This window comes from Nansenia antarctica, assembly GCF_963989245.1.
Source record: "Nansenia antarctica genome assembly, chromosome: 5".
Classification (NCBI taxonomy): domain Eukaryota; kingdom Metazoa; phylum Chordata; class Actinopteri; order Argentiniformes; family Microstomatidae; genus Nansenia; species Nansenia antarctica.
This window is the reverse complement of record NC_137690.1, coordinates 4828449-4900537: the sequence shown is the minus strand read 5'-3', so window position 1 is coordinate 4900537 and position 72089 is coordinate 4828449. Positions and strand designations below refer to the sequence as shown.

At 48.1% G+C, this 72089-nt stretch overlaps 4 protein-coding genes across 4 annotated transcripts in view; all 4 read left to right on the top strand.

The window, feature by feature from the left end:
- The window catches only part of ccdc112 (coiled-coil domain containing 112), a gene marked incomplete at both ends in the record, with an annotated part of 7134 nt that extends 6307 nt beyond the window's left edge, over positions 1 to 827 (top strand). Inside the window, 2 exons of the mRNA XM_080532948.1 lie at positions 239 to 378; positions 797 to 827. Coding sequence (XP_080389074.1) covers positions 239 to 378; positions 797 to 827 — 171 coding nt within the window. The remainder of the gene's footprint in view (positions 1 to 238; positions 379 to 796) is intronic.
- A 478-nt stretch (positions 828 to 1305) lies between these two features.
- On the top strand, positions 1306 to 20466 carry pggt1b (protein geranylgeranyltransferase type I, beta subunit; the record flags this gene model as incomplete). The annotated part of the gene is made up of 9 exons (XM_080532576.1): positions 1306 to 1433; positions 2244 to 2362; positions 3896 to 3963; positions 5757 to 5908; positions 8670 to 8802; positions 11642 to 11687; positions 13832 to 14016; positions 17357 to 17465; positions 20318 to 20466. The coding sequence occupies 9 exons, from the start codon at positions 1306 to 1308 to the stop codon at positions 20464 to 20466; spliced, it is 1089 nt and encodes a 362-aa protein (XP_080388702.1).
- A 6927-nt stretch (positions 20467 to 27393) lies between these two features.
- On the top strand, positions 27394 to 56210 carry trim36 (tripartite motif containing 36; the record flags this gene model as incomplete). Its single annotated transcript, XM_080530863.1, has 11 exons — positions 27394 to 27456; positions 32014 to 32248; positions 34816 to 34845; positions 38693 to 39066; positions 39951 to 40097; positions 42086 to 42181; positions 43920 to 44173; positions 45717 to 45838; positions 50629 to 50982; positions 53833 to 54130; positions 55811 to 56210. 11 exons carry the CDS (start codon positions 27394 to 27396, stop codon positions 56208 to 56210), a joined length of 2373 nt encoding a protein of 790 aa, XP_080386989.1.
- An 11459-nt stretch (positions 56211 to 67669) lies between these two features.
- The window catches only part of ccser1 (coiled-coil serine-rich protein 1), a gene marked incomplete at both ends in the record, with an annotated part of 48774 nt that continues 44354 nt past the window's right edge, over positions 67670 to 72089 (top strand). Inside the window, 3 exon segments of the mRNA XM_080532947.1 lie at positions 67670 to 67952; positions 69205 to 70265; positions 70419 to 70584. Coding sequence (XP_080389073.1) covers positions 67670 to 67952; positions 69205 to 70265; positions 70419 to 70584 — 1510 coding nt within the window.

Genomic DNA, 72089 nt, shown 5'->3' with positions numbered 1-72089 from the left:
GCTGTCTGTGATGTTGTCTGTGATGTTGTCTGTGATGCTGTCTGTGATGTTGTCTGTGATGCTGTCTGTGACGTTGTCTGTGATGCTGTCTGTGATGCTGTCTGTGATGTTGTGTGTGATGTTGTCTGTGATGCTGTCTGTGATGTTGCGTGTACGTGTCATCATCATGCGTGTACATGTCATCATCATGCGTGTATACATGTCATCATCATGCGTGTACGTGTCATCACCCCCGCAGGTGGACGGTCACATCATCCGGGACCCCGCCCGCCTCTGCAAGCCCACCAGGGGGTGGGAGGAGCGGACCAGGGAGGGGGGGCCCAGGGAGGGGGGGCCCGCGGGGGGCGGCGGAGGCCAGGTTCTACACATGTTTCATAGGTGAAGGAGCCAGGGGCGGACACACACACACACACACACATGCAGTCACTCACACACACACATACGTATGCATGCACGCACACACACACATGCAGTCACTCACACACACACACACATGCAGTCACTCACACACACACACACACACACATATGTATACATGTACGCACGCACACACACATACGTATGCATGTACACACACGCTACACACATATGCATGTACACGCACACACACACATACTTATGCATGTACGCACGCACACGCTACACACATACACACCCACATATGCATGTACACACACACACACACACACACACATATGTATGCATGTACGCACGCACACGCTATATACACACACACACACACACACACACACACACACACACACACACTAATCTATGTCCTCACCTTATTTTACAGGGCTGTTCCCAGCTGGAGACAAGGCTTATGATCCGAGTGTCGGAGCTCAACTGTGAATTCATCAGATGTTTTCTGTCTTTTTAAACTTTTATTTTATTTTATCACACACGTTTTTTTGTTGTGTGTCTTTTTGGCTACCGGGTGTATAAAATGACTGTTTCTTTTGACTTTTTAAAATGACTTTTTTAATGTAATAAATGCCTTAATTGAACAAAACATGACTGATGATGCTATTCGCTTGTGGTTTTTCCTCTCACTTTGTGTTCATGTTTATTGATGACAATGATTTTTTTTAATCTCTGAAATGATCTTTTATGTCTCACACTCACAACGTTTCGAGAAACATTTCACCTTGACGTTTTTATAAAACGTTTCACCTGCACGTTTCTCAAACCGTCTGACGTTGACGTTGACGTGCTCACCCGGGATGTGACGTTGACGTCACACGTCACACCCGGGATGTGATGTTGGTGTGGCAACGGGAAGTTGTATCGCATCGGAGTCAAAAGATGGCGGAAGAGGAGAACCCGCTGGGCGAACTGGAACAGATCGACTTTCTAAAAGATCGACACGTGCGATTCTTCCAGAGATCTCTGCAGGTGCTGCCGGAGAGATACTCCTCGTTAGAAACCAGCAGGTACTGTCTCCCGTTTAACAACCTTCTCTAGTCTGCCCGAGTGTGTAGATGTGTTGAATGGGGATGCTAGCGACGTTAGCCCCCTAGGGTTACCTGTCTGTCTGTCTGTCACCTGTCTGTCATCGTCAAACCAACACATGTTCTTGCACTGATCGATCAAATATAGAAACCTGTGTCAATGTAACTGACTGAGCTTGTGATGATGACATGTGAGGACACCTCCCATCACACAACCTGGCTCAGAGGGGCTACCGAGGTGGCTAATGGCTGGCTGGCTGGCTGTGTGTGACAGTGTGAGAGTCATGATGCAATGATGGATGTTGCTGCATGCCAATGTCCTCCACCCTTTCCCCCTGAAATGTGTCCTCCCAGATTATGGATTCGGAATAAAATAGTGTCAGTGGGAACAACTCCATGCTTACACTAATCCCATGCCTTTGGTTTACATCCCTGTGAGGTAGCTGATGCACAAGTGTCTCACTTTAGGAGGAATGTTATAGCACATTGAGACCTGGCAACAAACACAGACTTTTAGAGACAGTAGTTGTTTATGACATTAGTGTCTCTGGTCGGACCACATCTGGTCATAAAGAACAGCATGATGGTCGATCTTCTATGTCATGTTTATGCAATGCAGTTTATATATTCTGTGGTTTTCTGAACAACCTAATTCCAGCCTTAGCCAGCCAAGGTATCCCCCATGTACCACTATTTGTGGGTGACTTGAACCTGTTTGTTTACACTTTTGTTGTTGTTTACACTTTGTTTATGTGTACTGTTGTTGTTTGTTGTTGTTGTGTTGTTGTCCAGGCTGACCATAGTGTTCTTCGCGCTGTCTGGCCTTGACGTCCTGGACGCCCTGGACGTCATAGACAAGCCCAGCCTGGTGGAGTGGGTCTACTCCCTGCAGGTTCTGCCCACAGAGGACCGTAAGTACCGGCCGGTAGTCTCAGACCTGGGGGGGGGTGTTCCATCAACGTCACTGAAGGAAAGATCTAGGCTTATTTTGGCAATTTTGGGGGGCTTTTAAGTCTAGCGTTGTAATGTGTGGAATGCAATGAGGAATGTTTTGGCAGAGGAATGTGGAATGTTCGATACCATTCCGCATTCCATCCCAAGCATAACAATGAACCTGTCCTCCAGTGAGCGGGCCGGCGCCTTGCATGGTGGCTTGGCCGCCATTGGTGTGTAAATGTGTGTGAATGGGTGAATGAGAGGCCCATTGTAAAGCGCTTTGGAATAAGGCGCTATACAAGTGCAGTCCATTAGCCTCTCCTGAGACTCCAAAATAAACGTAGGGTTTCCTTTAGCGATGTTGATGGAATACCCCCCTGTATGCGCTGTAACCAGCTGCGATGGCTATCCTTCTACAGGCTACATCACAGCGATAGTCTGATGTTGTCTGATGTTGTCTATTGTGCACTTCCTTGTCATGTGTGTGCTGCAGAGAATAGCACGCTGTACTGAGAACAAATTCCACCGGCTTTGGTCGTGTGGCTAATAAACGATCTATCTATCTATCTATCTAGTCTGAAGGGGTTGGTTAAAAAGCACGTAGCCTACAGATCTGACACAACTGATTGAGAAATCATATGCCACGTTTTCATACCATAATCAATGAGTCATAATTAGTTTTTTCCGTTCATGAAGTTGGATGAATCCTACTGAAAGTGGCAGCATTACTCGCTGTAAAAATCCCAAAAGTCTGCCTACGTGAGCTCATTAAAGGTGCAGTGACGTGGTTGCAGAAGGACCTAGTTCCATGTATTAGGGTTGAGACGGTGCGTGTGTTGCTGCCAGCACAACATCTTACCCCCCCCTCTCTCCCCCCCCCCCCCCCCCCCCCTCACACACACACACAAGCCTGGAGAGTCGGTGGCAGAGAGGTGGATGTGAATATTTCATAAGCTTTCATCTGGTTGATTCTAATCATCCACTTTTTACCCATCTGTTCGACGCCGGCCCGGTATGTTAATTATTCAGGCGGATGGACAGAAGTCATATTAGGAGCTTGTTTGTTGATCAGGCATCGAACGCTGCTGCCATATGTTATATATACCCGTCTGACCTGTTTTTAATTACTCAGAGGCAGCAGAGTGGATGGTAGACACACCAGAGAAACTAGTTTGTCGTCCCTGGTTTCAAGCTGTGGATCGAAAGACTTCATTCAGTCGTTTTTGGAGCGATCGGCTCTAAACATCAAAGACTAGAGGGTCGAATAGATCATGTTGTAGTCTTTCAATCAATCTGTCGTCTGAAATATGTTGATATATGTTGTGTAATGTTAGGCCTCTCTGTGTAGTGTTTTGCTGCTGTTCATTTCTATGGAAAGAGAGAGACACTCCTATTCTCGCTGGTACACAGCCAATATTATAATATTATGACCACTAGATGGCAGCAGAGTCCCTAGTTGTGATTGAGTGTATTCCAACTGGGTTTCTCTTCTTTTTCTTCTCCCCCAGAATCCAATCTAAGTCGTTGTGGGTTCCGCGGGTCGTCTCACATCGGAGTTCCATACAGCACCTCCAAGGTACTGACGCCATCTCAGTTCATTTACATTTACATTTTTGGCATTTTAGCAGACGCCTTATTCCAAAGCGACTTCCAATCAATACATTTGACTAAGCAAGTGAATCATCAAGTCACCAGTCGTAGCAGGAAGAGTAATCTAGCTCAGCCCAGGGGCCATTGGCAGTCGTCGTGGTAGAAGAAGAAAGATTATTAAAAAAAGAATCTTATATTATAGACACTGGAGAAACTGTACAAGGGGGGGAAGTAGACATCTTAGGAGACAGTATAGGGGGAAGCAGTGCTGGGGGGTAGTAGATGTCTCAGGAGGAGCAGTTAAGGTGTAGCCTGAAGAGATGGGTCTTCAGTCTCCGGCAGAACATGGGGAGTGACTCTGCAGTTCTGACAGCCGTGGGAAGCTCATTCCACCAGCGGCGAGCGAGTGTAGTGAAGAGAGAATTCACCTAACAGTTTATGTGTTTTCTTTTGTTGTTGTTTTTCTGAAGTTAAAGACATTTTTCTGAGTGGGACAGTCCCACTCATATTTTTCTTTTTATTGGATAGAGAGAGTGAAGACAGACAGGAAAGTAAGGAGGAGAGGGTATGTCAGCAGGACATGGGCCGGATTGTAACCCATGCCGACATGGGAATAACGTGTGCACTGTAGACCGCGGTGCTGGACCACTGGACCACCCCAGGCCATGGTGCTAGACCACTGGACCACAATTGCATCAATTGTCTTGGCCTATCTTGTAGTTTAAGAGAGTCACATGTCCATCTGCATGTTGCTGCGTGTTGTTCTAGAATCACTGAGTGCGGTATAAGTGGTCCAGGAGAGGCTGGTGGAATTCCATGCATTACAATGAGCCTGTCCTCCGATTTCTACCTCCACCAGCCTCCCCTGAAGTGGTCACTGGTCATACTGTTAGTACACTGCCCTGTGTTGTCTGCTCAGGGCCCTGGGGTGGCCTCTGCTGGCCTGGTGGTATGGTATAAGGAGCGCTATAGGAGATATTTTCTACCTGCCGCAATAAGACTGTACAACTCCTCCTCTGGCTGGCTCGATCTGGGTGATCAGAATGTTAAATAGATAGATAGATAGACTTTATTTGTCATTGTTACAGTACAGGTACCAAACAACGAAATTTAGAATTCCTAATGAACATAAGGTTTCAGATGTCTATTAGGTCTGTCTTTATTATGTTAGTCTATTATTAAATTGTCACTTTATTTTGATTTAGGTCTGTCTATCTGTCTCTATCTCTGTGTATCTGTCTGTCTGTCTGTCTGTATATCTATCCATCTATCTATCGGTCTGTCTGTGTATCTATCAACTATCTATCTGTCTGTCTGTGTATCTATCCATCTGTCTGTCTGTGTATCTGTCTGTCTATCTATCTATCTATCTGTCTGTCTGTCTGTGTATCTGTGTATCTATCCATCTGTCTATCGGTCATTATATCTGTCTGTCTGGTCGATCGATCGGTCGGTCGGTCTACCTACCTACCTACTACCTACCTACCTAGCTACCTACCTACCTACCTACCTACTGACCTGACCTGACCTGACCTGCCCTGCCCTGTCCTGACCTGACCTGACCTGACCTGACCTGACCTGCCCTGCCCTGCCCTGTCCTGACCTGACCTGACCTGACCTGACCTGCCCTGCCCTGTCCTGACCTGACCTGACCTGACCTGACCTGACCTGACCTGACCTGACCTGACCTACCCTGTTCTGACCTGACCTGTCCTGACCTGTCCTGACCTGTCCTGACCTGACCTGACCTGACCTGACCTGTGTGTGGTCTCTCCCCAGGGTCCAGGGGAGCCCCACCCCTACGACAGCGGCCACGTGGCGATGACGTACACGGGCCTGGCCTGCCTGGTGGTTCTGGGAGACGACCTGGGCCGGGTCAACAAGGAGGCCTGCCTGGCCGGGCTCAAGGCCCTGCAGCTGGAGGACGGCAGGTAAGCCACACCCCCTTTACTATGGGTGCATTCGTAAATACGCTCCGGAAATCTGATCAGCACTCATGGAATGCCTCTTGTCCGATCAAATGAGTTGGTCGCTCTGTGATGTTGAACCCACCCAGTGTGCGCTCTCAGAGCATATTTATGAACACACCCAATATAATAATATGAAATAATAATAATATATACCATTTAGCTAACGCTTTTGTCCAAAGCGACTTGCGTTGCAATGAGTGCATACGTTTCGGTATAGATGGTCCCAGCGGGAATCGAACCCACAACCTAAGCCTTGTTAGCACCATGCTCTACCAACCCAGCCACAGAGGTTCACACCCCACACTCCACACAGAGTTTACACTGCAGAGCCGAGCCAAGCCGAGCCGAGCCGAGCTAGCCTGGTTACATCAGAAGAGGCTGGTGGAGGTAGGAATCGGAGGACAGGGCTCATTCTGACGGGATGAGGAACGCTATCGAAACAAATGTGTTCCTCATCCCGTTCCATGTTCTTACAACGAGCCCTCCCCGGCCTCCGATTTCTACCTCCGCCAGCCTCCCCTGGTACATGTCCACCGTCGCCGCTGAGAAGGGCATGATGGGAAAGGGAACTGTCCGAGCCAGCACAGTCTGATCTGGGTCGCTCCCAAGGCACTCTTCACGGGACGTCACTCTCAGGACCTCTTATATAAGACAGAATCTGGTACCATCTCCCTGTTTAATTAGACACTGACGACATGGACTAACACACTGACCAAGGAGGACGCTATTGGGAACACCTGTACACCTGTCAGCAGTCCAAGGCTGGTGGAGGTAGAGGTGATGTAATGGTGATGTTTTCTTGGCACACTTTTGGGCTTGTTAATACCCATCAATCATATCTTGAATGCCACGGCCTATTTGAGTACTGTTTCTGACCATGTGCATATCGTTTCATGGTCACAATGTACCCATGTTCTAAATGGCTACTTCCAGCATGATTAATGCACCATGTCACAAAGCAAAGGTCGACTCAAACTGGTTGCATGAACATGACAGTGAGTTCAGTGTTCTTCAGTGGCCTTTCCCAGTCGCCGGAATTGCATGATTCTATCATGTCGTCATGGACCAGCATCTCAGAGGAATGTTTCCAACATCTTGTGGAATCAATGCTATGAAGAATTGAGGCTGTTTTGAAAGCAAAGGGAGGCCCTACCCAGTATTAATATAGTGTTCCTAATAAAGGGAGGCCCTACCCAGTATTAATATAGTGTAATAAAGGGAGGCCCTACCCAGTATTAGTATAGTGTTCCTAATAAAGGGAGGCCCTACCCAGTATTAGTATAGTGTTCCTAATAAAGGGAGGCCCTACCCAGTATTAGTATAGTGTTCCTAATAAAGGGAGGCCCTACCCAGTATTAATATAGTGTTCCTAATAAAGTATCGGTGAGTGTATGGTTTGCCTGGGCAACACCCATATTCCCAGATGAACCTGATCAGAAGGTATGAAGAGACCAAACTCCGAGCCACAGCTTCATATTGCTGCTGGTTGTTTTGGATTCCTCATGTCTGGATGTCTGGATGGTTACCAGGAAGGACTGTGGTATTTTGAGGTGTGAATTCTATTAAATGTTATATAAATCTTACACAATGAAAATGCCCTCAATCCAGTTAGCTTTTTTTTTCTTCTTCTCAGGGATGAAACTATATACTTTCTTTTATAAAGTAATGATGCAGGAATACTTATCATATCTGTTTCTAACTACAGAGGCTATTTCAGAACAGTCTGAGATGGCGGGTGTCGAAATCCTCCTTTTTTTTATAATTTCATTTTTATAAAAAATGTTCCAACTTCCTTTATACAAAAACACAATGACGCAAAGGAAAAATAAATCAAAAAAAGAGAAAGAAAAAAACACACAAAACAAACAGCATATGGGTTCTTTCATTAATTTACATTGCAAGTCTTTTATTTTTCCAATTCAAACCTCAAGGCTAGTGGTGTCAACTCTCCTCTGTCTCCCCTCTGTAATCTATCCACTTCTCCCATCGAAATCTTTTGTCTGTTGATTTGACACGGAATGACCCCAATGGTAGATACAGTACATGCATACAGTACATTCATACAGTACATTCATACAGTACATTTCTCCACAGCTTTTCTTTTCCAAAGCTCTTCTGTCTTCAGCCTTTCTGCTGTAGGCCACATAGTCCACGATCAAAGACAGTGTTTATAACATGAAAGGAGTTATGATATAACCAATTTCTCTTGAGAGTTTTGCTCTGTGATGACTACAGTAATCCCTGTGAGGATGTGTCATCATAATGAGAGGTTTGTTGACCAGTGAGACGATCTGACACAGCAAACACACCAACCTCACCCATTTTTACATTACATTTTTTTGGCCTTCAGCAAAAGACGCCTTGATTTATTTGTCTAAGTGAGTGAATCATCCATCCATCAGTCATCATCGCAAAGAAGAAGTAATCTATGCTCGGGCCAGAGGCCGTTGGCAACTAGAGGAAGGAAGATTAATTATAGATTTTTAAAGTTATTATTACCCAGATGTTTGATGTCTGCTTCCCTGTCTGCTTTTGATTGATTGATTGATTGATTGATTGATTGGTTGGTTGATTGATTGATTTAGATGTTTACTTCAAATATGTGCAAAACAGCAACAATAATGAATATAACGGAAAACAAAAAAACAAAACTAATAGAATTAAAAAGCATAAACCAAAATAAATGATTGCACATTTAACTTTTTATTTTTATTTTTTTCAGCTTCTATGCCGTCCCAGAGGGGAGTGAGAACGACATGCGGTTTGTTTACTGCGCCGCCTGCATCTGCTACATGCTGGACGACTGGTCGGGCATGGACATCCGCAAGGCCATAGACTACATCAGGAGAAGCATGGTGAGTTAACACTTAATCAGCCATGTGGGGTCATTTGACCCTTGTGAGTAAAAAAAAAAGGTATATCTTTGCACTCGATCAAATTTCAGGACCCTCCTTTCATGACTTTTCCTAGATATGTGCGTTCTACCTCCCAGTATCCTTACATTTTCAAAATCACGTCGGGATAAGCTAGTATAAAGCTATTTGGCAGTTTTTCTGTGTAGGAAGAGCAGGCTAATTTACAAGCGGCCAACTAGTGGTCGTTGTGTGTAAGTAGCAGCTTCGTATTGTGAAAGAGGGCCCTGAAGCAGCTCTTTTAGTAGGTAAAAAAGGCACGGCTGTTCTAGTGTTTAGGCCATAGACTACCATGAGGAGAAGCATGGTGGGTTAAGAGACCATAGAAGTACATCAGGAGAAGCATGGTGGGTGTCTGTCTTTGTGTCTCTTCAGGCTACATCTTAACTGTCCCTCCTAAAGACCTCCTCATCCCCCACTACCCCCCTGTACAGTTTCTCTACTGTAAAAAGCAAAACAAAACTCTCTCTCACACACACACACACACACACAGACAAGACAAGACACCGTCTTTTCCAAGGCCTGTGTGTCTCCTCCTGCCTTCTCATCCCTCATATTTAATCCAACAGTAGATTATATAATCCAGTCCCCTGGCAGCGCTACGCTGCGCTACGCTAGCCCTGTCTGCTTGGCTGTGGTGGATTACACTGAGCTGGGTGTTCTGCTGCTGTTAGAGCCATGCTGCTGGCTGTGGTGATGCAGACAGGGAGGGAGGGAGACAGGGAGGGAGACAGACAGACAGACAGGGAGACAGGGAGGGAGGGAGGGAGGGAGAGAGACAGACAGGAGAGACAGGGAGGCAGACAGACAGGGAGGCAGACAGACAGGTTCCAGACAGACAGACAGGGAGGCAGAGAGACAGACAGACAGACAGGAGAGACATGAAGGCAGGCAGGTAGACAGACAGGCAGACAGGCAGACAGACAGGGAGGCAGGAGAGACATGAAGGCAGGCAGGTAGGCAGGCAGACAGACAGACAGGCAGGCAGGCAGACAGGCAGACAGACAGACAGGGAGGCAGGCAGACAGGCAGGCAGGCAGACAGACAGGGAGGCAGGTGAGACATGAAGGCAGGCAGGTAGGCAGGCAGACAGACAGACAGGGAGGCAGGCAGACAGGGAGGCAGGTGAGACATGAAGGCAGGCAGGTAGACAGACACAAGAGAAGACAGGTGAGAGAGAGAGAGGCAGGCACGCCAAACATACACAGGGAGACAGAGGAGAGAAAGACAGACAGACAGACAGAGACAGACAAGCAGGTAGATAGACAGAGAGACAGACAGACAGGCAGGTAGACAGGCAGGCAGGCAGACAGACAGACAGATGTATACAGATATACATAGAGACAGATACAGACAAACAGACAGACAGACAGACAGACAAACACATAAACACATACAAATACAGACAGACAAATACAGACAGACAGACAGACAGACACGTACAGGCAGGCAGACAGGCAGGCAGGCAGACAGGCAGACAGACAGACAGACAGACAGACAGACAGAATGTCATTGTGGCAGCTCTGGTCCTATGTAGATGGACAGACAGACAGACAGACAGACAGACAGAATGTCATTGTGGCAGCTCTGGTCTAAGCCTCATGGTGACTCTCAGGTCTATAAATAGAGGCGATGATGATCCACACCAGTCATTAATCCTCTTACCCACTCTGTTTGGTGGGATGGAAACTGGGAAGGTGGGGGGGCGGGGGGTAGAAATCCCCCTCTACCAGCCTCCACTGGTGGGGTATTAACCCCTGATCCTGGGGGACGGGGGGGTCGGACAGTAAACATCACTACCGGACTACACACACGCACTATAATAATAATAATAATAATAATAATAATACATTACACTTATATAGAGCTTTTTCTAGACACTCAAAGACGCTTTACAAACTGAAGAGATTGAGTAGTAATGCTGGGGACACATGGGAAGGGGAGGGGGAGAGGGTTAGCTGGTGAAGGCAAGCTTGAAGAGGTGGATTTTAAGGGCCTGTTTAAATGTTGGCAGGTTAGCCTGTCTGATGTGGTTGGGGAGGGCGTTCGGGAGGGACTATGACTTTCCTTTTTCATTGTTGTTTATATTGCTGGGCTAGCTGGTTAGCATGGTGTGTTAATCAGGTGTATGGAGTGTGTATGGGTTTTTGGTGAATGCTGACTGACTGCGGACACGTGGGTTCCTCCACGTGGTCGTTGACGGAGCCTCTTTCCTCTTGATCTCTCCTGTCTCCCCGGGTCGCATCAGTCACTGTCAGTCACCAGGCTTAGTTAGGCTGTCAGTCACGGCTAGGTTAGCCTTCAGCGCTAGTCAATAACTGCTAGGGTAGCCCTCACAGTGCTACTCTGTCACAGTCATGGCTAGGCTAACAGTAACTGCTAGGCTAACTGTCAGTGCTAGTCAGTAACTGCTAGGGTAGCCCTCACACCGCTAATCTGTCACTATCATGGCTAGGCTAACAGTAACTGCTAGGCTAGCCCTCACAATAACGACAAGGGTAGCCTTCAGCTCCAGTCTGTCACAGTAACGCTAACAGCTAGGCTAGCCCTCACAGCGCCAGTCTCGAATCCTCCTCTTTGATCAGACTTGTCCATTTGTTTATCTAATGGTGTGTATATTGTTGTTGTTTATCTAATGGTCTGGGGGGGTATTCCATCAACGTCGCTAAAGGAAAATCCAGGCTTATTTTTGATAAGTCTCGCGAGAGATTATCTAATGGTGTGTATGTTGTTGTTGTTTATCTAATGGCGTGTATGTTGTTGTTGTGTTTCCCTCCCTCAGTCGTACGACAACGGCATCGGTCAGGGCGCGGGCCTGGAGTCACATGGTGAGTCCTACTGCAGCTACCACAGATTTACTCTGCATAAAGCCTTCTTATGGATAACTACAGGCCAGCAGAGCCAGTGGCTGAGGGATATTACTGTTCTAGAGAGGGATTAGCCATTAGTCACATTAGCCACCAAAACATTACTAGAGAGAAAAATACCCTCTTAATTCCTTAGAATAATAATATAGTATAATATATTCGCCATTTAGCTGACGCTTTTATCCAAAGAGACTTACGTTGCAGTGAGTGCATACATACATTTTGCAGTATGAATTGAACCCCCAACCTAAGTGTTGTTAGCGCCATGCTCTACCAGGTGAGTCACAGAGGACCACGTCCTACTATTATAATATTCATTCATGTTATGTTATTCCAGGTCATGTTATTCCAGGGAAAGGGTGCCCCCCCTCCTCCAAGGATAGTCCCCCCCGCCCCTCATCGCGTAACGACACCATGGCACGACACACACATACACACACAACACTTCAACCGAGCTCTTGAAAACCGTCTAAATTATAACCTTCATTTAGCCTCGACGCGCACCTCCTTTTGTGTGTTTTGATTATAACCATTATCTCAGACAGACAGCCCTCTCCTATCTGTGTGTTCAGCAGCAGGCCCCTCCCACCCTCGTTAGCTCGCCTATACGGAGCCTGTACCTAGTGGCAGATTTACTGCCCTCCCCTTCAATTACCCCCCCCCCGCCCAGCAGCCTTCAATTACCCCCCCCCCAGCACCCTGCAGTGATCGGAAGACGCTCTCACGCGCTCCTGCCTGACAGGTGAAAGGGGAAGAGAAGTGATGGATTGATGGTCGTGGCCCTGCTGCCAGCGCTGATAACCCCCTGTCATTAACCAGGCTGTCGATGGATGAATGTATGAAGGATGAGTGAAACACACTTTATGGCCCTGGTGGAGGGTTCGTTTGGCACGAATCTGAGCAGCAGTCAAAGGGGAGGCGGGGGTGTGAGGTGGGGTTATGCCAGGTCTACACCCTCCCACACGCTAAAATGTACACTTGTGTGAAACAGACATCAAGTTGTGGCAAACAGTCGCACCGCAAATTTGCTCCGACGAGTCTCGAACTTGTTGCCTCTGTGTTGCCAACACACGTGACCACCACCTGGTTACGCTACAACAGCTACGGTATCCAACAGCTACGGTATCCAACAGCTACGCTATCCAATAGCTACTCTATCCAACAGCTACGCTATCCAACAGCTACGCTATCCAACAGCTACGCTATCCAACAGCTAGCCATTCAACAGCTACTCTATCTAACAGCTACTCTATCCAATAGCTACTCTATCCAACAGCTAGCTATCCAACAGCTACGCTATCCAACAGCTACTCTATCCAACAGCTACTCTATCCAACAGCTAGCTATCCAACAGCTACGCTATCCAACAGCTAAGCTATCCAACAGCTACTCTATCCAACAGCTACTCTATCCAACAGCTAGCTATCCAACAGCTACGCTATCCAACAGCTACTCTATCCAACAGCTACGCTATCCAACAGCTACGCTATCCAACAGCTACTCTATCCAACAGCTACTCTATCCAACAGCTACTCTATCCAACAGCTACTCTATCCAACAGCTACTCTATCCAACAGCTAGCTGCCATATACAAAATAAAGATATTCGTCCTTCTAGCACGACGACTGACAATGGCCCCTGGATTGAGCTTAGATAAGATGAGTTTAGATAAGATGATTCACTCACTTAGTCAAATGTATTTGTTCTAAGTCGCTTTGGAATAAAGTGTCTGCTAAATGACTTAAATGTAAATGTAGGCTCTTCACAGTTCAGGGAGATTAAACAACCCACATTAGACCCAGTGTTCCACATTACCCACAGTGTCCCACATTACCTCTCCCACATTAGACTCAGTGTCCTACATTACCCAGGTGTCCCACATCCCTACCTGTTGCTCACAGTCGTGAAAAACTAAAATACCCTTCAGGGTAATCTCATCTCTCTCCCTCTCCCTCTCCCACCCTCCCTCCCCTCCTCCCTCCCACCCTCCTCCTTCCCACTCTCCCCTCCTCCCTCCCCTCCCTCCCTCTCCTCCCTCCCCCCCCCCTCCTTCCCCCCCTCCCTCCTTCCTCCCCTCCCTCCCCCCCCTCCTCCCCTCCCTCCAGGTGGCTCTACGTTCTGTGCGATCGCGGCCCTGTGCCTGATGGGTAAGCTGGAGGAGATCCTGAGCGAGCGGGAGCTGAACAGGATACGGCGCTGGTGCGTCATGAGGCAGCAGAACGGCTTCCACGGACGACCCAACAAACCTGTCGACACCTGCTACTCCTTCTGGGTGGGCGCCACACTAGAGGTACGGAGGGGGGGGGGAGGGGGGGAGGGAAGGAAGGGGGGTTGTGGTAGTAGTACTGGAGGAGAGGGGGAGAGAGAGAGAGATGTCACCTGCTACTACTTCTGGGTGGGAGCCACGCTAGAGGTATGGTGGGGGGGGGGGGGGTTGGTAGTACTGGAGGAGAGGGGGGGAGGGAGGGTGAGAGAGGGAGGAGAGGGGGGGAGGGAGGGTGAGAGAGGGAGGAGAGGGGGGGAGGGAGGGAGAGGGAGGGAGAGAGAGAGAATGAGGGAGTGAGAGAGAGAGACAGAGAGAGAGGCAGAGAGAGAGAGAGACAGAGACAGAGGCATAGAGAGAGAGAGAGAGAGAGAGAGAGAGAGAGAGACAGAGATCAGGGAGGAGAGGAGCAGAGGCCCTATGTGGGCTGACATTGTTCACTCTGACCCAAGGACAATAAAGCTGTTGGCTGGACCTGGCAGAGGAACTACCCTCCCGGAGGGAGGGGAGAGAGAGATGGAGGGAAGGGGAGGGGCAGGGGGAGGGAGGGAGAGAGAGAGAGAGAGAACCTCTGCAGACACACAGACATCCACATTCTGTCTGTCCATTAGCTTTGCTTTCTTAGTTCTGCACACAGACACACACCAGATACACACACAGTCTGCTCAGACACACACACTCCACTTCTGTTACTCCAGTACTCATCACCTCTGCCTCCTTAGGTAAACAGCAGATATGCAGACATGTACTGATATCACTGGAGGCTTCACTGCCTTCACTCCCACTGTCAGATGATTGAATATTCTTCATTATTTCACTTTTCCTATCATCCCAGAAACTGAGACAGTGTGTAAAACGTTTTCAGCCACATTACTTCTCCTAGCACAAACTAATATTTGATCACGGTTCAACTATCTGGCTAAAATAGCTGTATTACAGTCTCCTATGGAGCTTTCTGTACAAGCTGGCTATGTTTGATATTTTCGTTGCCATGGTATTCATTGATTGTGATGCGGTCACTTTACCAGGGTATTCACTTCGTAAATTCGCTCTGAGAGTGCCGGAGCGCACACACTGGGTTCAACGTCATAAAGGGACCAAGTCATCACTCGTCGCACGCCGTGTGCATTGTCTCATTCAAAACAATGGAATCGATTCTCTCCGCGCAGAGAAGGCCCACAACTTTGAGGAAATCCTGATTAATTTGTACCGATGTGTTTTTAGGTTAGAGTAATATGCATGAGCTTGAAAACAAAACAAAACCTTCTCCGTTCTATCAATTCAGTCAAAAGCAAAGGTTCAACACATATTATTTTGAGATAGCACAATGGAATCGAATTCATTTTCTCTGTCAGCACGACCAAAAGAATTCCGTCGCACGTCAAAATCGCACGCCGTGTGCATTGGCCTTGAGAGCTCCGGAGAGTTGATGTATAGATGATTCACTTACTTTAGACTTACCGGTAAGTTGTAAGTCGTTTTGGATAAAAGCGTCTGATAAATGTCCAAATGTTTTAATGTAAACGTGTGAATAAAGTCCCCCAAATGGTCCCCCAAAAAAGGCATAAATGATGATGCTTCATTTTGTAGCCAATCAGGGTGTTGTTGCTAGGTAAACACCACATAGAACACTTGGAACACTCTCTAGGTGTTGAGTGTACTGAACTTCCGGAATGCTTTGGCAGTCGTAGAGCTAAAGATCCATGGAGTGCGTCTGATGATAAATGATTCAGATGTGTTTGTGTACTTTATAGCGGTAGCATGCATAGACCTGTTCACCCCCCTTACTAACCACTTAGGAGGAAAGTTGCCAGTCATGCAGTCAGACCCATTATAATACATTAGATTAGATATAATAGTAATAATATATAATAATATAAGGCATTTAGCTAATGCTTTTATCCAAAGCCACTTACATTGCTGTGAGTGCTATCATTTTTCAGTATATGTAGATGGTCCCAGGGGGAATCGAACCCACAACCTAAGCATTAGCTAGCCAGTGATATTGTATGTCTGCATCTTCTGCTTGTGATGGATAGAGCAACTTGTGGAGGGAGAGAGTGTCCAACTGCCTGTAAACATGACCATGTTACAATAAAGTTGTTGGTAGTCTACAACCAGGGGAGGCTGGTGGAGGTAGAAATCGGAGGACAAGCTCATTGTGATGTCATTGAATGAGGACTGGTATCCATCCCATGCATTAACAATGAGCCCGTCCTCCCATTTCTACCTTCACCAGCCTCCCCAGTCCACAGGTCATAATGAAGTCCTATAGAGCAACACGCTTGCGTGGCAGCCAATAGGACTGGGGTGGGCGTGGCCTCTGTTGTCTCACTGTTAGGGGAGAGGAACTGAGACAGTAACCTTACCTGGAACGCACACACACCACACACACCTACATACACACTCATGCACACACACCACACACACCCACACACACACACACACACCCCCCACATCACACACACAGACACACACACACACACACACACACACACACACACACACACACGCACACTCATCTACACACATACACACACCCCCCACATCACACACCACAAACACACACAGACACACACACACACACACACACACACACACACACACACCAACCAACTCACACAGTGACTGGGCCATGGAGTTTCTGGCACAGAGGACAGGGAACTAGCAGCATCCTGGTCTGTTTTGGAGAAGTGCCACATACACAGAGAACCAGTACAGCAGGGTCAGTATGACCCTCATAACCAGTACAGCAGGGTCAGTATGACCCTCATAACCAGTACAGCAGGGTCAGTATGACCCTCATAACCAGTACAGTAGCCCTACTGACCCTCATAACCAGTACAGCAGCCCTAGTGACCCTTATAACCAGTATAGCATGTGCTGGGTAGTGGTGGTCTAGTGGATAGTGAGTTGGACTTGTGATCGGAAGGTTGTGAGTTCAAATCCCGCCTGAAACCACACCACTACTAGTGTGCCCTTGAGTAAGGCACTTAGCCCTCAGTTACTCCAGGAGGAATGTCCCTGTAATTCGTAATTGTAAGTCGCTTTGGATTAAAAGCGTCTGCTAAATGGCAAAATGTATTTAATTTAAAAATTACAGCAGCCATACTGACCCTCATAAACCAGGTTGGATGTTGACAGTGATGAAGACTTAGATGACGGCCAATTCATCTAGTTTATTAGATAACGGACAAATGATCTATTTATCCAGCCCAACTGCCAAATTCTTTTTTTTCGTCCAGTGTGATCAAAAGTAGCCCAATTGGGCGGGAATGCTAGTGTGCTAGTGTGTCCTTCTAAGGTGTGTGTCCCCTGCCTGGCCTGATTCTAACCCTCCCTCATCCCTCCCTCTCTCCCTCCCCAGCTCCTAGATGTGTTCCAGTACAGCAACTTTGAGAAGAACAGAAACTACATCCTTTCTACTCAGGACCGCTTGGTGGGGGGGTTCGCTAAATGGCCAGACAGCCACCCAGGTAAGGTTACACACACACTCTCACACACACACACGCACTGTCTATAGCGGTGTAGTGGAGGGTGTTGGTCACTGTCAGTGGAAACCAGGAGGTAACCCGACCCCAGGGTCATGTATTGTATGTGTAATTGATGAGGAGGTGATTGTCCAGAAGGACATCAGCCGCCTCACCTTACAGGACCAGGAAATAGATGCCGCTTCTCAGGCCGTTTACCAATACAATTGAAACGAACACAACAAAAGCGTTCTACAATGGAATAGAAATTAGTTTCAAGTGTTATTGTTACGTCACATTACACAAGTGTGAGAGATTTAAATTCTTAGGCTTCGGTTCCTGACATTGTAGCACAAGACAATAAGGTGATATTGTCATGATATCATAATAATTAATAATAATAAAAATAAAAAAGTGACAATAGTACAGGACATACGTGACAAATAAGACAGGATACAATTAGCAGTACAACTAGTAATAAAACAGATAGCTCAAGTAGTAAAGTGGCCGTGAGCTTAAGGTTTAGGTAGTCCGGATACAATTATAACCATACAATAATACCTATACAATTATACCTATACAATTATACCTATACAATTAAACTACAAAAGAAGGGAGTGGACACAACAAAGCGTGAGGTGAGACCGGTCGAGGAGCAGGATCGTCTCTGAGTGTATCAGCTACAACCTTATTATCTCTGATAGTTTAGTTTTCTCAGGTGAGGAGGTCTAATTACAGCGTCTGTTTGTCTCTCTGTTCCACCCTGCAGTCCCGGTCAGGTCAGGGCTCAGTCGAGAGGAATGTGAGCGCCTCAAGGAAACACCCCGTATCATTCACACCTCTTAATACCACAACCGGGAAACACACACTTTGTGTTTACTGTTTTTTTTTTAAAAAGAACTTCGTACATCGTAAAGTGATTAAAGCACTTTTCCTGCAAACGTTACAGCTCAAAGTGCTATTACATCATTATTATTATTATTGTTATTATTATTATTATTATTATTATCGTAGACAACCTCGTCTCGTCACGACTCGGGGTCCGTAATGGAAAATGGCGTTTTAATTGATGTCGATGTCTGCTTCTAATGCGCTTGTCATTTCATTATAATTCAATGAAGGTGCATTACTGGGCCTGCTAGGCTCTCAGGGGACTCCCAGGGGACAGGGCCGGTTAAAAGGGTCAGCATACATAATGCATGGTTAACCCTTAAAGGGCCAGTCTGACAGCGATGCTTCCACATATTTGATTTTAGTCACATAAACTCTCAAAATGTGTTAAAATACCACCGCTTATCCGTGATCAGACTTAGCTGAGGTGCTGGAACTGAAGAGTATCAATAGAGTGAAAAGAAACAGCATCTGCACACTTAAACACTGCAAAACAACATAGTTTATTGCAAGCTTTTTGTCATAGACTTTCTTCAGGCCTTTCTTCTTGCCTGAAGAAGGTCTATGACTGAAAGCTCGCAATAAACTACTTTTTTTGCAGTGTTTGAGTGTGCAGATGCTGTTATTTTGCAGCCACATAAACTCTCACATATTATTGGGTTTTGTTTGAAGTTGAAGTGACATTTAATAAATGTTGAGGGTTCAGAGAAACTCTATTGGAATAATGAATGGCTTATCACTGACACACATCTGACAACACAATTATATCGAAGAGACGTTATTTTTTTGCTTGGTTGACGAGATGATCTGTTTCCTGTTGCATTCCAAATAACAATACATATAGTTAGCGAGAGATCACCTCAGTCCTGTGAACACATGTTCTGCTGCGTACTGGCTTCCTGTCACGACTTCTGTTTGATCCGGAGCCCTGCGTTCTGTGAGTGCCAGATAGTGAGTGATTAACGACCTTAGCGATCTCAGTATTTGGCAGCAAACCTTGGTGCCATCCCTCTCTCCCCCTCAACCACACCCTGTTTAAATAACAAACCACAGGTTAATTGCCTCACTTTAGTGGTCAGCACACGTCAGCACTTTCTGATTGCTCCAGATGATTAAACGGCTTTTTAATTTAGTGCTTTCTGAAATTGCTCATACTCCCTATGCTCGTTTCTGTTATTTATTACTTCAATTATCATACAACTCTATTATCTCTTGTCTTATTGTTTTATTGCCATTTTAACTTGTTGCTGCAATGTTGAAGAACCGAAGCCGAAGGATTTGTACAATTGGGATGTAACAATAAACTTGGTTCTGGTTCTGAAGGCAGTGGGCCTGTTAGTGTTAGTGGAGGCCTGTGGGTTTCTGTGTAAGTGGATCGGACCTGAGGCGTAATCGTGGCGACGGCGTGGTCGACCTGACCTCCTGTCTTGAGTGTTTTGGCGCTATGCTAGGCTATGCTATGCTAGGCGCCACAGAGCAGAGCAGACCTATCACTAGCACGTGCTATGCTACGCTACGCTAGGCGCCACAGAGCAGAGCAGACCTATCACTAGCAGGTGCTGCCACTCAGCAGCACCTCGCGACACTGACCTACATTCTTCTTTTTCTCTCTCTCTCCTTCCTCCTCTCCCTTTTTTTTTCTCCTCTGGTGTCTTTGTGTCTGCGCCCTCCCTCCCTCTCACCCTGTCTTGCTCCCTCTCTCCTCTCTCTCTCTCTCGCTCTCCCTCTCCATTCTCTCCATCTGTCCTTCTCGCACTCTCTCCTCTGGTCCTTGTCTGCTCACTCCCCCCCCCCCTCCCTCCCTCCCTCCTCTCTCTCACTCTCTCTTGCTCTTCTCTCTCTCTCTCCCTCTCTACTCTCTCTCCTCTGGTCCTCCCTCCTTTCCCTCCCTCCCTCCCCCTCTCCCCCCCTACCTCCTCCACCCCTCCCCTCCCCTCCCTCCCTCCCTCCTCTCTCGTCTCTTCCAGACCCGCTCCACGCCTACTTTGGTATCTGTGGTCTGTCTCTGCTGGGGGAGGCCAGCCTGAGGAAGGTGCACCCCGCCCTCAACGTCAGCCAGCGAGCCTTCGAGTACCTGCAGCAGCTGCACCAGACCTGGAGGGACGCATGCACCTGACAGCAGCCGTCTCACCCCCCCACCACCATCTCACCCCCCCACCCATCCACCCACCCACCCACCCACCTAGCCTAGTCTAGTCTAGTCTCAACCCCCCCCACACCCTGGCCCCAGACCCACCCCCTGGCCCTTGGCCTAGCCCCAACCCCCCCCACACCCTGGCCACTTAGCCTAGATTCAAACCCACCCCCCCCACACCCTGGCCCCAGAATCACCCCCTGGCCCCCCTAGCCTGGCCAAGCCCCGACCCGCCCCCCCACCTCAACCACCTGTCCCAAACCAGCCCCACCCCAGCCCCCTAACCTAGCCTCAACCCCCCCCACCCCGGCCCCAGACCCCTCCCAGCCCCCCAACCCCCCTGGCCTAATCCAAGTCAACCCCCCCCCCCAGCCCCACCCCCTCAGTTACCTTAGCAATAGAAGCCGATAGCGGGTAGACATACAGAGGACAGGACTGTCTCACACTGACATAGGGAGGTGGGAGGGAGGGTGTGGGGGGGATAAATAAATGATAGGGGTCCATCTATTATTGAGAGCAAACTGTCGGCGTGGAGCAGAGAAGAGGAGGGGCGGAGGGGTGGATGTCTGGCCCAGGCCCCCCCAGCGCCACAGGACACAGCCCCCCCGCCAGCGTAATGACTCAGTGTTACCTCTGTGTGTTTTGGGTTTGGGTTTGGGTGATACACTGACTGTAGATATATACTGTATTATTCCTTTACTTCCACCTGAGAGAGAGAGACGTTCTGTCTGAGCCTCTAGCTAGCTGATAACCGTTGGCTAAGCTAACCGTTGGCTAAGCTAACAGCTAGCGACGCTCTTGAGAAGGAAAAATCTCAACAAAAAAAAACGTCTGTATTTCGTTTTTTTACAGACGTTTTGCCTTGAATTTTGTGTTATGTATAATTTTGTTGTTGTTTATTTTTCTTTTCTGTTAAGTGTTATTTTCTTATTTTTTTTGTTAATAAAAAATAAAAAACACACACCGGTAAAGCCTTGTTGGTTTTAAGCCTGTGTGTGTGTTCTGCTAACCTTGCGTAGGTAGCTAGCAAGGGGGGGGGTATTCCATCAATGTCACTAAAGCATAGTATACGTTTCGCAAGACAAAAATAAGCCTGGATTTTCCTTTAGCGACGTTGATGGAATACCCCCCTGGTGTAGTTAACTAACATGGTGTAGGTATCTAACCTGGTGTACTGGTTGAGGTAACTAACCTGGTGTAGTTAGCTAGCCTGGTGTAGTTAGCTAGCCTGGTGTAGGTAACTAACCTGGTTGAGGTAACTAGCCTGGTGTTGTCCCCAGGGTTAGTGCAGTATGCTGTGGTCCTTCAGGGTTAAACAGTCACCTGACCAACTCACTGACATCCTGCATCCTGTTTCTCCCACCACTTCCTGTAGTGTGCACTTCTATTCACCCCCCCCCCCCCCCGCGTGGGATTTAATGTCTGGACAGTAACACCAGTCCATTCTATGTAGGGGGACAAGTGACTAGGGCTGCGTTCGTAATTTCGCTCTGAGAGCGCCAGAGCGCACTCTGGGTTCAACGTCATAAAGGGACCAAGTAATTTGATTGGAGAAGAGGCATTCCTCTGAGTGCTGATCAGATTTCCAGAGCGAATTTACTAACACACCCCAACTACTCAGGATGAAGATGTGCCAGGGTTCTCCCCACAGCGAGGCACTGGATTGCATCATCACCACCTGGCATTTATTTATGTTCAAATGTGTAAAACAAAGAATACAGCTAAAACTTTCACTTTCATTTTTAACAGTGCTGTTGTTGGTAATCGAAGACAGTTACATGACTAAATATGTCGTTTAATAAAGACAGTTACTCTCTCATGACTAAATATCTAGTTTAATGAAGACAGTTACTCTGTCGTGACTAAATATGTCATTTAATAAAGACAGTTACTCTATCATGACTAAATATCTAGTTTAATGAAGACAGTTACTCTGTCGCGACTAAATATGTCGTTTAATATAGACAGTTACTCTATCATGACTAAATATGTCGTTTAATAAAGACAGTTACTCTATCATGACTAAATCGTTTAATTTGCCTTGTAATATTTACATAGTGGTGCCTCCTAGTCCACAGCATGAAACACATAAACACACTTCCATCCTTGGGGGGGGGGAGAACCCTGAGGCTGCCTCAGCCCCTGTACCCCCGCCTCTCTCAGACCGGTCACTTAAACCCGATTCTCTCCTCTGAAATGTGCCTCGCTCAGCTGAAAACCTCTACTCTCGGCCCGGGAAGGCCTCTTAAACAGGCTTTACACCGCAGAGCCGGCCAAGCCGAACCGAGCTGAGCCGTACCGGGCTGGCATGGTTCCGCCCCCACCACCACCACCATCGAGGCTGAGAAAAGGGACAATGAATAAAAGGAACAGAACCGGACCCAGCCCGGTGCGGGTCGGGTCGGGTCGGGTCAGGTCAGGTCGGGCCGGCCCTGTCGTGTGTACGGCCTCTTACTGTGTGGAATTATGGACTTGCCTGTGTCGCTGCCTGTGATTTAGAGCGTTAGATTGGGTCAAAGGTCAAAATTGACAGATGAATGTTTTGCCTCGTTGTGAAGTACTCAGTACGCAGAAAAAGCAAAAGTGAAATTGAATTTATTTTTTCTATACTTTATAGAAATATCGAGTGTAGACAATATAAACGCCTCTTGTCATGCAAGTGCTCGATTTTAAGAAAAAAACTAAAAACAACCCTGCTGTTTCAGTGGGATAAGAGGGGGTTTGATATGCAGCGGTGTGAAATATAATAATAAGCATATTGTCCTGCTTGTGTTGAATCGGCCGAAGTATACTGGCTTGGCAGTGCATATTTGAATGAATAAAAAAAAAAATCTAATTCCTAACTTTTCATTGGTGCAGAGTCTGAAGTGTGTGTGTCCATGTGTGTGTGTCCGTGTCTGTAGCCCTCTGGACCTACAGTGTTTGCTGCTCCTCAGCTAAGTAATTGTGTGTGTGTGTGTGTAAGTATGTACGTGGGTGTGTGTGTACGTTTATCTATGTTTGTGTGTGTGTGTGTACTTTTATGTATGTTTGTGTGTGTGTGTAAGTATGTACGTGGGTGTGTGTGTGTACGTTTATCTATGTTTGTGTGTGTGTGTGTGTGTACTTTTATGTATGTTTGTGTGTGTGTGTAAGTATGTACGTGGGTGTGTGTGTACGTTTATCTATGTTTGTGTGTGTGTGTGTGCGCCTGCGCCTGTGCCTGTGTGTGTGTGTGTATATACAGTATATAGCTGTAGCTGTAGTCCTGCAGTGTTTCTGCTGCTCCTCAGCTGAGGTTATTGATGAACTCAGCTGCAGTCCTCTCCACCTCCTGGTTTAACAAGCAGCTGTTCCAGCTGAGCCATGAGAGTGGATGGTAGAGGTGAACCCCATCAGTTACAGCTGAGCCATGACAGTAGATGGTAGAGGTGAACCCCATCAGTTACAGCTGAGCCATGACAGTAGATGGTAGAGGTGAACCCCATCAGTTACAGCTGAGCCATGACAGTGGATGGTAGAGGTGAACCCCATCAGTTACAGCTGAGCCATGAGAGTGGATGGTAGAGGTGAACCCCATCAGTTACAGCTGAGCCAGGACAGTAGATGGTAGAGGTGAACCCCAGCAGAGAACCACAGCTGTTACAGCTGAGCCAGGACAGTAGATGGCAAAGATGGCAGACAACCACCCCACAGCAGCTTCCTCCCTGCCTGAAGTCTGGCCTTGTTCCTGCAAGGTGGAGGTACGGATCAGGGGAGGCTGGCGAAGATTAGATTAGATTACATTAGATTAGATTACATTAGATTAGATTACATTACATTACATTACATTAGATTAGATTACATTAGATTCAACTTTATTGTCATTGCAGAGTACCAGTACCTGACAACGAAATGCAGTTTAGCATCTAACCAGAAGTGCAAACAGTGATATAAAAACATGATAGTGATAAGTGATAGGTACGATATGGCAAGTACGGTAGTTAGAGGTATATAGTGAAGAGGATAGCAGTAAGCTGTGTACAGTTAGGTAGCTATGTGCAGTATGATGTATACCGATGTATAAATAGAGGCTATATCAAATAAGAGGTATGTACAAATGTGCAATGGGTATTTGAGTGTTCACATTGACCAGGGGAGGCTGGCGAAGGTAGGAATCGGAGGATGGGCAGCAGAATTATAGGCAGAAGTCGGAGGACAGGGCTCATTGTAAAGCATGGAATGGAATGAGGAACGTGTTTGATATCGTTTCATTCCATTCCATGCATCACAATGAGCCTTGTCCTCCGATTTCTACCTCCACCAGCCTCCACTGGTGTATGGCTACACTCACCCAACACGTTATTAGGAACACCTGTTGACCTTCTCATTCCCAGAGGTGATGTCATGGTGTGGAGAGTGTTTTCTTGGCACACTTTCTTGGCCTGTTAATACCAATCAATCATCGCTTGAATGCCACAGCCTGTGGGTATTGTTGCTGACCATGTACATCACATTACACCACAATGTAACAATCTTCTAATGGCTACTTCCAGTATGATGATGCAGAAAGCAAATGTCCCAAAGCAAAAGCCGTCTCATGAACATGACGATGAGTTCAGTGTTCTTCAGTGGCCTTCCCAGTCACCGGATCTGAATCCAATAGAACACCTCTGGGATGTGGTGTAGAACAGGAGAGTCACAGCTTGAAAGTGCATCTGAACAATCTGCAGGATTTGTGCGATACAATCATGTCATCATGGACCAGAATCACAAAGGAATGTCTCCAACATCTTGTGGAATCAATGCCATGAAGAATTTAGGCTGTTTTGAGAGGAAAGGGAGGCCCTACTCCAGTATCAGTATAGTGTTCCTAATGAAGTGTTCAGTGAGTGTGGATGTTAGTGTATCTCAGTGAGACTGACCTAGATAAATAAAAGTTAAATGAATAAACGACCCCCCTCTTCAACCACTGACGTAAGATACAAACGCCACTGCAGGCTACTGTTGATCACATACGCTATGACGCCATAGTTTATTCCGGAACATTTACAATGATCCTGTGTTGTCTTCAATATGTTCTCCTCCTCCTCTGACCCCTTCCACTCTGACCCGCCTTCCCTGTGGAGAGAATGCCAGAGGTGAGGATCCATATTAAATGATCTTGGTTGTAGCAAATGAAGACGTATGGTGTTACAATGATTTGGGTCAGATTTCTTTGTCTTGATTCCCTCTAAAAGCAGAGGGTTGGATGAGGGAACACAATCTAACACGAGCCAGAAGCTCATTTAGCCTAGTTCATGATGATTGGATGTTTGGGAGGAAAAAAACAAAGCGTAGCCCCAGCTGTCAGCTGTAGTAACTCTGAGCCTAGCGTGAACCCAAGAGAAAAAAATAACAGTTTCTACTAGGATACACACACACGCATCTGCGCTCGTATGTGACTGTATAGGCCCTACGTGTGTGTGAGTCACGTACCCCAAGGTGGTCTACTTTGGCTTAAAGCCTAGGTTATATAAATACTATAAATACACGAGCCGCGCGTCTGTTCACCCTACATACACAATAGACAACTCCACATTGACATCATAGTCCTTAAAGTGAAGAAGTCACGAGTCAATAATTCCTATCGACGTAGCCTCGACCCAGAAGGCCGCTCCCTGCCCTACATGACCTTTACACGCCCGGGTGAAGTTCAGTCCAGAGTCAGACCACACACAGTCAGCCAGGCACGCCAAGAACATCACTATCTGTAAAAACATGGATCGTCATTGACCACTTGCTTGTGCTTCTCCTCCCATGGGTGACACGTGCTGCGTTCGTAAAATTCGCTCTTGAATCTGATCAGCACTCACGGAATGCCCTCCTGTCCAATCAAATGACACCCTTTTATGACGTTGACCCAGTGTGCGCTCCGGCGCTCTCAGAACGAATTTACGAACGCAGCCCCTCATGGCACGCATGACATCCGCGCGAAGCGGCCATCTGGTGATGCCGTCGTCCGTGGCCGCGCGTGGAACAAGTGGCATCGCCAGCAGCAATTACGCACGAACTTTAATCCCCTCCGCTCCCCATAACCCACTACGTCACCCCCACAGACCTCATCATCCCGTCCCGTCGCTCCAAGTTCACCAGGGAATGATTCTCCAGAGAGGACCGTTGCTCTGTGACATTATAATCCACAATAGCATAGATACGTTGTCTGAAAGAGCAGACGTTATGCGGATAGAGGGTCTTTGTAGGGCGTTTTTTCTTCTTCTTTTTTTTACTTGATATCAGTGAAATTAAACGAATAACATAGGCCTACATATTATGAGGTCAAATGCTATCTAGTTCGGGAATGAGAACCAAACATATGATGCACAATATGCATGGACATGAACGCACCGTTACCCACGCGTAAACCAACCACTGACTGAAACAACATTCTCTCCCCCACCCATCCTCCTTCTTTAAAAATAATAATAATTCAATTAATTCAATATTTTTTTTCCCGGAATTTAAAAATATATCGACAGTCGGTTCATTGTTGTTGGGATAAAATGATATCATGGAGTGAATACAAAGGGCGCCACATGGAGACATCGCGAAGTGGAGCGGTCTTGTAAGGATGTACAGTAAGGGCGGGGTCTGGTCCACAAGATGATTCTGCTGTCTGAATCAAACATCCCTGGAGGAGCTGAACGGACATCAAACAGAACTACACATATGGGCAACTCCACACACAGAGGAGGATGGCGATGAGGAAGATCAACCACCACAACCCTTAGCCTTAGATTTCTCTCTGAATGAGACATTATACTCTCCCTCGGAAGCCATTTAATCATTTTCTTTTCTACAAACATTTGCTATAGTCTATTTTTTTTAAAGTATTATTATTATTTATTCTAGTGATTTGTTGTCTTCTAATTTATTTTCTATTGCATTGTCTTACTGGCATACGTTGTAAATATGTCGGATTCTGAGGATTTAAAGGAGTTCGCGAGCATCGTGGAGCGGATCGAGCGGGGAGAGGTGAGTGATTTATGGAGCTGTCTGACACTGTTGGCGGTGAGACCAAGGTGTGTGTGCCGCCTCCCTGACAGACGGACAAGAGGGATGTTCAAAGCAACGGTTTTTTATTCCCCTTGGGCTATAAATAGAATCCACCGTTTAAGAAAGAAAGGTTGCAGCGGTGCATCAGCTGTCAAGTCATGCATGGGGCATACATGTGTTGGTCGTTTTCATGCAAATATTCTATATGAGCTACGGAAATTAATTATAATTATATCTATCTATCTATAGCTATCTATCTAACTGTCATTATAGCCTATATATCTGTCTGTCTATCTATCTTATTGACGGATGAAAGCCATGATCTGAGCTGTTCTGTCAGATTTTTTTAGGGAAATTGAAGCATGACTTCTGTCAACTGACTGAGAGATTTCTTCCCCTCGAGATATTTCGTTTGCGTTCGTTTTCGTTTTGTTTATGCAATGGAGGCTTTGGGTGTGTGCATGTACGGGCAAATCTATCCTCTGTAATGACTTTAACATGCATGTTCACTGGCGTGATTATAGCCTATGCTGTTATAGGTTATGTTATATGCCATTACAACTTATCACAAGTCATGCTGCTATAAGGCTAGGCTGCGAGACCACGTGATGAGCTGGCAGTGACGTAGCCCGTCTCCACCTCCCTGCACTGCACCTTTACTCCCCTGGACGTGCGGTCCTCGCGGACACCACACACACACACACACACACACACACACACACACACACACACACACACACGCACGCACGCACGCACGCACGCACGCACACACACACACACACACACACACACACACATACTCACACACACACACACACACACACACACACACACACACACACACACACACACACACACATACATACACACACAATGCCAGATTATTCAAGTGTGTAGTTTTGCTTCCCTAACATACACACACACACACACACACACAATGCCAGATTATTCAAGTGTGTAGTTTTGTGTATCCTTCCCTAACACACACACACACACACACAATGCCAGATTATTCAATTGTGTAGTTTTGTGTATCCTTCCCTAACACACACACTCACACACACACACACACAAACAAACAACAACAACAACAACAACAACAACAACAAACAAGTGAGTTTAGGGCAAAATAGTTTATATATATACTGATAGACTGATCTTGTGTTTATTTGAGTAATGTAGTACGCGGTTCTTGCCACTTGCTAATCCTATATTAGATTATTATTATTATAGACATAATCCATGCTATTAGGTAGGCTATTAGCCTACCTGCATCATATTACTGACATATAAATAGCACAGAGATAGACATCTCTATTGTAATCCAGTATTGATAAGGACCTATAAAGGCTTCATAGTTGCAATTTTGGCTAATACAAGTATGTATCTCGAGCAGGGGCCCGTTCCACTAGGCGAGATTATCTTCTAAACCTCGATAAAGTTCTAATCAGCGATAATGTTAGCTTGCGTTCGGTGCCATCAATGTGGCTCAAATAATTCGCTGTTTGGTTGCTATGCAACATATCCTTCTGAGTCAGATATAATTAGCCTGGTCGCGAGCAGGCTAAAAGACTGGCTAAAGTAATGCGTGCGTCAAAAAATGTCTCACAGGCGGAAACTACATCCCGAACGACAGTTCCATCAAGTGTCTTTTAGGAAATATTAGTTCCCACTTTTTACGAGATAGATAGATTAGATAGTTTGACTGTGTGATAAATAGATAACTTGATAATTTGAAAGTGTGATCGATCGATAGATAGATAGTTTGATTGTGTGATAGATAACCTGATATTTTGAAAGTGTGATAGATAGATAGATCGATGGATAAATAAATTAAAAAGTGTAAAAAAATTATAAAAATAAATAGGTATGTCTATCAACTTGCATTGCTTTTGACACAGCGGTCTGGCTGGCGCAGTGGTTTAGGCAACCAGCTAGAGTTCTGAAGGTTGCGAGTTCGAGACTTGACTAAGTGATCTTTTTTTTTTTTTTTACAGATTTCATGCAAAGGCTTCAAACACCATTGTAATCGTGTCAGTTCTTGTAAATTAGCCTGCACCATAATTTTATAGCCTACATACATTTTTAGATGAGATTTTAGATTAGATTCAGACAACGAAATGCAGTAAAAAGTGTGTCCGAAGAGGGATTTGAACCACCGTCTAAAAATTACGAATAGATACTATGGCAGCGGTCGATACCACTAGGCCATTGTGGCGATATGACGGTTTGTAGCCTGCTGCTGATATCACCACAGTAGTAAAATTCATTTATTAAAATATGATCATATAACAATAACTGGGGCTAGTATGACCTACGCATTTAATCGGTCAGCAATTTCTTGCCAAACCATTTCCCTCGCCTTGTTAATTGCAGCAGTATTGCACTATTTTACTATTAAAATAGTAAAGTCACTATTTTACTTTATTTTTCCGTCTTCATAAAGATCAATAATTCGGAATGCTGCGCAAATGTAGGACCCCTGCAGAGTGGAGTATCTTCATTTCGACAGATCGACTCTTCGGGGCTCTTTATGTCTGCGTGCACGCGCCCATATCGAAGATATGATCCTCGTTCGAGGAATCACCTGAGGCTTGAATTCCAATCCCGAGTTGCCTGATCGCCTGATTTATTTCAATCGCCGATATACTAATCCACTTTAGTGGAACGGCCCCCAGGTCAGTCAGATATTGGAACACTGTTGCACAGTGCACACCTCCAAGTTTCACTCCATTGAAACCCGAGCCCACTGGCCCCACCCCGCTTTTGAATACTCAGGGGGCTGCAGCATTGTTTCTATGGAGATTCGCAGTCTCCCCTCCTCCCCCCCCCCCCTTTCTCCCCTCCCCCCTCCCCCCCCCCTCCGCAGTAACAACTCTACTTCTGCAGCTGATCCTGCGCGGCGTCACGCTATTTAATTCATTGTCGACACTCGCGGCATCTTCCACACACACATTCACACACACGTTGGGAGAAGTTCGGTTGTTTTTTTAAACAAGGAGAGTGAGTTCTAAACCGTTAAGAAGATAGTTGTTAATATTCATCATGAATACATCTGTCGTGTCGCGACGTAACTCAATATTGGTGAGTAGAGAGGCTGAATGAATGAACATATAGAGGAAGCTTTTTGTTTTAATAACATTTTAAAACTCACGGAGAGGGTGGAGGGGGTTTGTTGGGTCATTGTTGCTGGGGATTGTTTGGGCTTTAAACGAGGCGACATGAGATCGTGACGTTAGAATGATACGGTTCTATCTCCATTTTTGGAGATCAAAATTATATATATATTTTTTTTTTTACATAATCTGATCCATTAGGTGTTTATGAATGCCTGTGTGGTGTTTTTTTTTTTTCTTCATTTTTTTCATTTTTTCATAAAATACAAAGGTTCCATCTCACAGAACATAATGGCATGTAAAAACTTTGACGCTCAATATCTCTGAACTGCCCTAAACGGAGATAGAACCTTATCATTCTAAACGGAGATAGAACCTTCTCATTCTAAACGGAGATAGAACCTTATCATTCTAAACGGAGATAGAACCTTATCATTCTAAACGGAGATAGAACCGTATCATTCTAAACGGAGATAGAACCTTATCATTCTAAACGGAGATAGAACCTTATCGTTCTAAACGGAGATAGAACCTTGTCGTTCTAAACGGAGATAGAACCTTATCATTCTAAACGGAGATAGAACCTTATCATTCTAAACGGAGATAGAACCTTATCGTTCTAGAACCTTATCATTCTAAACGGAGATAGAACCTTATCATTCTAAACGGAGATAGAACCTTATCATTCTAAACGGAGATAGAACCTTATCATTCTAAACGGAGATAGAACCTTATCATTCTAAACTCACGGGTTGTTGTCTGTTGTTCAACTTTGTGTGACACAATGTTGTTAAACTTTGACACAATGTTGTGACTAATAAGACCTTTGAAGCTCGTCAGTGTTTATGTGGCTCTTTAAACTATTTGAGCAGACACACAGTTAGTTTTTAACTGCGTAGGAATGTGACCAGTATCGTGTTTCACCACCGCCTGAACACAATCAATGTATCAATCAATGTATCAATCAATGTATCAATCAATGTATCGATCAGCGGCGAGGTCAGTCTGGAGTCTATGATAGTCTCTCCTTCGCTGCGACCAAACCATTGCACCAGAAACCTAACACCATTTATCTAACCATTCAGAGGTTATTCCAGTCAAAGCCACCTGTTAACCGTCAATTGGCCTCTGTCAATATTGATTTAACGTCAGGACACGACGCGAGACGTTAGTTAAGATGATGTCAAAGCGTTTCACTGGATCAATTACGACTGTGTGCGCTGTACGTGACAGAGTACACATTTAAGTTGGTTTCCTACTGGCAAGGGAAGTTTATTTGTGTAGCACATTTCAGACAACATGGACAATTCAAAGTGCTTTACATACAGCATTATACAAAATACAGCAAGAGGAGCATAGTAAGAAAAGAAAAAAAAGACAATGAATGAATACCCATTTTGTTTCTGTCTCTCTCCTCCAGGTCCCTATCAAGAACATCGAGCGGGAGCTCATCTGTCCGATATGCAAGGAGCTGTTCACCAACCCGCTGATCCTGCCGTGTCAACACAGCGTGTGTCACAAGTGCGTCCGCGAGGTCCTGCTGCTCAACCATGACGACTCGTTCGACGCCGGGTCCGAGTGCTCCCTCCCGGGCAGCCCCCGGTCCAGGGTGCCCTCCCCCAGCATGGAGAGGCTGGACAGACTGGCCAGATCAGGTGTGTTTGTAAGGTCAGGTGCGTTTTCAGGGCCTGGGGGGGTGGTTCGAGTGGGTTTGAGGTTCGGGGGGCCATCGACAATGTCCCGTGTTGTTGTTGTTGTTGTTGGATGGACATGGATGGAACTGCTTGGCATAACCCCAAAAAAGTTATATTAACTCATTCTGTCCTCCATTGTGCCTCATTCATGCTGCTTTAATTGCTTGGAGAAAAAAAGGCTGTTATCTTGGTTTCATATGGGAGTAGACAACCCACACCACCACCTCCTCCTCCTCCTCCTCCTGGTTTAGAACCGTAAGGTTGACGACTGCCGATGGCCCCTGGCCTGAGCTAGATTACTCTTTAATGCTACGACTGGTGAATCGACGATTCACTTGCTTAGTCGAATGTATCGATTGTGAGTCGCTTTTGGAATAAGGCTTGGAAGTGACGGATAGGGGTAGGACATGATAAGCTTAGGCTTCATCCTACTCCCTTTCGAACAGTGATATCTGTACTTTTCGTGATTAGTTATCAGTTTTTATTTTTAAATCATGTTCGAAATAAAGGTTCATTCATTCGTTCAAGGCGTCTGCTAAATGCCCCAAAATGTAGGTTAGCGGCTCATACGGTGTTCTAGCAACGCCAGGGAGACCACCCTCTGTCTTGCCGGGGCCTTGTTGAGAGGCACAGACAAGTCTAATTGTTGTGAGGAAACCTGACAAGCTCTTTCAAGCCTTAACCTCTCCTCTGTCTCCTCCGACGCCCTTCAGGCACAGATTTTTTCAAAGAACCTTTCAATCACGGAACGCGTTGCGGTAATTTTTTTGTAATAACAAGCAGTTTCTAAAAGAAAGACAGATTGAATACCTATCATTGACACCACCTGGAGGAAGCAGGGCTTTATTAGCTATGTACACAACGGCTGAACAGCTGAACAAAGCAGCACCTATTATCCACCGCGATAAGTATTTAAAACGCTTACACAAAATAACGTGTTTCGAAAAAGGGAGGAAGGAGGAAGAGATGGTGGTGGTGGAGGTGGGGAGGAGGGAGGGAGGGAGGGAGGGGGGGGGGGGCGGGGGGTTGTCACAACAGTATTTTCATTTGCTTCGCAAAACATATGCCATCGCTAAGGGAAGCTTGAGGGTTCAATGTCCGACCTCTGGTTGGGAGCTGAAGGCAGCTTTGGAGGAGGGAGACAAGGCGGCTATTCTGCTGACGCCGGGGCCCCTCGGCCCCCCCCTGGCTGCCCCCCCCCACCTCCCTCCTGCTGCCCCTCCACACCGACCACAGCAGCTGCAGCGCCGCTCACAACACCGCTGGTCCACACACACACACTCACACTCACAACACCACCGGTCCACACACACACACACACACACACACTCTCTCTCAAAACACTGCCGGTCCACACACACACACATTCTCTCACAAAATACTGCCGGTCCACATTCACACAACCTCAATGTGCTCATTCTCCACAGCCAGGTCGACACACACACACACACACACACACACACACACACACACACTCTCACTCTCACACTGGATGCATTCACTGCTGCAGGAGAGACAGAGTTCATTTACAAGGCTATGGTGGTGATTCACAATAACAATAATAAGAATACACCCTTTAGTTGTTTTGTTCGTAAAGAATCATTAACTTCTCTAGCTGGAGTTGCCTTTGGGCTACGTGACTCAGCACTTTTCTACGGAGGATTTTGACGTAATGTTTTTATTTTTATCCTCAGGGTAAGTATGTTACGTCGTTAAGGACGTTTGTTTTTAACCGGCGTACCTTTCTTTAGAACGCTCAAGTCTCTTTTGAGAGACGGTATTACACGGGGGGGTTAAGTCCCCCCTGCTGATTCGATTGGCTGTAGGGACCAGTGGTGGCCATGGCAATGGGACCTTCCTGCGTGGAATGGAGAAGGAGGATTAGGAGAAACTATAACGGACCCGCGAGGAAGAACGGAGCGGACGGAACACTATATTTATTGGTCCCGGGCCTGAAAAGCCAACAAGGCTGAGGGGTGTTACTGGAACTTCATCAATAGGCCCTTCTTCACCGTCCTAGAGGGTCTTAAAATGGCCGCTTGTTTGTTTTAGCCTGTACCTATGGGTTTACTGAGTAGAAGACGAGGAGCCTGAATGTGCACACAGAAAAGCAGTGACTGTGCACTGCAGCACTGCACACACAGTGTAAGTGAATACAAAGCTTAATTAGATCAAACTTTATTGACGCACACCGGATACAGGTTGTAACCTGGACAAGGAAATGTCTCGCTGTGTCAACAGTGAACACACACACACACACACAGAGCAATAATCAAAGCCATCCAGGGTGCACATTTCTGCACCGTCATTCACTTTCAGCAACCTTTTGATTTCCTGTTTGTTTATTTTCAGTACTGTGTGCGTATGTGTGTGTCTGCCCTTGTCCACTCCTCCGCCACCGTCACTGGAAAATGGATCCGTTTGTTTTTTTAAACATTTTTATTGGTTGCCTCACTTCACTTCTGTTCACATTGATCTGTGTTCTAACGTTGGTCTCACTCCACTTCTCTGTCCATCGCCTGCTGCAGCCGCACTCAGAAGGTCGTTTGGGAGGAGAGGTAGACGCGGGTTCCATGTTATGAGTAACTGTAGTAGTGAGTACAGTGTTTCTAGCTAGACCCCCCCCTCCCAACTCCCCCCTGTGAGCTCCAGCTGTACTCTACTGTACGTAACCTTACCACATAACTGACTGTAGATAGGTGCCCCCCCCCCGAACTGATCATAGTTAGCCCCCACCCCCCAACTGACTATAGATAGCCCCCCCCCCCTTGCCCACGCCACTAGCTTATAGGGTAGATCATGTCGCTTTTTGGCTTTTAAAAAAAAGTCTACTGTTACTGAGCAAAGGTTTTAACGTGTGTCTGGGTGGAGGTAGGTGGTGTTTTTATTCAGGCAGGGCCGCTCTGAGGCCTTAGTGCTTAGAGCCTCTTCAAAAAACGTGAATGTCTTACGAAGTAGGTTAGTGAACGAGAGAGAGGGAGGGAGAGAGAGAGAGGGATGGATGAAGTACAGGAGGGGATGTGTGTCAGAGGGGAAGAGAGAGAGAAATGAGTCTCTAGATGTTGCCTAGGAGTCCGGTTAGAAACAGGAATGCGATGCCCTAATGCCGCGGCTAATGCAGTTCCTTGGCAGTGTCCCTCCTTCCCTCCCTCCCTCCCTCCCTCCCTCCCTCCCTCCCTGTACTCTCGGACGCCCAGGCATTCACGGCATTGTGGCGTCCAGGAGAGGAAGGAGGACAGTGTAACTGTAGGGGATCTATTGAGAGAAAGACAGAGGAGGATCAGTGTGTTTGGACATGCACAGATTCTCCCTCTTATCATCCCACAGCAGGGGTGCTGAACCCTCAATCTCCCTCTCCCTCTCCCTCTCCCTCTCCTCTCCCTCTCCCTCTCCTCTCCCTCTCCCTCTCCCTCCCCCCCTCTCTCTCTCTCTCTCCCCCCCCTTCTCTCCCTCCCTCTGACACTCCTCCGGCCTGTTGGGGGGAGGGGGTGGGGTGGGGTGTAGCTGACCGCCGTCACGGTTCAGCTGTAATTTGAACATGATTTGTTTTTTAAAACACCCCCCGCCACCCCCCCAAAACACTGTGGGGATTGTTGAGACAGCTCTCTGCCCCAACCAGCCTTTCTAATCTCATCTTGTTTGCGCTAGTTTGGTGTGAGACGCCCACACAACAAACGCCAAACGAAACAATAGACTTATTACAGCCACTGCTGCCTCGTCAGCGAGATTTAGTGGGGAGAGGTTTTCTTTGTGGCAGTTTTCTTTGCTCAGCCCTCAGTAGATGTTTTTATAGAGCTATGGCGTGGTGAGAGAGAGAGAGAGAGAGATTTCTCTCTTCTATAAACACTCCTTCACCACTACCGCTTCCTCTAACAAATACACACATCGTCGGCCCATTTCTTGATTGTTAGAGACTTGATTCCTCTTCTCTCCTTCTCCGTGTCCTCCGATCGCTTCCTACTCTAAACTCATTGGTGGAGAGAGGATTTAAGTCCCTCCCACTGAGGCGTTCTTCTCCTCCAATGGAAGTGGAAGGACACGAGGAAGAGCGGAGGACGTGAGGAGAGGAAGCAAGGAAAGGAAGCGAGGAATCGAGTTTCGGAACGATTGAGGAAGGGCCAAAGAAACAAAGTCCCCCATCACTGCACACGATTTAGACTTATTCAATGCAGGATCCTGTCCAGCTAATATCCCCGCCACAGACAACACAACACGTCCTAGAAACAACACTCGCTCTCCAGCCTTGAAGCCATGGAGCACTCTGGTCTCAAACCAGTATTTCTTCACCTAATTAGATATGGGGGAGGTCAGAATGTGTGTAGGGAGGGAAGATTCATTCCAAATTGACCCAATTTCCACAACTTGAATGCATCCCTCCTCCTCCACTTCCCTTTCTCCCTCCTCTGCTAATTCTCCGATTCCCTTTGTGATGCAGAGTTGCCCCCGGCGACAGAGATGTGTCGCCTTTTGATGACAGTGTTGTAAACCTTGTGGGTCTGTAGGAGTGGAGCGGTCCCCTCCACCCCCACCCCACCCCCTGTCTTTCCCCTGCCGGAATGACCTTGCGATGACTCGACAGTTTCTGCCCTGAGCTGAGCTCTCTCTCTCTCCACCTCTCTGTTTCTCTGTACTGCCTTTCTCTCTCTCTCTCTCCCTCTCTTTCCATCTCTATCTTTCTCTACACTACCTTTCTCTCCCTCTCTCTCTCCACCTCTCTCTTTCTCTGTACTACCTTTCTCTCTCTCTCTCTCTCCCTCTCTATCTTTCTCTGAACTACCTTTCTCTCCCTTTCTCCACACCTCTCCCTCTCTCTTTCTCTGCACTACCTTTCTCTCTCCCCTACCTCCCTCCCCCTCTCTCTCCCCCCCCCCCTCCCCACCTCTCTTGAGTCCCAGTGCGGCAGGCAGGCTGTGAGCCTCCCTCCCCCTGCTACCGCTGCTCCCAGCCCCCCCTCTTCCTCCCTCTCCGACCCAGACCAGCAGTCTCCCGCTGAGCCTAAGTACACCGTTCTTCTTTAAACACCCCCACACCCCCTTCCCCCCGCGACATCCTCCGCCCCCGACATCCTCCCCCCCCAGGCCTGGACATCCGCCTGCCCCCCCCGCCCACACCCCGATTCATGAATGTTCATACCGAGACCCCTCAGACCTGCCTCTTCATCAGAACCCCCCCCAAGCCCGCCCGCTCGCTCGCTCACTACCCCATCTTCATCATCCTCATCCTCAGCCTCACGGCGACCATGTCATCGTACAGTTCAGTCAGACACATTCCACACGCTCACGGCATGTTTCTCACGCACTTGCCTTGCTTTGCCACCACCGCTTGCTGTGAGGTTAGCGCTATGCTAATGATTTGTTGTTGCTGTTGTTTTTGTTTGTTTGTGGTTGTGTGCAGTTGTTCCTTTGTGTTCTTGTTGTTTTCCGTGTCGAGGACCTGCTGCTTGTGTCTGTCATGCATCGTGTGTGTGTGTGTGTGTGTGTGTGTGTCTGTGTGTGTTGACTCGATAAAAGGCCCATAGACTCGTAAGGCAGTACTGCTTTATGAGGCAGCGGTGGGTATGGTGTTGATACACTGAACTGGACAAATTGTTTTTTTCTCAACAAAGTAGTTTAATTTTTTAAAATCCATCTGCAGGTTATAATAACCTTTTTGGTTAATTGAGTTGACATTTATATCATTTTACAGTACTCTTCATGTTGCATTTTTGTCTTTCTTTTTCTAAATACACGTCATGTTCTTCCTGAAATTATGTTGGTTTGATTTGAAGGAGTCACTGTGTCCAGGTCACTGTAGAGACTAGAGCCAGCTGCTCTGTGTGTGTGTGAAAGACCCAGTAACCTGAGCTGGATGTGTGTCCTGTTTTCAGTTGGAATCTGGCTCCTTCCGTGTGTGTGTGTGTGTGTGTGAGAGACAGACACATATGGGTCAATTACACACTTTTGAGGTGTGCTTGATTTAGCAGTGAGGCTGCTGTTCTGGGACTCCTCAGCTGGTCCCATTGTTCCGGCCAGACTAAATCAAGCGCAGCTCAACAACTATTTGGAAAAATATTTGACATTACTTGACCTGTGTGTGTGTGTGTGTGTGTGTGTGTGTGTGTGTGTGTGTTTGTGTGTGTGTGTGTGTGTGTGGGGGCTGTGGTAGACTACACCCGTGTGTGTGTGTGTGTGTGTGAGAGAGTTTGTGTGTGTGTCCTGCGTGTGTGTGTTTGTGTGTCCTGCGTGTGTGTGTGTGTGTGTGTCCTGCGTGTGTGTGGGGTCTGTGGTATACCTCCGTGTGTGTGTGCGTGTCCTGTGGTAGACCACCGTGTGTGTGTCTAACCCAGCCCAACCCCACCCTCATTGTGATGTCACAACCCCCACCTAACAGCTGTCCCCTCCTCCCCCCCTTCCCTCCCCCCCTCAGGCTCTATCTCCTCCCCCGGCTGGAGGCGGGGGTCGGTCACCCCGCGCGTCACCACCTTCCCGTGCCCCGGGTGCCAGCACGATATCGACCTGGGCGAGCGCGGCGTCAGCATGCTGTTCCGCAACTTCACCCTGGAGAGCATCGTGGAGCGCTACCGGCAGGCCGCGCGCGCCGCCGTGGCCATCATGTGCAACATGTGCAACAAGCCCTCGCCGCTGCAGCAGCCGCAGCTGCATCAGCCGCAGGAGGCCACCAAGAGCTGCATGGACTGCAAGGCCAGCTACTGCAACGAGTGCTTCAAGCTGCACCACCCCTGGGGCACGCCCAAGGCCCAGCACGAGTACGTGGGGCCCACCACCAACTTCAGGCCCAAGGTAGAGTCCGTTAGCACTTTTTAGGGGGTAGGGGGGGGGGGGGTCTACTCCCGACACTCTGATTGGATAAGCTGTAAGCTCCGCCCCTTTTAGAAACAGAGAACTGGTTAAGTTCCTCTATGACTGTAGTAGTCAACTTCAGGCCCAAGGTAGAGTCCATTATCACTTTGTGGGAGGGGTTATTGTTTTTATTTTTTGGGTTTGTTGTTTTCATTAGGTGATGGTAGAGGGCTCACGTGTTTGTTGAGGGATGGTTTATTGATTCAATCAATGAACTTGGTTGTTTGATAGGAACTTGGTTGATGGGCCTAAGCTCGTAATGCTGCAATTGGCTAGCGATAAGGGACTTCATTGATTGGTTGATAGGCCTAAGTACATAATGCTGCCATTGGCTAGCGATAAGGGACTGTTCATTGATTGGTTGATGGGTTAAAGATCATAATGTTGCTCTTGGCTAGCGATAAGGGACTGTTCATTGATTGGTCGATGGGTCTAAGCTCGTAATGCTGCCGTCGGCTAGCGATAAGGGACTGTTCATTGATTGGTTGATGGGTCTAAGCTTGTAATGCTGTTGGTGTCGTTTACATACGCTCCTTACTCGAGCGCTGTCATTGGTTGTTTACCTGTGATAGGAGAGTTTCAACTGATACACAAGCTACACATCTCTTTCTCCTGTAACATGTCTTCCGTGAAAATCGCTTGTTTTGCAGTCGGGAGATGATCAGTTTTAAAAGATGGTGGATCATATTCAAAGTGTCAGTCCTAATTAGATGTTTTGGTTAAATCCTGTGTAAAACAAAACAAAAATCTTTATCTGTGGATTGAGCAGCGACCGTAAAATGGTGGCTCAACTGACTGTTTTCCCGCGGTGTCGCCCCCTGCAGGTGCTGATGTGTCCGGAGCACGAGATGGAGAAGGTGAACATGTACTGTGAGGTCTGCCGCCGCCCCGTCTGCCACCTGTGCAAGCTGGGCGGTTCCCACGCCAACCACAAGGTCACCTCCATGAGCAGCGCCTACAAGATCCTCAAGGTACGACCACCTGTCCCCCATGATGTCCTCAAACTACCCCACGATGCTCTCAAACTACCCCATGATGACCTCTACTACCCCACGATGCCTTCAAACTACCCTCTACTACCCCATGATACCCTCTACTACCCCACGATGCCTTCAAACTACCCTCTACTACCCCATGATGCCCTCAAACTACCCTCTGCTACCCCAGGATGCCCTCAAACTGCCCCCTACTGCCCCACAATGCCCTCTACTACCCTATAATGCCCTCAAACTGCGCTCTACTACCCTCTACTACCCTATTTTCTCTAACTGCCCTCTACTACCCATGATGCCCTCAAACCAGAGGCGTATATTAGAAGAGTTCCAAATCACTATTGGCTAACACTCATGGTGACTCAGTTCCTGCATGCCAACCTAAATGGCTACCATAGCTACCATTATAATTTCTGCCATTTTTCCCCTCTCCAGAAGTCTTGTAAAACATGGCCACTTACTATGACATTTACTATTACATATTTTAGTCCAATAATAGTAATTCAGGAAGGACTTTCTGGAACTATTTTGAAGTCTTTTTCATTGGCACCAGTTTTCTAATATACAGTACCACTCTGCCTCAAACCATACCAGTAATAAACCCACTCAAGACCTGGCTCAAATGCATGTCTAATATGAAAAGAAATACTTTTAAAATACTTTTACCAGTTTTCCTGGTACAATGGAGCACATTCATAATAAGGAATAGCCCCCCTAAAAAAACTCCAAATCAAATGCACCTCAAATACTTTAAACTCTGTCTGTCCCACCCAGTGAGAGGAGAAATAGTGTTGAGTCAGAGGGTGAAGAGAAAAGACCAGTGACTCAGCCTCTCTGTCTCTCTCAGCCTCCCTCTGTCTCTCTCAGCCTCTCTCTGTCTCTCTCAGCCTCCCTCTGTCTCTCTCAGCCTCCCTCTGTCTCTCTCCACCTAATGAAATATTGATCGGTGCCCTCCTGTTTCCCGGGCCGAGGTGGCACGCTGCCAGGAGATCAGTTTCCCCCTGTGAGGGGCAGTAATCCTGCAGGACACACGGACGGCTATCAGCAACAACGCCGACGTCTCTCTCTCTCTCTAGACGGGAGGTCAATTATCCAATCAGAGCAGAGAGGTCGAGGACTCCTGTGTCCGTCCGCGGTAACGGACCCGGGCTCCGGCAGTCATCCATTTTTAATGACATCATTATGTCTCTTATGATGTCGTCTCTGTCTGACATCCCGGGGTCGTCATGTCTTTGTGCTGCCTGCGTGTATGGAGGGCGTATTGGGTGTTCTGTTCTGATCATAGATATGGAACCAATTGAACGGTGACGCAGGGTTCTGATCTCCGTGCGTTCTGATTCTGAAGGATCCGGAAGGTTCCGGGCCAGGGGAGAGGTTGGGTTTCCAATCAATCAAATCAATCAAACTTTATTTATAAAGCACGAAAGTCATGCATTGAATGCAACTCGCAAGTGCTGAACATAAAAACAATAGGAAATACGATACAATAAAGAGGAAGGTAGATAAGAAATTGATCAAATAAATACAAACACAAAAAAACCAGGAATAAAACAAGAAATGGGAGATAATTTAAAAAAAAAGTGCATGTTGAGATGAACATGATTAGGGGTAGTGGTGGTCTAGTGGATAGTGAGTTGGACTTGTGATCGGAAGGTTGTGAGTTCAAATCCCGCCTGAAGCCACACCACTACTAGTGTGCCCTTGGGTAAGGCACTTAGCCCTCAGTTACTCCAGGGGGAATGTCCCTGTAATTCGTAATTGTAAGTCGCTTTGGATAATAGCGTCTGCTAAATGGCAAAATTATAAAATTATAAAATTATGAACACTAGATAAAAGCCAGGCTAAAAAGGTGTGTTTTCTTTTATAGATATTATCCACACTCTCTGCCACCCTCAGTATGGTCCTCTAGCCGTTCCTCTCCTCCTCACATTGTTGCTTTGCTTCTTTGTTGTTGTGTGTCTGAACAGGAGAAGCTGTCCAAGAGTATCCATTTCCTAATCAGCAAAGAGGCCCAGGTCAGGACTCAGATTTCGGAGCTGGACGTGTTGATCCGCGAGACGGAGGTAAAGTCAACGGGTCACAACTCACTGCGTTGTTGTTATGACGTCGTGTGATTGGCTGGCTGACTCGGTACAAAGTTCAGGGTGTCCCGTGTGTTCACAGAGCAGATCTGAGTACGAGCTGATCTGGGATCAGGCCCCTCACATGTCCCATAGGATCTGATTCACTCTGATCTAAAAGGGCTGAACTGATCCTGGATCAGCACTCTTAGTCTGTGTTCGTAAATATGCTTTGGAAATTTGATTAGCACTCTAATGCCTCTTGTCCAATCAGATTACTCGGTCGCTCTATGACGTTGAACCCATTGTGCGCTCTGGGATGGATACAGTACAGGTGATCTGTGGAGGCTGGTGGAGGTAGCGATCGGAGGATGGGCTCATTGTAATGAGTGGAATGAGGAGTGGTATCAAACATTCCCTTCCTCATTCCAACCCCATGCATTAACAATACGCCCATCCTCCGATTTCTACCTCCACCAGCCTCCCCTGGTGTTAGATCTGTTTGTATAGCAGCCGGTTCAGTCGGTTGAACAAAACAAAAAAGGATGGACTCTTCTGCCTGCTGGAAACAAAGGTCAAGCATGCAAACGGAGGCACAAACAAGGAAGCACGCAGTCTCATTTGCATAGTTCCCCTGCTGCTGCTGCAGTGTGTGCTAGTTTCATTGTTACGTCACATTACATGAGTAAGAGAGTAAAATTCTTAGGCTTGGGTTCCTGACATTACAGCACAAGACAATAGGCATAATTCATGATAAAACAAAAGTGACAATAGCACAGGACATAAGTGACAAATAAGACAGGATACAATTAGCAGTACAACTAGTAAATAAATAGATAGTTTGAGTAGTAAAGTGGCTGTGAGTGTAAGGTTTAGGTAGTCCGTGTACATGGGGTGTGCTTGGGGAGGATGGTTTGTCTACAGTAGGCTTGTTCATGAGCCTGATCGCCTGGGGGAAGTAGCTGTTGGGTTAGCTTAAATGTGCAGTCAGTGACCTTGTCCCTGTAGCCATGCCTTATCTGTCTGCCTCTGTCTTACGTAGGCGGTGATAGGGCTGTCGTCTGCTGCAACAAATGTGTACGAGTGCGAGTGCGAGTGCGAGTGTGTGTGTGTGTGTGTGTGTGTGTGTGTCTGCTTTGTGTACCGTTATGCACGTCAGTTAGACGTCATGTTCGCTAGCAGTGTAGGCGACCTCGTCAACACACACCTCAGCATCTGGTCCTCAGGGTCCAGTTGTTCACAACTTTTAATCTGGATCAGAATGATTTTTTTTCACCTTTTTTATCTTCTTGAATTATGCCTATTGCCTTATTGTCTTGTACTGCAATGTCAGGAACCGAAGCCTGAGGATTTTACTCTTACACTTGTGTGTGTGTTGATGTACAGTGTCATACTTTAGATGTGTCCTATTCCTCCATCCGTCTCCTGAAGTTGGCACTTTGGATTGAAGAAGTTGAGGATTGGCACTAAGACCAGTCCATTCCCATTTAAATCAACAGTGTGCAAGTGCATACTTCAGCGGGGTATTCCATCAACGTCGCTAAAGGAAAATCCAGGCTTATTCTGATAAATCTCAGCTAAGATTTATCAAAAAATCCAGACTGAATTATCAAAAATAAGCCTGCATTTTCTTTTAGCGACGTGGATGGAACACCCCCCAGGAAAAGGATGGATGAATGGGATAAAGAAATACTATTTTTTTTTTTTTTTACATTTTAAAATCACATCTCCTGCACTACAGGAGAACGGCCAGTTGGCGGAGCGGCGAGCCAACGAGCACTTTGAGCGGCTGTTTGAGACGCTGCAGGAGAGGAAGTCGGACATGCTGCGCTCCATCGAGCAGTCGCGGACCCGGCGTCTGGACCAGCTGCGGGGCCAGGTGGAGGAGTACCAGGGCATGCTGGAGAACAGCGGCCTTGTGGGATACGCCCAGGAGGTCCTCAAGGAGACGGACCAGTCCTGCTTCGTCCAGACGGCCAAACAGCTGCACATCAGGTCAGACACACACACACACACACACACACACAGCGACATGTCAGGTCAGGTTCTGTCCAAACAGCTGCATGTCAGGTCAGGCTCCTTTCCTGCTGACAGTGGAGCGCAGACACGCAGACAGACAGACAGACAGACGGACACATATATGCAGACAGACAGATGGACACCTATACGCAGACAGACAGAGACAGACGGACACAGACACGCAGACAGACAGACGGTCACATACATACATACACGCAGACAGACAGACACATACACATCCACTAAGGCTAGTTATGGAATCTTTACTCCAGAGGAGGCTGGTCCAGAGGACCTCTAAGTACTGGGGTTGGAGAACATGCTTTTATAGATGGATTAGGGTTAAGACAGGAATAGTTACTCATGGCTATTTGACAAATGATGTGATGATAGCATCTACAATGACCCTGTAACATCCTGGCTCCTCTGGAGATGTTAATGAGGATTTGAGTCATTCGTTCTTCTTCAAGCATTGGAACTGTCTATGGCCCCTGGTCCTAGCACAGATGATTCACTTACTTAGACAGATGTATTTGTCGTAAGTCGCTAAATGTAAATGTGTCAGTCTGCTTATGTCAGGAGGTGAGTGTGTCAGAATGCTAGGCGTTAGCGTTGTGGTGTGGCTAGCTATGTGCTAGGCCGTCAGGACACTCTGGCCCTAAGGATCTCTGGGGTGGATTTATACGGCAAAGTCCAGTTGACATTCCACACGCCCCCCCCCCCCCCCCTTCTAAAGCTTCTAATGGAGATCAATTAGAGGTTTTAGCTACGGACATTCATGGCATGCTTTTACTTTCACGTAACGCTCTTTCGTTTTCCACACACACACACACACACACGCGCGCACACACACACACACGCCGTGTCACTGCTTGTTGTTCCCCACACAGACAATGACTTCCTGTTTATGAAACTGTCTCCTAGATTAGATTAGATGTATTGTCTTTTTCAGACCACTGTACAGTATACATGCAACACTGTATAACACAGACAACAACAGACAGTACTACACATGACAGATACACACACTCAGCGCGGTCTGTTATTTAAGGCAACAATGGCTGCGGGGATCAGGCTTTTGCCAAAGTGAGCCCTGTTGCACCGTAGCGTTCTGTACCTACGCCCGGATGGCAGTGGGGCGAGGTACAGATCGAGTGGGTGGGTGATGTCCTGTTCTATTGTGGTTGCGATGCGTGAGATGGCCCTGTTGTTTAGTGCTGTGAGGTTGGGTGTGGGGAGTCCAATTATCCTGGCAGCAGTGTTGGTGATGCGTGTGAGTTTGGCCCGGTTGATGACTGTGAGCATGTTGAAGAAGCAGGAGGAACAGTACATGAGGATGGGCTGGATAATGCTCTGGTACAGTAGTAGGAGAAGAGGGGGGGGGGGGAAACATACAGTCTGTCTGTAAACAGTGAATACTTTTTAACATGTTCTCCCCCTCTCCATCCCCCTCCCTCCCCCCTCTCCCTCCCTCTCCCCCTCCCCTCTCTCCCTCTCCCTCCCTCTCCCTCCCTCCCTGCAGGGTCCAGAAAGCGACAGAGTCTCTGAGGACGTTCCACCCGGCGGCCGACCCGTCGTTTGATGAGTTTGCCCTGGACACGTCCAGGGAGGAGATGCTGCTGAAGGAGATGTGCTTCGGGGGAGGTAAGAGGCCCCACCTGCAGACCAGCACACCTGGATGATAACCCAGGGTGTAGACCACTGCCTCCTGTATGAACTAATTCAGTGTGTAGACCAGTCCCACTTGTATGAACTAATTCAGTGTGTAAACCAGTACACCTGTATGATAACCCAGTGTGTAGACCAGTCCCACCTGTATGATAACCCAGTGTTTAGACCAGTCCCACCTGTATGATAACCCAGTGTTTAGACCAGTCCACCTGTATGAGCTAAACCAGTGTGGGTACGATCACTAACTGGTTCCAAAACAGAACCAGGAAGTAAGATGGTGCAGTCTCAGGTGGACGACAGGTGGTGGGGGGGACATGCAGTCTCAGGTGGACGACAGGTGGTGGTGGGGGGGGGGGGGGCACATGCAGTCTCAGGTAGACGACAGGTGGTGGGGGGGGGGGCACATGGGAACATCTCATTAGGCTACTTTCTAAGGTGGGTAAATCCTCAGACAGATTTAGCTTTTTTTAACGAACTGCCCCTTTTTAAGTACCAGTAGACGCATGGGGTGCAATAATCAGTGTGTTTACCCACCTCCTGTCTCCCCCACTCAGCCTCCCCCCTCCCCCACTGTCTCGCCCCCTCCCCCACTGTCTCGCCCCCTCCCCCACTGTCGTCCACTCTCCCTCCCTGCTGAGCTGGACTGTTCCTAAGGCAGTCTGACCACCAGCACAAGCTCTTTAAGCCGGTTACGACACACACACACACACACACACACACACACTCTCTCTCTCTCTGTCTCACACTCACGTGCATCCAGTTCACACACACACACACACACACACACACACACACAACCAGTTCTCATTCACAGACGTACGTCCAGTTCTCTCTTTCTCTCTCTCTCTCTCTCTCTCTCTCTCTTTTACTTTTTACTCCCACACACACACACACACACACGCACACACATCCAGTTCTCTCACACACACACTGGGTTTTTAGCACAGAGGCCACTGTGGAGTCTTTCCTGGTCCGCTGATTTCCATAGAGACTGTCTCTCTCTGTCGTCCCTGGTCAGACAGAAAGGACCCACTCACTGGCCTGCTGGCTACAATAAGGAAGTGATTTGCCATGCGCATATCAAGTAGGTGGAGCAGAAGCAGGCTTCAGGAAGTAAACATGAGGCTATTTATAAAACCCCCAGACTGCCCTGTGACTGTACCAGGTAAAACCCTGAGGCGCCATCATATCCTGTCCTTTATTAGATATTAACCTGATTGTTTAACAGGCTTGAGGGATCATCTCTGTGGGACTATTAGGGGCTCTGAACCCTGCAGGGTTCGACCCTAACCCTACTGGACTGTGCTATCGCATGGTCCTTCCCAGCCCTGTCCCTTAGTGGCAGTTGGTTGGTTGGTTGGTTGGCAGAGGCTAGTCCCTTAGTGGCAGTTGGTTGGTTGGTTGGTTGGCAGAGGCTAGTCCCTTAGTGGCAGTTGGTTGGTTGTCACAGGTTTGTCCTGGGGTCAAGGCTCAGTGGTCAGGCCTGTGATAGGTTGGCAATTTGGGAGTGCCTCCATTGAGCCAATCAGAGCAGAGCAGTCCTCATTTAAAAAGGACCAGATTAGATAACTGGTCTGAACAGTCATCCCCACCAGAGATGACATTACTGAATGCTCAGATGGAAATGTGTGGGATGGATGGATGGATGTTATCTCTTTATGCAGCAGGGGGAGGCTGGTGGAGGTAGAATTTGGGGGACAGGGTCGTTGTAATGAGGAACTGTATCAGACCTTATGCTACAGGGAGTCATTAGTGAGTCAGGGCAGCTATACGACCGCTATACGTTACATGTCTATCTGCAACGTTGCGGTTGTGAACGCTTCATTGAACACAGCCCCAGGCCTCAGCCTATCTCCTCTGGACACACACACACACACACATCTTCTCATGACGGTTCACCCTGTCGAGAGCTTATAAATGAGACGGCCTAATGTTGCTTAGCTGGATATTAGAAATTCAGTCAAAGTAATCAGTCTCCCTCTGTTGTGGAAAATGCTGTCTGAAGTGCTTTGTGTGGCGGCCTGACCCAGTGATGGATGTGGTTGATCTAAAAGGCGTGGTGGGGGTGGGGGGTGGAGGAGTAGGGAGGAGGAGTAGGGAGGAGGAGAAGAGTGGTACAGGGAAACTTGGAGAGAGGGAGAGTGAGTGAGAGAGGTGGAGGGAGAGAGAGAGGTAGAGAGAGAGGTAGAGAGAGAGGTAGAGAGAGAGGTAGAGAGAGAGGTAGTGAGAGAGAGAGAGCTCTCAGGATTTATCTGCTGCAGTAATTGAATTGATGTCAGTGATGATAAAGCCGAGAGAGCAGAACTGTCTGCTCCCATGTAACTAATGCCCAGGGGGGGGGGGGCTCCTGTATAACAACCAAGAACCCCAGTAGGTTCAGTAACCTGAAGCCCCCCCCCCCACACACACACACACACAGTCTAGTACTATAAATAGACTAACTAACTAACTATTTTTAGCATCTCCATATGTCAGTTACTAATTAACCTGCTTGTCAAGATCTCGTGAGAACACCACTATGTCGTCATGAACGCTCTCCCTCTCCCTCTCCCTCTCCCTCTCTCTCTCTGTCTCTCTCTGTTCTCTCTCTCTCTCTCTCTCTCTCTCTCTCTCTCTCTCTCTCTCTCTCTCTCTCTCTCTCTCTCTCTCTCTCTCTGTCTCTCTCTCTCTTGAGTCCAGGGCCTGCCAGTGCTAGGCAAAGCAAATTTAAGCAAATTAATGTAGACTCAAAGTGTTTTACATGAACAAATTTAAATGGGTCAAGAAGTAAGAAAAAAAAGCCTAGCCGAACTCTTTAAAATGCACTAAATTAAAAGCCAAACAGAACATAAAAGTATCAATAATAATAATATTATTTTAAGCAATGTATAAAGATGGGTCTGGCCTAATGTCAGCATGTTCCAGTGTTTTACTGCATAGTGAGCAAATGCTGCCTCTCCACTCTGCTCACTCTCGGAACAGTTAAAAGGCCTCAGATGATCTGAGGGAGCTAGCATGTGCTAGCCTGACCATGCATCTCCATCTCCATCTCTCCCTCTCTCCTCTCTCTCCCTCCCTCTCTCCTCGCTCTCTGGACCTAGCCTGCACTAGCCTGATCATGCGTCTCCCCCCCCCTTCTCGCACTCCTACTCTCCCTCTCTCCCCCACCCTCCCTCCTTCTCTCACTCCCTCTCTGGACCACACTGACTCTTGCCTGATCATGCCTCTCCCCTCCTTCCCTCCTCTCCCGCCTCCCCCCCTCCCTCTCTCCCCCCTCCCTCTGACTCTAGCCTGATCAATAGCTTGTTTTTCTCAGAGTAGCATAGTGACAGAGGAGGGCCCCCCCCCCCCCTCCACCACCCTGACCTCCACCCTAGAGGGAGAGGGGTAGGAGGGAGAGCTTCCCCCCCCCCCCCCCCCCCCCCACCACCACCCTGACCTTCAGCTATGATCCGCTCCTAAGGGACCCTGGATCAGCGTCAAGCTGCTGGTGGTGGTGACGGGAATCTGTGTCTGCAGGGAGGAGGAGGAGGAGGAGGAGGAGATGGATGGATGGAGAGAGTGAGAAAGTGGAGAGATAGGAGAGGGGAAGGAAGGAGAGTGAAGGGAGAGAGGGAGGGAGAGAGAGAGAGTAATTGCGAAGTGCTTTTCCTGGCAGTCTCTGTGCCAACGTCTTAAAAGGTTTCACGTGTGTCCTGCTGATGTCCTGAGTGTTAGCCAGTAGAGACTCTCATCCTCCGTGGACAGCGCCCCACCCCGACCCCCCCATCAGGATCAAACTGCGGCGTGTCTTTATGCTGCATTCACGTGCTCTTTGGAAACTCCCAGTTTACCCACCAAGACTCAGGGTTTAGCGATGTAGCGCTCCCTAGCGGCTAATTCTGAGATCTCAGAGTAACGTGAGTTGAGGCGGCTTCTAAACGTTCTATTTCCAAAGAGCACTTGAATACTGCGTTAATATTTGTTGGCACAACTACCATAACTGTACATAGCTCATAACTGTATATACCTAATTACTGTACTTGCCATACTGTACCTATCATTATCAAAAAAATGTTATCACTATTTGCACTTCTGGGGGGGAATTCCATCAATGTCGCAAAAAGGCTTATTTTGATAAGAATTATCAAAAATAAGGCTGGATTTTCCTTTCGCAATGTTGATGGAATACCACCCAGGTTAGATGCTAAACTGCAAATTTGTTGCCTGGTACTTGAACACTGCAATGACAATAATGTTGAATCTAATCTAATGTAATCTAATGTAATCTAATCTAATGTAATCTAATCATGATGACTGGACAATTTCACACTGCAGCCTCATCAGCCTGGTCAGGGAGCCCGATCATTATCTTCTCAGTTACGGGTAGCGTGTTAGCATGTTAGCGTGTTATTACCTTCGTCCTTCAGATATTGATCGGCAAGACATTGATCTGTTGTCTGTGTGGATTAATTCAATGATGTTTTTAATTGACCTCCGTCTCTTTGATGTGTCCTCTCTCTCCACCCCTCTCTCTCCCTCTCTCCCTCCCTCTCCCCCTCACTCCCTCTCTGTCTTCCATCCCATCTCGCTTTCTCTCTCTCCCCCCTTCTCTCTCTCCCTCCCTCTCTGTGTCTTCCTCACTCTCCCTGGCTCTCTCTCTCTCTCTCTCCCCCCCCCCTTCTGTCTCTCTCACTACCCCCCCTCTCTTTCTCTCCCCCACCACCTCCTCCCCCCCCCCCATCTGTCTCTCTCTCCCCCTCTCTCTCCCCCTCTCTGTCTCTCTCCCCCACCCCCTCCTCCAGTCCCAGACCCCCCCATCATCGACCTGTCCCGCAGCCGCATCTACAACGAGGGCCTGGTGTGCTGGCGACTGTCAGACGACACCCTCCCCACCGACCACCAGGTGCTGGAGTACCGCCGTCGCAGCCGCCACGGGGGGCGTGGCCTGGGCCAGGGGGAGGAGCCTGAGGAGGAGGCGGGGCCTGAGGAAGGGGGCGGGGCCGGATGGAGTTCCATGGAGAGGGTGTACGGCCCCAGCGCGGTGGTGTGTGACCTGGAGCCAGACGCCTCCTACGCCTTCAGGGTCCGAAGCTGCCGGAACTCTCTGTACAGCCCCTACAGCCCAGAGGTCACCTTCCACACGCCTCCCGCACCCGGTGGGTACCTGGGGGGTGAGGATTGAGCGGGGGGGGGGTCTGGGGGGAGGGGGGTGAGGGTAGGTGTCGGAACTCTCTGTACAGCCCCTACAGCCCCGAGGTCACCTTCCACACGCCTCCTGCACCTGGTGGGTACCTGGGGGGAGAGGGGGGAGTGTCTGGGGGGAGAGGGGAGTTAGGGGGGGTCCAGGGGGTCTGGTGAGGGAGGAGGTCCAGGGAGGTCTGGGGGGAAGGAGGTGGTCTGAGGAGGGGGGGCAGCTGCCATAACTGTCTCTACAGCCCTTCCAGTACTGAGGTCACCTTCACACACCTCCCACACCTGCTAGGTACCTGGAACTCTCTCTACAGGCCCAAAGTCACCTTCCACACGCCTCACCCACCCTGCAGGAGAGAGGGGCAGGCAGGCAGGCAGGCAGGCAGGCAGGGAGGGGCAGGGATGCAGGCAGGCAGGCAGGGAGAGAGGGAGGGAGGGAGGGAGGGAGGGAATGAGAGATTTCTTAATTAATTAAACAAACTGGAGGGCATATTGAAACAACAAACATCTCCGGGTCTGAATAAACACAGACCGACAGCATCTCACTCAACACTGGAGAACAACCCCACCCCTGCCCCACCCCCCCACTGCACACACAGATCAAGCTGTCAACCATACTCCTCCTCCTACCCTGGCAGGTCCCCCCCCCCCCCCCCCCTCCTCTAACCACAGCGTCTCAGCCCTGAAAGCTGCTCTGAGGGGTTGATCCTCCATCCTAATTATCTTGATTACCGGCAAAGTGCCGCATTATTCCCTGCATTACGGTGGCGGTGGTGTTTAATAACCCCCTCCCCCTCGCCCCCCAGGCCAAAGCTAAGCTGTTCTACCCCTCCCCTGAGAGCCTGCCTGCGGGTTAAAGACCAGGGGGGTGTTCCATTAACACCGCTAAAGGAACATCCAGGCTTATTTTGAGTATGCTAATACTCTTCTAAAACAAACTTTCAAAAACAAACTTAAAAAAAACTTTTAAAAAACCTAACTACTTCTAAAGAAAAAAGAAAGAAAAAAGTCTGAGAGAACAGATTAGCCAAACCAAACAGATGCTCAGCTGCCCCCCCCCCCCCCCCCCCCCCACCATAGAACAGGACACACAACATCTCTGCAGCGTCCGATCGGCAGTTATTTATTTACCACCACGACGCTTCTCCTTTGTGTGAACAAACAAACACACAAACTCTCAGCTCTCTGAATGGGAGTGTGTGTGTGTGTGTGTGTGTGTGTGTGTGTTCCAGTAGCAGCTCGCCAGGCTGTGGTGGTTTAATCCTGCTATGATTAACCATCAGACACCATCTGCAGAGCGCAGCCCAGCCCTCCCCCCACTGGGCTGATATCAGGGGGTTGATTAAGTCTAAGTTACCCTGTCCCTTTCCCCTGTCTCCTTGTCTGGCTGTCTCCCTTTCCCCTGTCTCCCTGTCCCTTTCCCCTGTCTCCCTGTCCCTTTCCCCTGTCTCCCTGTCCCTTTCCCCTGTCTCCTTGTCTGGCTGTCTCCCTGTCCCTTTCCCCTGTCTCCTTGTCCGGCTGTCTCCTTGCCCCTGTCTCCCTGTCCCTTACCCCTGGCCTCCCCAACCCCCTGACCCCCCTGACCCCTCCACAGAGGAGGACAGTAGCTGATACATTAGTATTTGAGTGTGTGTGTCCACTCCTTCCCTGCTGCCTAGCGTCATTGTTGTACTGTAAAGGGCTGGGAGGCCTGGAGCAGGGGTGTGTGTGTGTGTGTGTGTGTGTGTGTGTGTGTGTCCGAGCCCGCTGTCTCTTGTCAGCCAATCCGGGCCCAGTGATTGGCCGAAGCCACATTCCAGGGTTCAGTTGGGACGCGTCGCAGCGCGCTAGTAATGAGGTGGAATTCTGGGTCAGTGCCGTGGACCGGAGCCGGTACAGTAGGCTCCAGCACGCTGCCCCCCCCCGCCACCATGCTGCCCCCCCCACCACAACAGACAGGACAGGGACTGGACCCAACAAACTGACCATCACACCAGAGAAAAGCTTTCTGTTTTCAGAATTGAGGGTGATTTGTGTGTGTGTGTATGCGTATGTGTGTGTGTGTGCATGCATGCATGTGTGTGTCTGTGTATACTCTGTGTGTGTGTGTGTGTGTGTGTGTGTGTGTGGACACAAGGCAGGCTGGTGAAGCGTTGTAGCGTTGGCCTAGTTAGCGGTCTATGAATAGACGTTCACATGTGAAGGCCTCCTCACACACAATGGCCCTGGGGTCATAGGTCAGCGCACAGGACCATACGTTAGGATGGGGGACTACAGCATGTACACACGCCCTCAACGCCCTCCTCAAGCTGTTCAACAGTAAATACACAGTTTCTCCAAATAAAAGTAGTGTTTCAGATGAAGACAGAGTACATTCACATGTGAGGTGTAGAAATGAAGCAGCGTGTGTTTGGGGATGTTGCCGTTAAGTTTGAGTCTGAGATGCTTCTGTGAGGTTCACTGCTTCTGTGGCCCGCTGCAAGTCCTCGACACTCGTGACAACGGCGCCCCCAGGTGTCCGTTTGTGAAAGGACACGTCTACTACACACTAGGGAGATGGAGAAGCCTGGTTCTGACGGTTGTTTTTGTGCTCTCTCTCTCCCTCCCTCTCTCTCTCCCTGTCTCTCTTCTCTCCTTCTTTTCTCCCCTCCCTCTCTCTCTCTCTCTCTCTCTCTCTCTCCCCCTCCTTCCTCCCTCTCTCTCCCTGTCTCTCTTCTCTCTCCTTCTCCCCCTCTCTCTCTCCCTCCCTGTCTCTCTTTTCTTCTTTTCTCTCCCCCTGACCTGACCTCTCCCTCCTCTCTCTCCCCCTCCTCTCTCCCCCCTTCCATCTCCAACAGCGTTCGGCTTCCTGTTCAACGAGAAGTGTGGCTTCAGCTCGGAGCGGCTGGTCCTGAGCGGCCGGCGTGACGCGGTGGAGAGCGTGGCGGGCGCCGCCTTCCTGCTGGCGGCCGAGCGCGTGCAGACGGGCAGCTACGTGGGCCTGGACTACATCATCGGCGACGCGGGCATCTCCCACGGACGGCACTACTGGGCCTTCCGTGTGGAGCCGCACTCCTACCTGGTGAAGGTGGGCGTGGCCTCTGACTCCAAGCTGCTGGAGTGGTTCCACAACCCCCGGGACACCAGCAGCCCCAGGTGAGGACCCCCCCCCCCGTCGTCTCCTCTCGTCTCCTTGTCCCTCTTCTTGTCTCCTCTCCTCCTCTTCTCATGTCCTCTTCTTATCTCCTCATCTCCTTGTCTCCTCTCCCCTTGACTCCTCCCTTCGTCTGCTCTCCTCCCTCCCAAACTCTCCTCTCCTCTCCTCGTCCCCTCCTCTCTCCTCTTCTCTTCTGTCTCGTCATCCCCTTGTCTCCTCTTCTCTCCTCTCCTCTTTCCTCTCCATCTCCTCTACTCCCCTCTCCTCTATTTCCACTAGTCTGGGTTGCCCAGACTTCTGGGCTCTACCCAGTGGAGGCCAGTGGAGGCCAGTGGAGGTAGAATTCAGAGGCCGGTGGAGGCAGAAGTCAGAGGCCAGGCTCATTGTGAGGAATAGTATGTTTTATTGCATGCATCACAATGAGCCCGTCCTCCGATTTCTGCCTCCTGGGCTCCACCTCTCCACCCTCACAGCTACTGTGTCTTACCATGAGTCTTGGCAAGCCAAGCAACCTGCCGCAGTGTCTCTCTCTCAGTGTCTCTCTCTCTGTCTCTCTCTCCCCCCCCCTTCTCCCCCCCCCCCTTCTCTCTCTCTCTCTCTCTCTCTCTCTCGCTCTCCCCTTCTCTGTCCCTTTCTCTCTCTCTCTGGATCAATCTGAATCGCCCTCACCAAAGCCTGTTATATAAAAAGCTTGAACCTGTAAAGGGCTTATTCACTAACAAATCCCCAATTTCTACCCCATTTTTAAGAAGGTGGAGATATTCGTAATACCGTAATGAGCTAATCTAATAAAGATAATAAATATATATATATAAATAAATACCTACCGTGTGTTTGTTTGTTATGTACATTGATTTCAAATACTGCTCAAGTGACTTATGGCGTAAGTAACACAATACTAGAGTACAAAAACAGCATACAGTGAGGTATTATCGTTCGTGGCGTAGTGAAAGCCTGATTTTCTCCCTCCCTCCCTTCTCAGTTAATAGAATGACCTGCTATTGTTTGGGGTTATGTACCTGAAAATACCTCAGGCGATTTTCAGGCATAGTATCACAATAGCAGCATAATAAAGCAGCGTACAGTGAGTGTTATTGAATGTGGCAGCGTAGTTATTGCCTGGCTCTCGGCTCTCTCTCCCGTCTGAATTCTAATGTTTGAATACAATACAATGCCTGAATTGAAACACACACAGCATTGCGGGAGGTGTTATTGAAAGTGGCGTAGTGAAAGCCTCTTCTCTCTTTTTAATAATAATAGTAATTCATTGTATTTATATAGCGCTTTTCCGGGGCTCAAAAACGCTCTCTCTCTCTTTCTCTCTCTCTCCCCCTCTCCCTCCCTCTCTCTTTCTCCCTCTCTCCCCCCCGCTGCCCTCCTCTTTTCTGAAGTCATAGTATTCAAATACTAGAATACAAACATAACATTGAGAGAGGTATTATTGAAAGTGGCATAGTGAAAGCTTCTCTCTCTCTCCCACTCCCCCTCCCTCCTTCTCTCCCCCTATGAACTCAGGCATAGTATTCAAATACTAGAATACAAACACAACATTGAGCGAGGTATTATTGAAAGTGGCATCTTCAAGTCTCTCTCTCTCTCTCTCTTCCCCTCCTGAATTCAGGCATCGTAATCCAAATACTAAACCCCCCCCTCCTCTTCCCCCCCTCCTCCCCCCCCAGGTACGACCACGACAGCGGCCATGACAGTGGCAGTGAGGACACTTGCTACGACCTCTCCCAGCCCTTCACCCTCCTGACGGTGGGCATGGGGAGGGTCTTCATCCCCAAGGCCTCCATCACCACCACCGCCAACGCCTCCTCCTCTTCCTCCTCCTCCTCCGCTAACGCTAACGCCGCCGCCGGTGACCACGGCAACCGGGTGCTGCCCATGCCGCGGCGCATTGGCGTGTGTCTGGACTACGACGCGGGGCGCGTGCACTTCTACGACGCGGACTCCATGCGCTGCCTCTACGAGCGGCAGGTGGAATGTTCCGGAACCATGTACCCGGCGTTCGGCCTCATGGGCAGCGGGGGGGTCCACCTGGAGGAGTTCACCACGGCCAAGAGACTGGTGTATTAAGTCTCCTGAGAGAGAGAGAGAGATGGGGCCCGACCCGGTCCACACACACACACACACACCAAAGTCTCTCTCTCTTGTGTGAGCGTTGCGCTCTCTCTCTCTCTCTCTTAAACAGCTGCCTTTGAGCTTGTCGGTTGTCTTTCTTCACTCTCTCTTTCTGTTGGTGTGTGTGTGTGTGTGTGTCTCTGTGTGTGTGTGTCTGTCTCTGTGTGTGTGTGTGTGTGAGAGAGTGTGTCTCTGTGTGTGTGCTCACTCTCCTCTAGTTCTATCCATGTTGAACACCTGCGTGTGTGTTGATGTCCAGTAGCAGTCCAGTACCACCTATAGCCCAGTCGGGCCCCGCCGGGCCCCAGCAGCAGCAGCAGCAACAACCTCCATACCTTGGTGCCTTCTAGCAGAAATGGGTCATCTAGCAGATGCTGCGGTGGCTAAATATAACTGTTACTTACTGAGAGAGAAACAGAGACGAAGAGAGAAGCTAGTTGTTGTCGTCACGCGGGCGGGAGAGAGGCCGTAGTTTCATCACAAACACACGAGATCTCCAGAGATCCTCACCTACATCGACTGACTGATCCGTAACACGTTCCTAATCACGCTGTCACAATCAACGCTAATTTGTTACAATCAATTTTAATTTGTCACAATCAACGATAATTTGTCGCACCACACTTTTATTTTGACACTTGGCACACAAATGTGTATGTAAACAATTTGCACATTAAGAAAACAAACAAAAAAGACACTAATTGCACACAGTTACACAGTTGGTTGCCATAGCACCTACTCACGTACTCGGAACACTGAACACGACGGTCGTCACGGTTACCACTCATACGGTCACCACCCGCGTGGTCACTATGGTCACCACTCACACCGTCGCCACGGTTACCGGTCGCCATGGTCACCGCTCACACGGTTGCCACGGTTACCGCTCACACCGTCACCACTCACGCAGTCGCCACGGTCACCGCTCCCACGGTTGCCACGGTCACCGCTCACACGGTTGTCACGGTCACCACGGACACCACTCACACAGTCACCACGGTAGCCACACCCGCTCACTCCCTAGTCGGAAAAGGCAGAACGCTGGTCACGAAATAGTCACATCATGGGGTATATTGACGTGTCACGATTTGGTTGTTTGATTTATTCTTCCACGGCACCGAATGTCTTTTTTTATTTAATTTTTGGATCACCAAGAATGTATCACCGTTATCACTGTCGGAACACAACAAACAGGTTCTCTATACACAACAAGTGCCATCACTGAGTTACTTACTGCTCCACCACCACCTGTTCCTTAGCTACGTCACTGCTAACAGGGAGTATACTAACACCAGGGGAGGCTGGCGGAGGTAGACATCGGAGGACAGGGCTCATTTTAATGCATGGGACAGAACGTGGAGTGGTGTTCGGTACCGTTGTGTTCGATACTGTTCCTTGTTCCCGTTCCATGTGTTACAATGAGCCCCGTCCTCCGATTTCTACCTCCGCCAGTCTCCCCCTGGTTAAGAACACAGCTCTATGGTGAGTACGGGTACCGGGAGGCAGAACAACACGGTGTTGATTGGTTCTGGTGAATCAGGTCAGGCGTCATGACTGTCGGGTGCGTTGGATTTAGGTCGCCCGGTGCGCCCAGGGTGGGCGGGGTTTAGACTTTCTGAGACTTAATTGAAATGTTGAAGAAGTGTAAATCCGGCTTAGCTCGTGTACAGGGTGAAGTAAATCCGACTCCCCCCCCCACCCACTAAAAGTGGTGTGTGTGTGTGTGTGTGTGTGTGTGTGTGTGTGTGTGTGTGTGTGTGTGTGTTCTTGAGGGCAAGGGTAAATGGGTGTGTGTTCTCTCAGGTTTCTGGCCTGTCGGCCCTGTGCTATCTACCTCCTTCATGGCCTTGAGAAACCTTCCCTCCAACTCCACCCTCCTCCAAACAGAACGACTCCATGTTGATTTGCAGCGTAACGTAAAACGACTTCAGCGTTTTTGTTTATAATATATTTGTTTATAATATGTTATAATTATCATTGTCTCTTCGGCACGATAGCTCAGCCTTTACATAATATTACTATGTCTGACAATAAGCTGTAGTGTACCTGTTTCATTTTAACCTTTAAAGTGTACATATCTAGTGTGATTTAATTATTTTCAGTGAAAAATAAAATGTCCATCTGCAATTTTTCTTTTGTTATTTGATGAGTTTGTATTTTGCTGTGAAGATTGTCGAACCTCAAGGCATACACAAACTTGAGGGGTTAGTGGCTGTTGGTGGTAAAATAATAATTTAGTAAGGAACTAGATATAATCGTGTGATGCTGGTATCAAGGGAGCATTTTAAAACAGTTACTCATATCGCTTTTACAGAACTCTGTTGTGATGTCGCGTTGGGTCCGTTTGACTGTTGCTGTGTCCTAGAATTGTATTTTGTGTTCTCTTCTCTGACTCTGAATCGAAAATTATTGTTTGACAATTAAGGACTCATGTACTGTATCATGATGCTTTAGCAAAAAAAGAAAACAGATATAGCCTACGTAGTCTTAAACATGAAATCCATACCTGCTACACGATCGGTGCGCATATAATTCACATTGTAGTAAGGCTCTGCCGTTGCTTTTGGTACACTACTACTGAACCTTTACCTGAAGAGACTGTTGAAACACCTTTAAAACAAGTCTATGCACTTAAAAACAGCAGGTTGTCATCATCATTTCAGAATGTATTGTTGTTATTATTATTATTTGCAGAACAAACAACTGAATGTCTTATTAGTTAGGTTTTTTGAGTTTGATTTGCTTATTCTTGGGTGACATTATCATAGCAGTGGAGACCGCAGCAGCTGTATCTTACACCGTAGACGAACGGTAGAGAGATTTACTACAATAACGCGCTTTACTGTATCGTATCCTATAGCGGCATATCAATTACTGTTTTTTGTTTTGTTTGTTTTTTGTTTAGAAAAAGAAGGGTATGGCTTTCAGTAGTTGGAGTTAAACCAAATATTCTGCAGGCACCCAATCTAATGTCAAGCTTAGCACTTTAAACTGTAGCATGCACTGTGCTACAGGGTACTGTAAGAATTGGTGTGCAATATTGTAGGTAGTAGGGGGTACAGGGGTTATTCTAGGTGGTACAGGAGGTAGACCTGTTGTTGTCGGTGTTGTGAATCTTCTGAGGAGGAGTTGGGATGCGGTGTTGGCCTCCTGTCAGTCAGTTGTAACGCTTTAATGAGAAGCTCTGTCTGTCGATCTGATCCATGAAATACTACTGTACGCTTTTTTAATTTGCTTGTTTGTTTCGGGGTTTATATGAAATAAACAATTGTGTGTTTTTAAAACCAACCGTCCTGTCTGTTTTATTGGATTCACCTTGAAAATGGTTGTGACAAAATGACGATGTTGGTTTAGTCTGCGTCTCACACAGTAATTGATTTATTGGGAGTGAGCCATACGATGATCAATAATCAACTTTACAAAAAGGGTTTGTGGAGATGAATTCTGACCCCGACAGTGGACCAGTTGACCTTTGCTACTGTCTACTTAGCCAGGTTACCATAATCAATACCACTCCGCCCTCTTCAATTTGAGGTCTTTCCTCCAAATCAAATTAAGTGAACAATAATTAAGGGCTCTAGTTGTGTTTTATGGATGCACACAGTATGTATGGCATTCAGTATACATACTGTGTATACTGAATGCATGTCACAGTCTGTATGGCATTCAGTGACATGAAGCACAATAATTTCATTGAATTTTGACAACTTTATTGTCCATACAGGGATTGAAATGCAAAACATTGTACTAACAAACATCACAACATGCATTATTTTATATACGAGTGAACTGGACCTATCAGGCTTAAAGCCACTGCATACTGTTAACCTACATGGTTTGGCTGCATGTAGTGAAATTAATCGAAAAGACCGGTGACGAATAGGTTTCTCTAGAGATTAATGGGTGCGTTACTGTTATTACAATAAGCCTACTATCTATATTTAAGCAGTAATAAATCAATATTCTGAGCCAGTAGCGGACTGGCCATATGGCGAATTACCGGTCGATCTGTGGGTCAATGACCGGTCTGTCAGTCCGTCCTTGTTCTATAGGCTGTTACTTCTTTCCCTTAAAGAAATGTGCTTCCTTATTTGAGTCAGTGTAGGCTACACATTGACATTGGCGTGTCATAACGGGCTTGAATGGCCGTACCCCTGCAGTTCCGTTAATTGAGAGCAGATGGTAAATGCAGACCCCTGGAGGTCCCCAGGGGCCAGGACGTGAGACTGCACTGCCCGGTCACAGATGCATATTTAATAGACGTGCTTTTAGGGCTGGCCAGTGGCCACCTGTTGTGTTGTCGTACATTCAATCAATCGTGTATTATAATAAAAATGTGCTAGTTTGACAAATTCAATATTTGTATTTTTCCTCGGAAGCACTTGGTTCAAATCAACCAGTCAATCAAAATTCACCTTGACATAAATGCGCCTTGCCCCCCCCCTCCCTCCATGCACCCGTCCCCCCCCTCCCTCCATGCACCCCCCCCGTCCCCCCACCCTCCCTCCATGCACCCCCCCCGTCCCCGCACCCTCCCTCCATGCACCCCCCCCGTCCCCCCTCCCTCTCTCCATGCCCCCCACCCTCCCTCCATGCCCCCCCCCTCCCTCCATGCCCCCCCCCCTCCCTCCATGCCCCCCCCCTCCCTCCATGCCCCCCTCCTCACCTGGGTCGCGATGCTCCGTTGCCAGGGAGGTGGGAGGAGGAGGAGGAGGAGGAGCACGTCGTACGGCGCGTGCAGTGTGCAACACGCAACACGGAAGGAGCGCAGGCCAGACACATTCCACGTCATTGAAGGTGTATCTGTGCACAGTAGATTAATGTGGCTCTATTCTGTGCGCGCTGCTTTTGACAGGATCGCGTCACCCCACTAACCTCGCATCGGATGAATAAACGTGATATTATATACCGACGGGGTTGGCTGATCTCTCACCGGCGGCAGCACCGGGATCTGGAGACACACATCTACGGGATTCTGCTGAAGGTAAAAACACTGACACCGACTGTCATCTTGGCTAGCCCGGATAGCTTAGCTCGCTCTCGCTCTCGCTCTCTCTCTCTCTCTCTCTCTCTCTCTCTCTCTCTCTCTCTCTCTCTCTCTCTCTCTCTCTCTCTCTCTCTCTCTCTCTCTCTCTCTCTCTCTCTCTCTCTCTCTCTCTCTCTCTCTCTCTCTCTCTCTCTCTCTCTCTCTCTCTCTCTCTCTCTCTCTCTCTCTCTCTCTCTCTCTCTCTCTCTCTCTCTCCATCTCTCCATCTCTCTCTCTCCACTCTCTCTCTCTCCATCTCCGGTACACCGGTACGCATGCATGCACCGTGCACGTTACAACACGATCGGTACCTGGATGCCTTCGTCTGCATGACACCGTGTATTATTATAACATAACATAACATGACCCGTTTGAACGAATCGGTTTGTGTTATATCAGATCAGCAATCATTCCTCGTCGTGATTTATCCCCATTGCATTGGAGAGGCTGGACGGTGCACGTATTAAAGCTGGACACTGTTGACGTGTTTTGACAGCTCTGACTGCACGAGCCCCGGGGGGGTTACTGTGTGACTGGTGACCGTTCTGCACGTTAGACCCACGAGCAATAATAACACGATCGTTTCTTTCGTATAATAATTGTGGTGCATGCATGTCTAGTTTAGACATCTAGATTACACGTGATCGCATCAGCCGTGCAATGCACAGAACCTTTTAAGTTCAGCGGTAGCGAGTAGGTAAGGTAAGTGCACACTGGACTATTGCCAAGTGCATCAATATCAATTAGGGTCTATCCCAGCTCGATGCTTAGCAGAGGGCATTGCAACCCAGTGTGCGACTGGACTGGTTCGTTAGTTAGTGTGTAACCTCACCTATTAAGACCTGCATGCATGCATGGAAATGCACCGTCAGGGAAAGAAGGTGTTGTTCCAAGCTGGGCAGGTCTGATGATACATGTATGCCATAGTAGAAGTTCAGTAGCAACAGTACTATGAAGGATTAGGACTGTGGCCTTTCTAGGTTAGTCTCCCAGGTGAGTCACTCTGCCATTGTTGTTGTGGCGAACAGTAGCTGGTGACAGGTGATTAACACTGACATTAACCTGAGGCGGTCACACCTGTACACACCTGTACACACCTGAGGTTAACCGTCCTCCAGGAATGCCTTGGACACGATTAAGCTGTTAGGGTTGGCTGTTGGCTGTTAGATGGTGTGGGTGACATTTGATGCCAAGGCAATGCGTAATTTGGCTGTGCCCTATGGCATAATATCAAACCATTGCCAACCACAGCTTGTGTTACCTACAATTGTTAAGCATAAAAAGGGGCAGGTAGTAACATATGTTTACCTGGTGATGTGATTCGGTCCCTCAAGCACTCTTGGATGTAGTAGGCTGTTTATAATACACAGCCCTGGAAGCTGGGGGGATATACTATCAACCTATCGACACAAAAGGAAAATCCAGTTTTGTGAGTTTCCCAAAAATCCAGTTTAGTTTCTGGTTTTATTTATTTATTTATTTAAGATTTTTCAAACATAAGCCTAGGATTTTCCTTTAGCAACGTTGTCGGAACACCCCCCAGGTGTGACTGACATTTGGCAACGAAAAAAGGCAGGCAAGGCTAAGAGGGGTAGTGTGTTTGAGTGCAGTTAGCGTATTCCAGTCCCCTCGTTTGCCAAGTGATTACCATGAAAGCTATTTGATAGGCTGCATCACTGAGGTTATTCACGGCCTTGGATTTCCAACCACTCAGCTTTTGACATTGTGCAGACAGCCTCAATTATAACCAACTGGCATTTTGTGGTGATGTAGACGATGATGTTGTAGGATGGTAATGATACCCAGTGTAATGGGATACTGATGACATTATAGATGCTGATATTAAAAAAGCAACACCTTACAGTTAGGCTAAGTTACCCCTACTCTAAATGGTAAACGGACTGCACTTATATAGGCGTAGCGCTTTATTCCAAAGCGCTTTACAACGGCCTCGCATTCACCCATTCACACACACATTCACACACCAATGGCGACAAGCTACTATGTAAGGCACCGGCACCCGCTCATTGGGAGAAATTTTGGGTTCAGTGTCTTGCCCCCAAGGACACCTCGACATGTGGCCAGCCGGGGCTCGAACCGCCGATCTGCCGACCTTGCGATCATTAGACGGCGGCTCTACCTCCTGAGCCACAGCCGCCCACTCTAGTACTCTAGTAATGAGTAAATGTCTTCAACACGAGATGTTCAAGGTAGACTTTGGAGAGCATCTTCCATCAAAGATGTTGTAGCGAACAAGAGCGTCCCTCTGCTTCACTGCCCTCCGACATAAGATGGCAGAGCGCATGAATGCGCCGATGGCATTCAACTCTCTCTGTGACAACGCTCTCTGTCCTCCAGTCTGTTGCATTTCTGTTTAATGAAAGTCTCAGGCGGCATCGTTTTGACGTCATATCCCAGAGTGTCCCTTTAACATGTTGTTATGCAGTAGGTAGGCCTATAGGTAGAGATGGGTGGTTTGTGTGATTATTACACAAGTGGTTGTTGTTACTCGACCACTGACTGACTACACAGGTGGCGGCTGTGGCTCAGGAGGTAGAGGAGCCAGCGTCTAATGATCGCAAGGTCGGCAGTTCTGCGGGTCGAACCCCGGCTGGCCACAGGTCGAGGTGTCCTTGGGCAAGACACAGAACCCCAAAATTGCTCCCAATGAGCGGGGCCGGCGCCTTGCATGGTGTGTGAATGGGTGAATGAGAGGCCATTGTAAAGGGCTTTGGAAGAAGGCGCTATATAACCTAAGCGTGTGTGGCAGGCAGATCCCACCCTCTGGAACTCTCTCCCCACAGTGATCCGCAATGCCCCTACCCTGGACACTTTCAATGCCCCTACCCTGGACACTTTCAATGCCCCTACCCTGGACACTTTCAATGCCCCTACCCTGGACACTTTCAATGCCCCTACCCTGGACACTTTCAATGCCCCTACCCTGGACACTTTCAAAGCAGCCCTCAAAACCCACCTGTTCTCCAAGGCCGTTGGCCCCTAGTCTAGTTTTGTCACTCTCGTTGTCTTTGTTTCTTTGCTTTGTTTTTCGGTTCTGTCTGTCTGACTGCCTGTCTATGAAATCTGTTAAGCGTCCTTGGGTTTGAGAAAGGCGCTATATAAATCTAAGCTATTATTATTATTATTATTATTATTATTACTAAGTGCAGTCCGTTTGCCGTTTACCACACAGGTATAGAGGCGACGTAGTGAAAGGTAAATAACTAAGGCGGTGAGCCTTGTGGGAACCTGAGCGAACGGTAGTGTCCTGTTTCTGTGGCCTGAGGCGGCTTCAAGTGCAAGTACAAGCACAGCACTTTCTCTTTTTTAAATATGTTTTTAGGGCATTTCTGCTTGACTGGGATAGAGACAGGAGAGAGAGGCTCTGACATGAGTTTTGACTTGCGATTACATGGCTGACGCCTCACTAGAGAACAGCACATTAGGGTGCAGCGCTATGCTATTCTGTGCTACTGTACTGTGCTATGCTATGCTAGGTGCTGTGCTACCGTGTTGTGTGTGTGCTGTCTTGGGGGGGCGGGAGGCTGGTCCTCTGAGTCCTCAGGGATCAATAAAGTATCCATTATTATTAAGTACCCCCCCTCCTGGACAGGAGGCTAGTCTGTTACAGGGCCTAACCCCCCCTCCAACCCCCCTCCCCCAATCCATCTCCTTTGTGCTTACCGCTTACCCCCAAGGGGGTAGAGGGGATGAGGAGGTCTTTAGGAGGGACGTGATTAAAGATGTAGCCTGAAGAGATGGAAGTCTTCAATCTAGGGTGGCCCTGCGGGCCTTACCCTCCCAATCCATCTCCTTTGTGCTTAGTGCCAAGCACTGGGGGGGTCTCGGTGCTATGACTTGAGGCCGGTGATCGAATCCATAGCTTTGCTATGTGGTCCATGTGGCTTGGTTGGTAGCTAGCATGGCGCTAGCAATGCTTAGGTTGAGGCTTCGATTCCCGCTGGGACCATATATACTGAAAGATGTATGAACTCACTGCAATGTAAGTCACTTTGGATAAAAGCATCAGATAATGGTAGCCTATATGTTATTATTATATTATGACTTTGCCGGTGATGGAACCCACAGCCTTAGTGAAGAGGACAGACCCTCAGTTTAGTGAATAGTTTGATTGGTGTTGATTCTAGCCTTGCATAATAATAATAATAATAATAATAATAATAATAATAATAATAATAATATATAGGCTACCATTTATCTGACACTTTTATCCAAAGCAACTTACATTGCAGAGAGTGCATACATATATTTTTCAGTATAGATGGTCCCAGCAGGAATCGAGCCCACAACCTAAGCGTTGTTAGCGCCATGCTCTACCAACTGAGCCACAGAGGACCACTGTGACTCTCCCCTAGCACGCTCAGAGGAAGGACACAGGCCCCAGCCCCCTGTCGCCCCCAGGCCCCAGCCCCCTGCTCTGTGTGGTAAACGGACAGACTTATACAGCGCCTTATTCCAAGTGCTTTACAACGGCCTCTCATATACACACACGTTCACACACCAATGGCGGCAAGCTACCATGCAAGGCGCCGGCCCGCTCAATTTGGGGTTCAGTGTCTTGTCCAAGGACACTTCGATCGACATGTGGCCAGCCAGCCAGCTGCTCTCTGTGGGACTTTGTTCTCTGTTCGACCATTCAGTGACGCATTAAGAGCCAGGCTAGCCAATCACCGTGCTTCAGTAACTGATAAGTGAAAGTGTGCTGGAAGGTGCCCCTGACCTTTGCCTGCCTGTCTCATAGATCTGTCAGACATTCTGTTTAGAGAGGTTAGGTCTGTGTCCTGTCTTGTCTGCACCGAAGCTCCTTTCAGCAGTACAGGTCTAACTGCACGCTGTCCTGTTGATTGATTAATACATGCAATTTAGCTGACGCTTCTGTCCAAAGCGGCTTACATTGGCGTCTGTGGCGCTGGAGGTAGAGCCGCCGTCTAATGATCGCAAGGTCGGCAGATCGGCGGTTCGAGCCCCGGGTTGGTTACATGTGGAAGTGTCCTTGGGCAAGACACTGAACCCCAAATTACTCCCAAATTGCTCCTCCTCCCAGTGAGCGGGCCGGCGCCTTGCATGGTAGCTTGCCGCCATTGTGTGTGTGAATGTGTGTGTGAATGGGTGAATGAGAGGCCGCTGTAAAGTGCTTTGGATAAAGGCATAGCTATATAAGTGCAGTCCATTTACCGTTTACCACATTGCAGTGAGTGCATTGATTTTTCAGTATACAATGGGGGAAATAAGTATTGAACACATCAATAGGTTGAGGTAGAGTTGCCTCCTAATTAGTTATGGTTTTCAGCTGGTTCCTTGCCTTTCCTTGCTGTGGTGTACTGCTTTTTCCTAGTGTGTTCAATACTTTTTTCCTGTTTCATTCCACTTTATTACACATAACTTTATTCCCTACATATGGACTTTAATGTTTAGATTTTTGGTCTGGATTGGTTGAGTTAATACCAAAGTCTGGTGCAAATTTCACTTGAATAGGCTCATTGGAAATACATTTACTGGACAAAACGTTGATGTGTTCAATACTTATTTCCCCCACTGTATATACGGTCCCAGTGGGAACCGAACCCACAACCTAAGCGCTGTTAGCGACCATTGCTCTACCAACTGAGCCACAGAGCACCATAAACACAGTCATACAACTGTGAAGCAGACAGCCAGAGTAGGTCTGTCTCTCAGAGAGAAAGTAGCCTAAATTGTTTTGGACACATTGCTTGGTGCGCATACTGTCATCACCCCCTTATTTACCTAGGTCGTAGGCTATTCAAAATAGTGGGATTTCTTTTTTTGCCTATTCAAAACGGTGGGTTGAGGTTGAGAGAAAAGTGTTGCCTCAGTTTGACTTTGATGCTGTGAGAGTTGAATCTAATCTAATGTAATCTAATCTAACGTGGCGAGCCATGTGTTAGTGTTGGTTCTGTGTTAGTGGTCAGAGGGTCTGTATGTGGGCTTTGTTTCACAGCGCCTGACTGTTGTGCCGTGTTATCTGACAGACATCTGACTGAGAAAGATCATGCCCCGGCCCCCGGTTTTACATTGAGATGTCTGGCTGTTTCTTTTGCGGTTGTCTGACTGTTTCTTTTATAGTTCTCTGACTGTCTGTTTTACAGTTTGTAGTTGTCTGACTGTTTTCTAGTTGTCTGACTGACTGACTGTTTGTTTTCTAGTTGTCAGACTGTTCATCAGTCTGATTGTCTGATTCTCTTGACTGTCTGTTTTCTAGTTGTCTGACTGTCTGCTTTCTAGTTGTCTGACTGTTTCTTTTCCAGTTGTCTGACTGTTCTGACCGTCTGTTTCCCGTCTGTTTTCTAGTTGTCTGACCGTCTGTTTCCCGTCTTGTTTTCCAGTCTCTCCGCCCGCCGCGCCTCTAATGGGCGACCCGGCCCCCCGCCGCTCCACGCTGGTGTCCAGGCTGCCCATCTTCAGACGCAGCGCCAGCAAGCGGCAGGACTCCCTGCCCTCCTCCCCGTCCTCCGGGGGGGGCGTGGCCAACGGCGTGCACACCTCCTCGCCCTCCAGCACCAACAGCAGCAGCAGCAGCACGGGCAAACGCCGCAGCCTGTTCCGCGCGCCGTCCCTCAGCTTCAGCAGCAAGCGGCACAGCCACCCCGAGCCCCCCCGCGTCCAGACTCCGCCCCTCAACGCCAACCTAGGTCTGTTTTCTAGTTGTCTGACAGACTGTCTGTTTTCTAGTTGTCTGACTGTCTGTTTTCTAGTTGTCTGACTGTTTGTTTTCTAGTTGTCTGTCTGTCTGTTTTCTAGTTGTCTGACTGTCTGTTCTCTAGTTGTCTGTCTGTTTTCTAGTTGTCTGACTGTCTGTTTTCTAGTTGTCTGTCTGTTCTCTAGTTGTCTAACTGTTTTCTAGTTGTCTGTCTGACTGTTTTCTAGTTGTCTGTCTGTCTGTTTTCTAGTTGTCTGTCTGTTTTCTAGTTGTCTGACTGTTTGTTTTCTAGTTGTCTGTCTGTCTGTTTTCTAGTTGTCTGTCTGTCTGTTTTCTAGTTGTCTGTCTGTTTGTTTTCTAGTTGTCTGACTGTTTTCTAGTTGTCTGTCTGTCTGTTTTCTAGTTGTCTGTCTGTTTGTTCTCTAGTTGTCTGACTGTTTTCTAGTTGTCTGTCTGTCTGTTTTCTAGTTGTCTGTCTGTCTGTTTTCTAGTTGTCTGTCTGTTTTCTAGTTGTCTGTCTGTCTGTTTTCTAGTTGTCTGTCTGACTGTTTTCTAGTTGTCTGGCTGTTTGTTCTCTAGTTGTCTGTCTGTTTTCTAGTTGTCTGGCTGTTTGTTTTCTAGTTGTCTGACTGTTTTCTAGTTGTCTGTCTGTCTGTTCTCTAGTTGTCTGACTGTCTGTTCTCTAGTTGTCTGTCTGTCTGTTTTCTAGTTGTCTGTCTGTCTGTTTTCTAGTTGTCTGTCTGTCTGTTTTCTAGTTGTCTGACTGTCTGTTTTCTAGTTGTCTGTCTGTCTGTTTTCTAGTTGTCTGGCTGTTTGTTTTCTAGTTGTCTGACTGTTTTCTAGTTGTCTGTCTGTCTGTTTTCTAGTTGTCTGTCTGTCTGTTCTCTAGTTGTCTGACTGTTTTCTAGTTGTCTGTCTGTCTGTTCTCTAGTTGTCTGTCTGTCTGTTCTCTAGTTGTCTGACTGTCTGTTCTCTAGTTGTCTGACTGTCTGTTCTCTAGTTGTCTGACTGTCTGTTTTCTAGTTGTCTGACTGTCTGTTTTCTAGTTGTCTGACTGTCTGTTTTCTAGTTGTCTGTCTGTCTGTTTTCTAGTTGTCTGACTGTCTGTTTTCTAGTTGTCTGACTGTCTGTTTTCTAGTTGTCTGACTGTCTGTTTTCTAGTTGTCTGACTGGCTGTTTTCTAGTTGTCTGGCTGTTTTCTAGTTGTCTGACTGTTTATCTGTCTGATTCTCTTGACTGACTAGGCGACGCTAGCCAGACGTCGCAGGACGCCAACGGCAACCAGTCCGTTCCGTCTCCTCCACCTCCTCAGACGACAGGTTTCCAAGATGGCGTCCGTTCGAAATCGCGCCACTCCTTCGGTTTCGGCGGCCACCGGCACAAGAAGATCACGCGCTCGCAGACGGACGACTGCGTCCAGGAGAAGTCCCACAACCACCACCAGTCCTCCTCCTCCACCCACTCCTCCTCCACCAATAGGAACGTCTTCATCAACTGCATCAGCTCGGGGGGCACCAACGAGGGCGACGACTCGGGTTACCTCGACGACTACAGCGCCGGCAGCAGCAGCAAGCGCTCCTCGTCGCGGCAGAAGAGGCAGCTGCTGCCCAAGTCGTTCTCCGCCCACCACCGCTTCTCCAGGCACTCGGAACCTCCCAAACCCCCCGAGGTGAGCGTGGAGCCCCCCACGACCACCGCCCCCGGGACCACCCTGACCCCCGGCTCCTGGCCAGGGGAGCTGCTGGGGGTGGGGGGGGGAGAGGCGGGGTTGGGGGGCGGAAGCTCCCTGCAGTCGCCCATGCTCTCGGAGGACCGCACCACCGCCGCCACGCCCTCGGAGTTCGTCCCCATCACCGAGGACTCCGTCTCCGAGGCGGACGCTCTGCCCGCCCCCAGCCCCAGCCCCGCCCCCAGCCCCGCCCCCCAGGGCCAGCCCCCTACCCAGGCCATGCCCTTCGCTGCGGACCCCTCCCCCTACCCAGCTCAGGCCCCCCCGCTTCTCCTGTCGGAGAGCTTCAGCCAGGCGCTGTCTACCTCCCAGGTGTTCTTCACACCCGCCCAGTCTGCCTCCTCAGCCAGGCCTCTGCTGCCCCTGGTGGCCGAGGCCGGAAACACAGCCAACTCTACTACCACAGACTCCACCGCTACCGCCACCACCACCGCTGCTGCTGCTAACGCTAACGCTAACCCCGACCCAGAGTCAGACTCTGACACGCCACCTGCCGACCCCCCTCCCCCGCCCCCAACGCTAGAAGAACAACAACAATCACAGGAAGCGAGGGAAGACGACGAAAAGAGGAAGGAAGCGAGGAGGGGGTTGGCACCGAAAGCGCCGAAAGAACAAGAGGAGGAAGAGGAGGAAGGGATGGAGGTGGTGGAGGAGGAGGAGGAGGGAGGCGGAGGGAGGATAACGGACCTGACAGAGACCAGCGAGAGCGAGGTGGCGGCGCCCCCCCAGAGCGAGGGGGAGGGGGGGTGCCACTCGGCCCCGGAGCAGACGGAGAGAGAGAGGGAGAGGAGGGCCAGGAACATGAACCTGGTGTTCATCCAGGAGCCTGCTGGGAAGGGAGGCTGCTGTGGGAGGCACGAACCACGCTCCTGTCACCTGAGGAAACCACACACAGGTAAACACAGCTAACACCTAGCATCAACACCTAGCATCGCTAACAACGCTAGCTCCGTGAAGCGGTTATGAAAACAGAATTTATGAAGGGTTATTAAAGGGTTTATGAAGGTGTTATCTAGCAGTAGCTCCTTTAGTACCAAGGGTGGATAAATTCGCCTAAATTGTCAATTTTCTACTGCCAAGACTGACTTTATTAACCAAAAATGCATAAATGCTGATGCTTCATTTTCTAGCCAATCAGAGTAGTGTTGCTAGATAGACTCCACATAGCATCAACGCTACCTCAGTGAAAGCGGTTGGAAAGAATTTATGGAGGGTTATTAAAGGGTTTACAAAGGTATTATGTAGCAGTAACTTAGTGCAGAGGGTGGATAAAGTCGCCACAAATGGTAGAATGACCTTTCTAGAGTGCCAAGACTGACTTTATTAACCAAAAATGCATGAATTACGATGCTTCATTTCATAGCCAATCAGAGTTTTGTTGCTAGGTAGATACCACATAAAACACTTGGCACTCTTGAGTGTTCCGGAGTTATTTGGCAGTTGGTTGGTGAGTTAACGTTGACATTATAAAAGGTGTTATAAAGGGTTTATAATGGGTTGAAGTGGTGTGTTGCTGACAACTTCTTCTCCACATGTGGTATGGTTTCTCTCTCGCTTCCTTCTTGTTCAGAATACCCTCATTGTGTCTCTCTGCATCTGTTATGGGAAACGTAAAACGAATTTCCCCACGGGGATAAATAAAGTATCTTTGAACGTGTGAAAAAAGGAAGCGTATACATTTCCTGCTTTTAGACATTTCCCGTTAAAAAGACAAAAACACAAATTTCCTGTAACATGTCCTCTGATTCTTTAGAGACAGAGAGGGGGTATGGCTCTTCTGAAAGGCTCCATGCAAACCACAAACAATCTCTGCTGTCTACAGTGATGACCGCCAGTGGTAGAAGGCTTGGGGCTTAGCGTACAGCACCCTAGTCCAGGGGTATTCAATTACAAATTCAGTTGGGCCAGATTTGAAAACCAAGAAATTTAGCTGGGCCAGACATTTTCAGCGGCCAGTAGCCTAGGCACCAGGTAATGACACATTTCAAACCAACACAAATGAATGTAGGCCTAATGAAATACAAGCAGTTTATTTATAGTTTTCCTTTTAAATTAGGTAACATCTGACACAGGCACGTCAAAAACACTTGACTGAACACAATAAAAGAGCTGTAATTGAACAGAACCTAATAGCAATACCTTTTTCACTTTTTAGGTAAAACAACAACATGTTGGTCTCAACTGACTCATGCACATCTTAAAGTGCATAAAAAAGTGTACAGTAGTATACCAATAAAAAAATGTCCTTTTGTAAAATAAAAATGTTGGTCATAGCTGACCCAGGCACAAAGTGCTTTTAACTTAATGAAAATACACCTTGAGTGCACAATTAAACAAGTTACAGTTACAGTTAAACAATAAAATTGAATCTAATCTAATCTAATCTTACCCTTCTGACTT